The sequence below is a fragment of the Microcebus murinus genome, chromosome 6 (assembly GCF_040939455.1).
Source record: "Microcebus murinus isolate Inina chromosome 6, M.murinus_Inina_mat1.0, whole genome shotgun sequence".
NCBI classification, from domain to species: Eukaryota; Metazoa; Chordata; class Mammalia; order Primates; family Cheirogaleidae; genus Microcebus; species Microcebus murinus.
Genome location: NC_134109.1, coordinates 65,606,941 through 65,679,029, shown reverse-complemented (window position 1 = coordinate 65,679,029; position 72,089 = coordinate 65,606,941).

Below are 72,089 nucleotides of genomic sequence, written 5' to 3'. Positions count from 1 at the left end.
CCAACTCCAGTCACCATAGAAATAGCATTTCCCACCCCATTTTTCAAGTATAGTCATAAATAAAATTTTAGTTGTCATAATTTAATATTTATATATTTATTTAGATAAATATATAAGCTGAACCTTGTAGTATACCATAATTAAGTTTCATTTCTTAGATAAGTTTTGCTTTTCTTCACTTAATCACTAATTTATTGTTCTTTACTTGTTTAGTTTTCTATAAGCACAAGGAGATAAACTTTCCAATAACTATTTCCGACTCAACAGATTTTTTTCTGATGTTAATTGTTTTTCCTTTGAAGATAACAGTGCTGGATCATTGTCAGCTTGGCATCACCACCAAACCTGCTGCACTCTTTTCTATAGTTTAGAAGAGAAGATAGGACTTAATTTCTATACATCCTTTTGCATTCAGGTTACAGTTAGTTAATGAGAGGCACTGATGTAGATTTCAAGGTAGAAGAAGAGGAGAGTACTTAATTTGAGAAGGTTTTTGTAGCTCAGTGCTTGAGTCTGTGTGGAAGGGACTGTGGTGTCCATAAAACCAAGCTTTCTGTGCTGCAGTTGAAATTGGAAAGAACATTCTTGAGTTCTTGAGAATTTCAATGGCTTCTTGCTTAGGCAGTTCTTTGGAACCCTTTGCTTTGGTGCCTCAGGCTAAGAACTTAAGTGATACTTTCCCTGACTAGAATTCTTTCATCATCATCTTGGGAAATCCATCTTTCATATCCAAATATTTGATCTCCTCTTCCTTGGTTTACATATTTATGTGTGTGTGTTTTTTTTATATATACTTACCTATTTTATTGCAGTACATTTGCCAGAATCTTTCTGAAAATTAGTGCATAGGCGGTACCTGGTTTTAGTTGTTGTTTGTTTGCTTTTGCCCTTTGCAAGTCAGGAAACAATTTTATTTTATCTTTATATTGATAAATAGTGTAGTTACAAATTTTGATGTAGAAAATTTATTGTTGCATTGCATTCTAAATTCCAGCTTGTCCAATCCTTTGCATGACTGCTGTTTATTTTGTTTTTGTTTCTAGAAGTTCTTTATTATTTTCTTTTTGTCCCTAGAATTCTAAAATTGCATGATGCTGTGTCTTGATGCATATTCAATCCTTTGAGGTGAAACACATATTCAGTAAAATTTTCTAATTTTAATTGTATAATTCTGTGATATTAGGGAAATGTATAAATTCATATAACCACCTCTGCAATCAACAATTAGGATATTTCTATTACCCAATCCTATTACATAGTTTTGAATTTCCTAGAGTTTCATATAAATACACAGTCTTTAGTATCTTGCTACTTTAACTGAGCGTACTGCTTCTGATATTCATTCATATTGCTATTTTGCTAGTATTTTATTTCTTGCTGTTGCTGGATAGTATTCTGTTATAAGAACACACCATAATTTGCTTACATATTCACAAGTTGATGTACATTTGGGTGGTTTCTGGTTTTTTGTTTTGTTTTGTTTTTTAAATAAAATTGCCATAAACATTTTTAAACACATTTTTATGTGAATATATATTTCCCTTTCTCTTTGAAAAATACCTAGGAGTGGATGGATGTTTAACTTCATAAGATACTGTTAATTCTGTTTTTGAATGTAGTTGTGTAATTTTCATGTCCACCATTGAACTGGCAAATAATGGCCTTTGAAATTTGGAAACCCACAACTTTTTGTTGTTGGGAATTTTGTTATATAGCATGTCTTTAATAGTTTCCTATATATTTCATATGTGTGTGTATGTGTGTGTGTGTTTGCCAAACTCACATTATTTGGGCATCAGCCTGTGTTGAGATTTTAATGTCATGAATTTTACATTAAATCAGAAATCTGTAATATTTGTTTTCACTTGGGGCCCAAAAGATGAAACCAATAAGTTCCAAATTAAAATACATGTCAAATAAAATGTTTGCCTTTTCCATGAAGAAGCCATTTCTCCAAAGCACAAAAATTATATAAAATGAAAAAAAATACTATTTTGCTGTTTCTAATAAGATGAATATGTTAATATTGAAGTATACACAAATACACACACTCATACATTTGCAAATAATATATTTATTATATTTTATTGGATTTTCAAAATTCTAATTGTTATTCTATAATGGTATTTGCTTTTTGATGTTGTTCTTTAAAGACATTTGCTTAAAACGTGAATAAAATGGCTATGCTCTACTTCCTCAGAATGTATAAAAACAACTTACTAGGAAAGCCATTTTCAAAGAAGAAATATCAAACTTCAAAAACAATTAAATAGATTAAAGCATCTTCTTAAAAGATGTGCTTATTGAGAGCTTGGGGAGTTAAAGACAGAATTTCCATTAAAATGACTGAGAAATTGTGCATGAAGTTTCCTTCTTGCTTTGATGAACATTCTGTTCTTCCCATTGAATTTGAAGAAAGGGAGTAATTCTATAGTTTAAAGAGTACCTGACAATCTTGTTAACACAGACATTCTCTCATTTTAAGTATAAAATGGTTATGAGTATTTTTGAAATTCAAGCTGAGTAACAGGTATACCTGTTTTACATTTCACTCTTATATGTCTTCTTGCTTTACTGTAAAATGTTGCATGTATTTCTATTTCTTAGGTAGAATTCTGGCCAGTCTGCTATAATAAAACTTAATCCTAAACTTTTTCATTGAATTTAATAAAATTCAGTACATTGAATTATCTGACTTCCTTGGTGAAAATGTCAGGTCATAGTCTGTTCTAAGTTCTTGGTGTACTCTTGGCCAAAGACTGACCAGACACACCAAAAGCAAGGCAAATGTGAAACAAAGTTTGTTAAGGAAGGACAAGATAGGTTTACAGAGCAAGAGCAAAATATGGGCTTACAGAGCAAGAACACTAATGGATCCCTGTCATAACAAAAAGGGTCTTGGTTATGATTTGGGGTCTTGTTTTATAGTGTTTAGATTGGACCTTCCTCGTGGTTCAGATGGCACCATGGAACCACTTTGATGGACAGTAGAGAGTTATATGGCCTCGAGTCTTACTGTGCATGCAGATCTCACATAAACCTCTCTGAAAGCCCATTTGGAGGTTGAATTACAATGTAAATTTAAGCTAATGACATGATAATTAGTCTTAGGTTGCTCTTGGTCACCTTCCAGACCCTATTGTATCTCTGTATTATTTTGCAGTTGGTGCACCAAATTCTGATTGGCAGATTGGTAGGGTTCCCTCCTCATCCTGAGCTCCTATTTCTGAGTCTTTACATATCTTTTGTGGGAAGCTTGAAAGAGTAGTCTTAGTAAACAATATCCATAAAATAAACCTCCTTGTCATTAAGTATTTCTAATACCAGAGTTGTTTAACTTTCCCTTTATTGAAGTCATTTGAAAACAAACTTGATTCATTCTTCTATTGTTTGTTATAAACTCTTGACTATTTTATTTCCACTGGATAAGTACTTCATTTTGGTACCTAAAAAAATATAATGGTCTTGCACCGCATCCTTATCTTATTGTTCTTGGAATTACAGGTATGAAAGTTTCTGAAGTATACCTTTACAAAACAGAATAAAAGGAAGTCCTCTTCTGTTTTGTAGTTTTCATTATTTTCTAAGGTCGCTTTGGACAAGTCTCTTCAGCTCTCATACTTCATTCTTCTCATCAAAAACAAACCAACAACAACAACAAAAATAACAAAGGCTGAAATAATAATGGTCTCAGAAGCTAAGATTGGAATGGTGTTATCATACTATGCAACTTATGTCTTTCATAGAAATGAAAATCACTGTCTGTATCTCCAGTCTGTCATTTCTTAGAAAACACCAAGTGAAATTATTACTGAGTTAATTGGCAGTATAAATTATCCTGTGTGTTTAAAAAGGAAATAAGTAGAAAAAAATAAGTGCATTCATAGAACAAATTGCTTTTCTATGAATATATGAAAGATTATAGGAGAAATTAATTAGAAAATGCCTATCTAATCTATTCCAACCTTCCAATTGGTACATTTGTGAAATATTAATATATGAGTTCTAAAGTCTATGACAAGTGTTTCATTTTCTTTCTTGTCTGCTTTGATTCCATTTCTTAAATATCTCTTTAACAGATGATTATTGAAATATGACAGGATACTTAAGAAATAATAAAGCAATAATATTTGAAGTCAAATATAATGGCTTCTCTTAGCTTATAGCCACATGATCTGAAACTCTGGGAAATTTCATATTTTGAAATCATTTTTTTCTAGTAGTTAAAATTTTTAAGATAAATTTTACCTAAGAATTCTACCATTTATAGAAACTTAAGTCATTATTCTCAAAAAATGGGATTTATTAGATCAAAGCCTCTTTTGAAATATTTTAGTTAAATATTGAAATATTTAAATATATACTCCAAAATACCTTCTGAAAGACTGTGTCTGGTAATGAGCAACACAAATCACAGAAGTCATAATAATGCACTACAAATGATTACTAAGGTTTTGCTAATTAAATCAATTAAACAAACCCTTATGGAGTGACTACTATTTTCCAGGCAATGTGAATAAAAAACGAAATAAATATTAATATCCTCAAGTAATTTGTAAATCCATCAAGAATAGAATGGGGCAAAAAATGTGGATTATATATCTGATAATGGTCTAGTATCTAGAATTGATAAAGAACTCTTACAGCAGAACAAAAACAAAAACAACAACAAAAAATAAATTTACAAATGGTCAAAATGCATGAAAAGACATTTTTTCAAGGAAGTTATGCAAATGGCCAAAAAGCTCAATAAATGCTGTACATCATTAGTAATAAGGGAAATACCAATCAAACTCATAATAAAGTACCCTTTTATATCACTAGGCTATAAATAAAAAACAAATAAAAATAAAATAACAAAAAAATCAGAACAAGTAATGGCAAGAATGTGGGTTATTTATTGTTCATTGATGGTAGAAATTTAAAATGATATAGCTTCTATAGAAAACAGTTTGTAGGTGTTTTGTTAATAAAATAAATTTAAGATATGGAGTGAAAATATATACATTATAAATTTATACATAAATAATAACATAGCTATAAAATGTATAAAATATAGAAAGAATTAACAGAAGAAATAGCAGGAGAGTTTGACATACCTGTCTTAATAGCTGAAAAAATAAACAGAAGAAGAGGTCAGGAAGACTCTTACTGGTAAAGAATTTATGAAGACCCCAAAGGCAATCACAGCAACAACAAAAATAAATAATGGGACTTGATTAAATTAAAATGCTTCTGCACAGCCAAGGAGACAGTCAATAAAGTGAACAGACAACCTACACCATAGAAAATATTTGCCTGCTATACATCTGATAAAGGGCTAATAACTAGAATCTTCAAAGAACTCAAGCAAATTGGCAAGAAAACATCAAACAACCCCATTATAATGTGGGCAAAAGACATAAGCAGAAGCTTTTCAAAAGAAGATAGGCTAATGGCCAACAAACATATGAAAAAATGCTCAACATCTGTAATCATCAGGGAAATACAAATCAAAACCACAATGAGCTATCACCTAACTCCAGTGGGAATGGCTTTTATTAAAAGTCCCAAAACAACAGTTGCTGGCATGAATGCATAGAGAAAGGAACACTTATACACTGTTGGTGAGACTTCAAACTACTACAGCCTATATGGAAAATAGTATGCAGATATTTCAAAGAACTAAAAGTAGACCTACCATTTGATCCTACTACTGGGTATTTATCCAAAAGAAAAAAAGACATTTTATTAAAAAGGCACTTGCACTTGAATGTTTATAGCAGCACAATTCACAATTAGAAAGATGTGAAAACAACCCAAGTGTCTATCAATATATGAGTGGATCAATAAAATGTGGTATATGTGTACCACAGAGTATTACTCAGACAATAAAACAGCGGGGAACTAATACTTTTTGTTACAACCTGGCTGGAATTAGAGCCCATCATTTTAAGTGAGGTATCATTAGAACGGAAGAACAAAAATCGGATGTGCTTACTCCTAAATTGAAACTTATAGATCAACACTCATGTGCACAGATGGTAGTAAAATTCAATGGAAAACAAGCAGGTGGGAGGGGGGAAGAGGGAATGGGTAAATTCACACCTAACTGTTGCAGTGCACACTATATGGGTGATAGACGCACTTATAACTTTGACTCAAATTCTACAAAGGCAAATTATGTAACCAGAACGTGTGTACCTCAAATTCTACAAAGGCAAATTATGTAACCAGAACTGTAACATTCTGAAATTAAAAAAAAAAAATAGCAGTAGAGAAAAAGCAGAGCACAATTAAAAATTAAACTACTGGCATAGGTAGAAGAAATACTGCAGACTTCATATTTTTTCTAGTGTACACATAGAATATTTAGCACAGTTGGCCATAAACTTGGCCATAAAAAAGTTTCAACAAAGTTTTAAAAAGTTAAATCATTTAGACAATCATCTGACTACAATGAAATTAAATTAGAACACAATAAGAAAAAATCCCCCAAATATTTGGGAAGTATACAGTAACATTTGACATAACCCATGAATCAGAGGGAAAAAAAATAAATTAGAAAACATTCAACTGATGGATTATAAAAATAAAACATACCCAAATGGGTAGAATGCAGATAAAGCCATTCATGAATTAAATTTATAGGCTTAACTGTTTATATAAAGAATAAAACAATGCTAAAAATTATGTATTCACCTTTAGAAGTTACAAAGACGAACAAATAGCACCTAAAGGAAACAAGAGGCAGAGAATAATAGAACTAGAACAGAAATTGATAAACTTGCCTAGCAAGTCATTATCAAAAAAGTATTAAAACAAATGTACAATAGAGAAAATATTAAAGATTAAAGCCAAAGGTGGAATATCAAAAAATTAATTCAATCTCTAGAAATACTCATCAGTAGAAAGAGACAGAGGGAGAAAGAAGATTCAAAAGAGAATAAGTATAAAAAAAGAAACATCACTGCAGTTTCTAGAGATACTAAGTGAATAACACTATCATTAATCTATTACTATACAACATGCAATGTGTATTATATGTTGTTAACATATTTGTCAGGTGCTCAGCTGAGTTTGGAGAGTTGGAGCTGAGCTGTTAGGCTCAGCCAAAAATGAATGTATCAAATCTTTAGTCATTTACTATGATGGTATAAGCAAGAGTGTAAAGCCAGAGATAGCTCCAACTTTTCTAGTTCCATTTTCCCCTATGGAAGGATGCAGGCTCCAGAATAGAGTGAATTAGTGCAAGAGGACACACTTATAACTGGCCAGGAGGGCTGATACCTTGACTGTAACCACTTTTAAGTTGTTGCAAAGACAATATATGTAATCAAAATGTTTGTACCCCATAATATTCTGAAATTTAAGAAATAATAATGAATTTTAAAAAAAGAGAGAGACTGCAATACACTGGCTACACCAAGTCTAGTGAGGGGAAGGTAGCTTTCCCAGCTTCACCTGCCGGTCAGGTAAAGCCTTTGTAATTGCCTAAGTCAGGCCTGAAAGATCACACATAGAGTTTTAAGGAGGAGCCGAATTCAAGCAATTTACTGCCAATATATTTCAGAAGATAAAGTCAAATTCCTAGAAAACACAATTTACAAAACTGACACACATAGTATATTTAAAAAGCCCTGTATTTATAAAGGAAATTGAATCTATATTTTAAAATATTCTGAGAAAAATATTTATAGGCCTTGGTTTGCTTTTCCTGCAGCTTCTTCCAAATAGTTAAAGAAGAAATAAAATCATTTAGCTAAAATTCTCAGAAGAATAGTAAAATAGAAAGTAATTCCTGGTTGTTTTTTTTATCAGGTCATCATTGTCTTAACAAAACAGACTGGGATACCACCAGAAAAACAGAAATATTTTAAGTCAGCTTCTGTCAAAAATACAGAGACAAAAAAATCCCAAGCAAAATATTGGTAAGTCAAATCTAATAACATATGAAAAGGTTAAAAATCACAACTTAATCAAGGGTTTTAGAACTCCTTTAACATTAGAAATTAAACCATTGGAATTTATAATATTAAAAGAATAAGGAAAGAAAATTTTATATACTCAATAAATTGAGAAGAATACAGTCATTTTCAAAAATTCTATGTCTATTAATTGCAGAAACTATTAATCAGAAATTAAACTTTCTTATTCAATAAGTAGAACATAGCAAATTTTGGAAAAAAATGTTATACTTAATTTTGAAATATTGAAAGCTTTCTCCTGAGATCAGGAATGAGAAAAAGATACTGTTATCACCACTTCAATTAATATTGCATTTGGAATCCAAACTGCCCATACATAGTGGGTAAGTAGTATAGACAGATGTTAGGAGGAAGAAAAAAAGTTGTCATATTCACAGGATGCAATTGTACCTTGACAGTAAGTTTTGAGACAGAAACAAAGTATTTTATTAAATAGAGTGGTCAATTGATTATTATATGAGATAGGCATACAGGGAATTGAATATAGCTAATCCAGAAATGACAAGATCAAAGTACATGCTAGTTATTATATGAAAGTGAAGAGAAATAGTTTGGAGGCATCCTTGAGAAATCTGAAGCAAATTTAAGATGACTACTATACAGAAGAATTATGAAAACCCTGTTGAATATATTGGATCACCATAGGAAGCTTAGGTAAAGAAATGTGGAATACAAAACAAATTACAATAGAATTCAAATAGGTAAATTGCATTTCACAAAATCACAATCCAAAAGAAGTAATGGAGGCTTTCCTTATTTTAAACATCAAACTTCTAAGTCAATCATTTTCAATACCAGTTTTAAAATTAGTTACATGCTAACTGGCCTATTTGAGAAGTATACTGTAAAAATTTCATTCCTTTCTTCATGAAATGTACAAATTATACATATGATACCTTCTACATCTCAGGAATATAGAGGTAGCCTCAACATTTGTCTATTTTTATCAAGGTATGCTGTAATTTAATGTTAGTGTGTTCATTCTTTCTATGTTTATTTAATATTAGAATTCTATGATACATTTATCTCAATGAAGCTTGATGCCACTCTCCACAATTGTCTTCACATAAAATAATTCTGAGTGAATTATGGATATAAAATTAAAAAAATAAATTCCAAATGCTTCTAGAAAATTCTGAGAATACATCCCTGAATTGTGCTGTAGAAAGTTTTTTTTTTTTTAAAAAGGATACATAAAACATTATCCATAAAGGAAAGGAATTGATATACTAGACTGCATTTAAATCAGAAACTTCTCCTCAATAATCAAAATAGAATGGAAAAAGATAATTTGCAATGTATGTAATGGAAGAATAAATTGGTGAAATCAGCAAAACCTCTCTGAATCTCAACCACATTTAAACCTGAGGTCAAATTTTACACATTTTCAAAGTTTCCCAAGAGCTCTTATTTTAACTTAACTACTTTAGCTGTCCTGAAAGTAGATCAAAAGTAAGAGTGCAGATTAAACCGTATAATGAGCAGTTAACTCAATAACTTTTAATGACCATAAAAAACGGATATGTCCAAGACTGAAGCACAATCTCATCCAGGGTCATAAAAGTCTATTTTATGTGCTGTAAATCTCATGGGAGCTGTGAAATACGTATCTTCTCTTCCAGTCTAAAACCTTGTGGCTTGTCTGATTGCCCTTTACTACGAGTAAGGTTAATATCTCTCGCCTATTTTATAAGGAATAAAGATAGAAAAGATTAACTCACATTTGCTTATATGCAGCTTTTTATACATACAGATATTTATTTTTAAAAATCATTTAATAAAAAAATTGTATCCCGAATTCTTTGTGTCCTTTAAGAAAAATCACCCTTATGATGATGCATAACACATTTCAGGTCAAAAATTCAAGTTTAATCCCATGTTGTTAGCATAATTAAATATTGTTTATTTTTACCAACAACATGGGAAGTGACAAATTTACATAACTATATGAATTTTTTACACTTCTGTATGTAAACGATCTAGGCAATTAAGGGGAAAAAAAGATTTGCTTTACTCTAGATAATGTCTCTGATTCTTCACTTCAATTTGCATGTGCCAGCACTGCTTATGAAGTTAAGGTAACAAAAATATAAGGATATCAGACATGTAAAAATCACTGTAAGAATCCTTTATCATTTTTTTCTTCTGTTAAATACAAACATCCCATTTAATTATAGGAGGAGAACTCTCTAGCAGTTTTAAAACACATTCCCTAGACCATAAGAGAAAGCTGTTTTTTGGCTATTATTTCCCATAAAATCTTTTTAACTGCTGTTTATTATAGCTACTATTTATGATAATGCTGTTGTATGCATTATTATAACCCTGCATTTTCCATAAAATGTCCAATAAATGTATTTTTAAAATGCATTTTTCTCTAACTTCTTGAGATAAAATGTTGCTGTCATTTTACTGAATGGCACAGCACATAAACATGGCAATAATATATGTTTTAAAGTTTCTAAAGCACTGAATGGCCAGAAATTAATCAGCATCATCATAACCATTCTCATAACAACATTTTTAATGAGTCAAATTCATCTACTCTATTTTGATGGTAAAAAGTGGATTATTTCTTAAAGACATATGTCAGCACAAAGAGCAATATGAACTTTCCTTGTACTTTAAAGGTATGAAAATAGGGAATGAAACTTTTCAATTTAGTGCAGAATATAACTCTTTATCTACCTTGGTTTTTTTCCCAGATCACAGATTCATCATTTAACCTAGAACTAGATGTGCTAAATGGAAAAAGAGAATCATTCTAAAATTAATGTTACAAGGTGATATTGGTTTCAGTGAATTTAAAGCAATTCCCTTAATCAGCATATGTCCTGATTTTGCTGCTGCAAAGATGAGATGGAACAACCTAGAAATCTTAAGAAATAATATTATTTATCACATTACATAGAGATTTCAGGACAAGAAATACAGTCCTGACTAAAACCTAGAATACTTGAAATACAGTCACATTCTAAGGTGCTACACAGTATTTTTAGTACTTTTGATTATTTGTAAGTATGTATTTTCCTGATACATAATTTCTATAATATATTCTTTTCTAATGAAAGAATTATGTGAATCTTTGATAATCTTGCAAAGACAATGAATATGTCCCTTATATATATCATTTTAAAACATTTTCACAGAGTTTATATATAACTTTGATTTATTAGACTTCCTCAGGGTATATGGACCCTATTAAGAAACTCCTTTCAAGAGATTTATTAGTAGTATATGTAATGATTTTTAGGTTGTTCCAAAATACTCCATTTCTCTTCTCTGTGTACTTAGTAGGGGATCAATTGTACTTCCTTACCTCTTCGAAGGTAAACGTGGGCAAACAACTTGCTCTGGAAAATTAAATGTGAAATATTTAGCAGCCAGATTCTACTACAACTTCCTTTCTCTTTTAGTTTCTTAAGAAGTATAGAAATACACATTGAAATGAAGTCTATATCAACTTGGATCTTTGAGTTGTTAATCTATTAAGTAGAACTTTCTGGGTTTTATATGTAGCATGGATCAGAAATAAACATTTGTTGTATTATGCCTCTGAGAACTTAGGGAAAGGGGGTGTTGTTAGTTAGCATTAGTTTGGCTATATTGATTCATAGCGTACCCTTATATACCTATCCTTCATAATGATAATATAATGATAAGAAAAGTGTATACTTCTAAATAATGTCTTTTTCTCCACAGTAACTATAGGAGATTCAAATAATAAAGACTAATATACTTGATAAAAATAATGTTCATCATCTAATATCTTATTGGCATTTCATGTAAAAAATACAACATATGACCCATTTCTTAGCATATATCTGGCAATTTATATATCAAAAATTCAGCCATCAGACATTTGGATTATGAAGATGTTCTCAAGACTGTCCTTTAGAGTCTGGTTATTTTTGATCCAGGTTTCTAATAATCTTCATTCTCTGGTTTCCAAACCTAAAAATAAAATATTACAAACACAAATTAGGATTGGTTATACCTACTGATGGCTGCAAAGAGGAAAATCTAAGGAATTGGAAATAAGTCGAAGAATCGAACATTAATCAAAAGGCATTAAAAAAAATACTGGAATTAAGCCATTGTGCATAGGGGCAAATAGCTCCAAATGTATTAAAAGATAGTTGTGAAATGTAGCAGTAAAACAAGTGAGGGGTTATAGACATCCCTTTGTTTAAATTAAAGCTACACTGAATTCAAGTTATCTTTTTCTGCAGCTTATAATAAAAATTATTTCTGAAAAAATAATACACTAATAATTAACAATAGTATACCTTCATATAAATAGCTACATCTTTATATTAGTACTCTGTTCTGGCAAAGTAGATTTTCTATGTTTAAGTGGTTATTAACAAATATTAAAATATTTGCAATATATTTTTTAAAATGGCCAAGGAAGTATGTGACCGAGTAAAGAACAGTTTCCACCCAACATAATAAAATAAAATGCTGATATTTAAAAGAAAGGAACATCTTGTGATTTTAGATTGGACATAGGATCAAAATATTAGAGAAGGGCTACTTGAAATCCCACCATACTGTTTTCTTTCTCAAGCCTCAATCTTTTTCCTATACTTCTTAAAACTACCAGTAGTATTCAATTCTACACTAATCATTCCTCTGTACTCTACATCAGCTGGCCCCAACATTTTTGGCACCAGAGATCAGTTTCATGGAAGACAATTTTTCCACTTGGGGAGCGGAGAGATGGGAGGCAGAGCTCAGGCAGCGATGCAAGCGATGGGGAGCAGATGAAGCCCAAGCTTGCTTAGCTCTCCTCCATCTGCTGCTCACCTCCTGCTGTGCAGCTCTCCTGCCCCACCCCTTTCCTAAGTTTCATGGGAGACAATTTTTCCAGAGACACCAGGGGAAGGGGGGAGATGCACAGAGCTGTGCAGCCCGGTCCCTAACAGACCTCTGACAGGTAAGGTCAGTGGCTCAGGGACGGGGGACTGCAGCTCTGTGTAATTCACATTTGTGCAATGCTCCCTAATGTGGCCTCCAAAACACTTTTTTTTTCTCCCTTGAAATGTAAAAATCACTTTTATTTGAGCTCACATCTCTTGGCCACACCATATTCAACCCTTCTTGGTTTATGTCATATGCTGATTACCTGGTCATTGCCTTTTTTTAATGGAGATTTTGAAATATGGATGAAATACTTTCTCAAGCCACAGGTATGAGCCACCTCATCCTGCCTAACATTTTTTCTTAATCTTCAATTTTCACAAGTTAGACTGTTACGGGGCTTGGCATTGATTTCTTTGTGTTTATTCTCTCTGGTAGTTGCTCAGTTCTTAAAAATGAAAGTTAAAATATTTTGCCAAATTTGGAAATTTTTACAGCCATTATTTTTCTGAAAAATTGTCAGCCCCATCCTCTTGCTTCTTCCCTTCTAGAACTCCAATGACATAAATGTTTGAAATGTTCTTATAGTCCCTCATATCTCTGATGCTCTGTTCATTTTTTTCTTTTACCCTAATATTTCTGTTCTTGAATTAGAGTAACTTTATCGTTATATCTTCAAGTTCACTGCTTTTTCATCTGTACCATCTATTTTGCTGTTGAGCTCATATATTGAGGTTTCTTTTACTTTTATTATTGTGCTTTTAAGTACTATACTAAAATTTCCATTTTGTTCTTTTTTACATATTCATTTACATGTTGAAACACTGTTTTTTCTTAGTCTATTTTTTCATTTGTTTTAAGCATATTTGTAAATACATTTTGAAGCATTTTTAGAGAGCCTACTTTAAAATCTTTGTCAGGTAACTCTAAAATCTGTGTCATCTTGATGTTGTCATCTGTTGGTTGCCTTTTCTGATTTAGTTGGGATCTTGATGTTTCTTGGGGTGATGGTTAATTTACAGTTGAAACTTGGATGTTTGAATTATTATGTTGTGAACTTCTGGGTCCCAATTATTAATATATCTGTGTTTTGCTTAATTATCAGACCTCCCTTGTTACTGCTCCAGCAGGGGAAGAAGGGCACCTTGGTTGGCATCCAGAGGATCGGGAAGGACATGCTCCTCATTACTGCGGGGGGCAGGTAGAGGTTCAGCCTCTCCACAAAGCTTTCTAACCCAAAGCTGGGTTAGAAAAGAAAAGGTTCCTAGAGGCTTCTTTTTCCTTTATGATTTTTGCTGGCACATTTTCAAATTCACTAATTTTTGTGACATAGGCTTTGTTGAGAGTCTTTGTTTTATATTTTCTCTCTCATTTAGTAGATCTACCCTATATTATTTCTTTTTTATATTTATCTTATTTTTAGAAATAAATATTAAATTATAAATATACCTTAATATTTATTTTGGCTATTCTTTTATTAGCTTTATAAGATGAAAGCTGAAATTATGGCTTAGTCTTTTGTGCGTATCTAATTTATGCTCTGATGCTATTCCTGCTTTTGACATATATTGATGTATCAGTCATATCTCCATTATAATTCAGGTAAGATTATTTTTTCTAATTTCCACTTTAATGACTTCATTAACACATGGGTTATTTGCAAGTATATTGCTTAATTTCCAAGTGGTGAGAATTTCCCAGTAATCTTTATGTTTTTGTTATCTAGTTTATTTCATTTTAATCAGGGAATATAACCTAAAACATTTTAAATTTTTGGATTTTATAGAGTTATTCTTTAAGGTACAGCATATATTTGATTTTAATAAATACTAATATTTCATATACAAAGAAAATAATGTCAAGGTTTAGTATATGTTGTATATACAGCAATTTACTCATGTCTTTCAGTTATGCTAGTCAAGCTTTGTTGTATGGTCATATGTTGTTTTGTTATAGTTTGCTTATTCTATTAGCTATTAAAAGCTATGTGTTAAAATCACCTTCTCTGATTGTAGATTTGTCTGTTTGTCCCTTTTTATTTCAATTTTAGCTTTATATATTTTGACACTTGAATATTTGGTTCATAGAAACAGAATGTTTATCACTACTTGTTGCATTGATTGTCTGTCATACTGAACGGCATTTTATCTCTAGTTTTGTCTCCTGCTTTAAAGTCTACTTTATGTGGTTTAATTACATACTGCTCTGGAATATATGGTCTGGAGGTTTATTCCTTTTACATATTGAATCTCACTTTCTAGTTTTATATATAAATTATTTAGGTAAATATCCATACTTATGCAAAAGATATTTGTGTTTTCTCATTTTTGATTGCCTTGTTAAATACTTATAAATTAGAATAAATTTGCATTGCTGTTATTGTTGCTAATTATATTGCTCTCAACATGTTTATCTATACAGGCATTTGCTTTCTAATTTATAGGGTACTGAGAAGTTATACTGAAGATTAAGTGTAGACTTGTGATTTGTATAGCTTTCTATCATTTTTTTTATATTTTTCACTTATCTTTATTGAAGCTACATTATGGAGTGTCTTAATCTGCTTTGTGTTGCAGAAACACAATAACACAGATTGGGTAGTTTATAAACAATAGCTATTCATTTCTCCCAGTTCTGAAGGCTCAGAAGTTTGAGATTTCAGCATCTGGTAAGAGCCTTCTTGCTGCATCATGCTGTCATGGTAGAAGACAGAAGAACAAGAGAGCTTGTGCCAGAAAGAAGGAAAAAAGACTTAATTCACCCTTTTTATCAAGAACTCATTTCTCCAACAATGACATTAATCCATTCATAAGGGCAGAGCCCTCATGACCTAATCACCTCTTCTAGGTCCCACCTCTTGGCACTGTTGCTTTGCAGTAAGTTTCCAGCATATAAACTTTAGGGGACACATTCAAACCATACATGGAATAAACATAAGTTTAGATGAGTTTTAACTTTTCCAGGTAGATTTTATCTTTAAACTGTGTGAAATATCTCTTTTTGCCTCTGCTTCTTGCCTTAACTTGTTTTTCCTAAATTTTACATTTATCTATTCATTTAAAAATATTGTTGTAATAAAAAAGCCGCATAGCATTTACTATTTTAACCCTTTGCACTCGCTTGCTTTTTTCTCATCATCCACTCGACATTATCCACACTCAACATCTGAGTGCAAAGGGTTAAAAATTTACTATCTTAAACATCTCTAAGTACATAAGTTCAGTAGTGTTAAGTATATTCACTTTGTTATGCAACAAATCTCCAGATCTTTCATCTTATAAAAGTGAAACTTTATACTCATTAAACAACAACTTCCCATTCTCCCTGATCCTGGCTCAGGAAACCACCATTCAATTCTCTGTTTCTATGAATTTAACTACTGTAGATACCTCATATAAGAGGAATAATATAGCATCTGTCGTTTGTTAATGGCTTATTTTAAAATGTCCTCAAGGTTCATCCAAGTTGTTGAATGTGTCAGATTTTTTTTTAAATTTTTAAGGCTGAATATTATTCCATTGTATGTATATACCACATTTTGTTTATCCATTTTTTTAAATCTGTGAAACTTGGGTTGATTCTATCTTTTGGCTAATGGGAAGAGTACTACTATGACCATGGGTGTACAAATATCTCTTCAAGATTCTGTTTTAATTCTTTTGGATATATACCCAAAAGAGGAGAGGATGAATAACTTAATTCTACTTAAAATTTTTTGAGAAATCATAATACTATTTTTCATAGTGGCGTCACAATTCACATTCCTACAGACAGTGCACAAGTTTTCTAATTTCTTCACATCCTCGATAACTTACTACTTTATGTTTTTATAATAGTAGCCATCTTACTGGGTGTGAACAGAACCTCATTTTAGTTTTTCATCTGCATTCTGTTAATGATTAATGATGTTGAACATCTTTTCATATGCTTATTGGACATTTGTATTTTTTCTTTAGAGAAATAACTATTCAAGTTATTTGCCCATTTTCTAAGAAGGTTGTTTGGTTTTGGTTTTTGTTCAGATGTAGGAGTTCTTTATATAGCCTTGATATCAATCCATTATTAGGCCTTCTGATTTCAAGATTGTTCTTTTTTTAGCACCAAAGTAGGCAAGAAAAGCTTTATCTTTATCTGCTGCACTCCTTTCAATAAACACATTTGTTCTGTAAAATTTGGATTCAGTCAAAAGATCTCAGTCAAGAATTCAGAAGGCCACATATGGCTCCAAGGTTGCAGATTTTCCACCCTGCATGATCCTTGCCAAATCCAATGGCATGAAACTTTCCTCCTATGTTTTCTTTTAAGAATTGTATAGGTTTTGCTCTTGCAATCAGGTCTTTGACTCATTTTGTGTTAATTTTTTTCACATGCTGTAATATAAGAGTCCAAATTCATTGTTTTTCCTGTGCATATACACTTTTCCTGACATGATTTGTTGAAGAAACTGTCCTTTCCCTGTTGGATGGTCTTGGCAACTTTGTTGAAAATTTGACCATATAAGTGACAGTTCATTTCTTGGTTCTGTAGTTTATTCCATTGGTTTTTATGTTTACCTTTATCCCACTCGCACACTATTTTGATTAATATAGTTTGATTAATATAGTTTTGATTAATATAGTTTTGATTAATATAGTTAAACAAATTTTTAAACCAGGAAATGTGAGGTCCCCAACTGTTTTTTTAATATTGTTTTGAATATTTGGTGTCCCTTGAGATTTTATATGAATTTTAGGATGAATTTATCTATTTCCAATCACAATGGGATGTCAGCTACAGATTACATGAAATCTATAGATTTCTTTGGTTAGCATTGACATATTAATAATATTAAAGCTTCTAATCCACGAATACTATATGTTTTTCCATTTATTCATATTTTATTTAGCTTATTTAAGCAACATTTTCATTTATCTGTGTATTCTTTATTTTTTTCAATAATGCTTTTTCAGTTTACAAGCCATTTGATTCCAGTGCTATGTTATCTTAAGTACTTTATTCTGTTGGATATTATTGTAAGTGAATTTTTAAAATTTATTTTTCTGATTTTTCATTGTTAGTACATAGAAACAAAATGATTGTAGGATATTGACAGCATATTATATGGTGGAAAATAGTTTATGTATTTAGTAGATAGTGAATAATTTAATTGTAATGACACATTTTTGCTGCATATTACTTTTATCCACATTTTACAGCTGAAATAATATTAGGTATAGAGATTTTAAGTAATTTGTCAAAGATTACAGAATGTGTCTGTAGAGCTAAAATTTAAACTCTGAGGGGTTAGTGCCAGAATTCATACTCTTAACCACTGTGATATACAGATTGGTAATACATTTGTGTGTATGAGTGTGTATGTTTAATGTATAAATTACAAAGTTTTATGTACAGTTCAAGCTATTGAAAAATACTTTTTTTATTCTAGTAAAAAAAAAATGCAGCCATGGTAACAAAGATATATAATGGCCAGAGGCTTATAATAGTGTGCTGCTTAATTTAGCTTTAAAAATAGGAGGTATTTTCAAATATACTAATACAGAATAATTACCCAAACAAAACTTATTTTATCTTGTGAGCTAATGCTGCTCTCTATATCTCCCCAATCTACCATCAGAAGCAATCAAAGAAAAATTACAAAATAAATCTAAGGTAGATTGACCTATTGTGTTAAATCTTTGTGACTGCAGAGTATGTGATAAATATAAGTGAGTTATCAGGCATCTCCACCTGAGTAAAGATAAATGCCATTTCAGTCACAAACAGACAGCAATGAGCACTCTGCTTGTGAAAGAACACTTAATTCCAAGCATCTCAGGAGATTGCAGACATATATATGGATAGGTTTCACTACATGAGCACTCCTGTTAAGTGTGTTTCAGTGGAAAGACTAAAGATACTGGTAATATGAATTTCCCTATCGAAAATATTATGTTACAAGACTGCTTTGCTCTACTTAAGTGCTTTTATGGCCAGAGGAAAACACATACCTAGAGAATGAGGTATATATTAACCATTGAATATGAGAAGTCACCATTTCCTTTTCACAGTCTTATGTTACACTTAAACTAAGTTGAAGGGAAACTCCAGGCTCTACGTTTCTACAAACAAACAAAAAAGACCATAAAATATACAACCACAGACTGACTAAAAATACCTTTACAGGAACTCTGGAAACCATTAAAAGTCCTACAACAATCATGCAAACAATCAAGAAAAAGTCACAAAACTACAGACCAAAATCCTTTATGAATATAGTTGTAAAAATCTTCCACAAAATACTAGGAAACCAAAATCTATAGCATATCAAAAAAATAATTCACCATGACCAAATGAGTTCCATCCCAGGGATGTAAAAATGGTTCAATATATGTGAATCCATATACATGATTCACCTCATAAACAAAAGCAAAAAGAAACACCATAGGATCATCTCAATAGATGCAGGAAAAGCATTTGATAAAATCCAGTATGTATCAGTATAAAAATCCTCAACAAACTATGCATAGAAGGCACCAAACTCAAAATTTAAAAAGCCATATATGACAAGCACAGAGTCAACATGAATAGGGAAAAATTGAAATCATTCCTCCCTAAGAACTAGAACAAAACAAGGATCCCCACTGTCTCCACTTCTATTCAACATAGTAATGCAAGTCCTAGCCAGAGCAATCAGGCAACAGAAAGATATAAAGGTTATGCAAATCAAAAAGAAGACAGCACTAACAATTTTTGCTGACTATATGATCTTGTATCTAGAAAATCCCAAAGACTCCACCAAAAGACTCCCAGAATGATAAATAAATTCAGCAAAGTATCAAGTGACAAAATCGATGTACACAAATCAGCAGCATTTTTGTGTGCTAATAACAGTCAAGAATGAAATCAAAGACTCAACACCATTCACAATAGCCACAAAGAAAATAAAATAGGAATATACTTAACCAAGGAGGTGAATAATCTCTACAAGGAGAATTATGAAACATTGATGAACAAAAATCATAGATGATATAAACAAATGAAAAACTGTCTCATGCTCAAGGATTGGTAGAATCAACATTGTTAAAATATCCGTAGTTCCCAAAGTGATTCAGAGATTCAATCCTCATCAAAATAACAATGTCATATTTCACAGATCAAGGAAAAATAATTCCACATTTTATTTGGAATGAAAAAAGAGCTCAAATAGCCAAAGCAGCATTAAGCAAAAAGAACAAATCTGGAGGCATCATATCAACATACTTCAAATTATATTGAAAGATCAAAGTAACCAAAACATTATTGAAAGCCCTATTCAATAAATGGTGCTGGGAAAACTATATAGCCTCATGCAGAAGAATGAAACAGGACCCCTATCTCTCACCATATAAAAACATTAATTCAAGACAGATAAGAGATTTAAACAAAAGGCATGAAACCATAAAAATTCTAGATGAAAATGCAAGAAAACTCTTCTAGACATTGGCCTAGGCAAAGAATTATGCCAAAGACCCCAAAGGTTATTACAGCAACTACAAAAATAAATAAATGGGTCTTGATTAAAATGAAAACCTTCTGCATAGCAAAAGAAATAATCAACAGAGTATTATAAATAGACAATATACAGAATGGAAGAAATTATTTGCAAACTATACATCTGACACAGGACTAATATCCAGAATCTACAAAAAAACTCAAACAAACCAGCAATACAATAACAAACAACCCCGTTAAAAAGCGTGCAAAGGCATGAATAGAAGTTTTTCAAAAGAAGATAGACAAATGGCCAAGAAACATATGGAGAAATGCTTAACATCACTAATAATCAGGGAAATGAAAATTAAAACAATAATGAGATTTCACCTTCCCCTGTCAGAATGGCTATTATTAAAAAGTCAAAACACAATAGATGCTAGAAGGGATGCAGAGAAAAAGGAATGCATATACACTGTTGGTAGGACTGCAAATTAGTACAAGCTATATGGAAAACAGTATGGAAATTCCTAAAAGAAATAATTGTAGACATCCCATTTGACCCTGCAATCCCACTATTTGGTATCTAAAAAAGATGAAAGAAAAAAATCTGCAAACTTGAAGACAGGTAAAAAACACACCTGCACTCAAATGTTTATTGTAGCACAATTCATAGTCACAAAGATGTGTAATCAAGCTTAATGCCTATCATGAGTGAATTAACAAAACATTAAAATACACATATACACATATGTATATGTGTATATATATATACATATATATGTATACATACACACACATATACATACACACACACACAAACACACACACACACCATGGAGTACTACTGAGCCTTAAAAAGAAATGAAATAATGTCTTGCAGCAACTTGGATGGAACTGGAGACCATTATCTTTAATGAAGTATCTCAGGAATTGAAAAACAAACACCATATGTACTTGCTAATAACTGGAAGCTAATTCATGAGCAGACACAGGCACAAAGAGTTGTAAAGGGCATTGGAAATCAAGAAGGGGCAAGGAAGGGACAAAAGGAGAAGGAAAAATCTACTTCTTGGGTACAATGAACACTATTCAGGTGATAGGCACACTAAAATCCCTGATTTAAGCATTATGAAAGATATCCATGTAAAAAAATAACATTTGTACACCCTTAATATTTTGAAAAAATAAAAAAAGTCACATTCAAAATAGTAGGAACTTTTGTGCATTTTTATTTCACCTTGCCCCATTCCTTTTCCAGTGTGGCACAGAATAGAGGAAGTGACAAAATTTTGAGTTACTTCATTTGGGCCAAAAATAGTACAGTGAAAATTATTTTCACTGATATGACTTCTTGTGGGCTTCCTTGAGGTACTAATATATGCCTCACCTGACTTGAAGACCAGAGCAGAATGACAGCATAAGTAGGATCTCAGAGTGGAAGTTGCAGAGACAGTGGTGGGTGCCCTTATACATAAAAACTGCAAAGGGACTGCAGACTCATGAATGCCTGGAGGCAAGAGAATAAAATAGAACATGTAAGGACCTGAAAAGTGGCTGGGATGAGACTTTAGGGGGAATTATGGCATTAAAAGCAAATTGGATAAAATGAAAAAAACAAAAAAAGGACACACAGGCTTGAACAGGAAGCATACATTAAAAAATACTTTACAGGGTACTTTTTAAAATTTTTATTTCAGCATATTATGGAGGTACAAATGTTTAGGTTAAATATATTTTCTTTGCCCCACCAGAGTAAGAGCTTCAAGTGTGTCCATCCTCCAAATTGTGTGCACTGCATCCATTAGGTGTGAATATACCCATCTCCTTCTCCCCCCTCCCACCTGTCCTATAGCCGATGAATTTTACTAACATATGTGCACATAAGTATTGATTAATTAATATCAATTTTATGGTGAATACATGTGGCTAGACTGCTATCAAGGCTCAGAGACCTCCTAATTAGTAAAAGTCTTCCACATCAGATTGCAAAAATGGAAACATGGGTGTTTCTTCAAATGCCTAATTCTCAACAAATAATTATTATATAAGCCATACGAAGAAGGCAGCAATCATGGCTCATTTAAGGGAACAAAATAAATCTCATAAACAGTGTCTGAAAAAACACATGCACTGGATATATCAGAAAACCTCTTTGAACAACTCTCTAAAATATGCTCAAGATAAACATGGACAAAGAACTGAAGGAAATCAGAAAAATTTTTATGAACAAAATGAGAGTGTCAACAAAAACACAAACATTATATAATGAATCAATATGAATTCTGGAGCTAAAATATACAAGAGTTGAATTGAAAAATTCACTGAGAGGGTGCAACTTAATACTTGAACAGATGGAAGAAAAATCAGCAAACTTGAAGACAGGTCATTTAAAAGTATTGAGTCTGTGGAGCTGAAAGAAAAACAAAAGTGGACAGAGCCTAAAGTACTTAAGAAAATTACAAAGTTCCATTATGGGAGGCACATTATGGGAGCATCAAAAAAAGGCAGAAAAGGGAGGAGAGGTTGTTAAGAAAAAAACCTGAAACTTCTTAAGTTTGAGAAAGAAGTATAAATATATTATACAAATCCAAGAAGTCCATCAACTCCAAGTAGGATAAATCTAAAGAGACCCACATAGAAATACATTATAATCAAACTTTTGAGCCAAGTGCAGTGGCTCATGTCTGTAATCCCAGCAATTTAGGAGGCTGAGAGGGAGTGATTGTTTGAAGCCAGGAGTTCAAGGACTACAGTGGACTATAATTGTGCCAATGCACTCCAGCCTGATGACAGAGAAGAATAAGACCCCATCTTTCTAAAAAAAAAAAATTGAAATCCAAAGACAAACCAAAAATCTTAAAAACAGTAAGAAAAAAAAACAAGTGATCTTCAATAATAATATAAAAATATCCATGATTTCTCATCAGAAACCACATAGGCCATATAGAAGCAAGATGATGTAATTTGAAGGGCTGAAGGAAAAAAAAGAAACCTGTTAGTTGAGATTTATATATGTGGTAAAGCTGTTCTTCAATATGGAAGGAGAAATTAAAACATTCCCAGACAAACAAAAGCTGAGAGAGTTAGTTACTACTCTCTGAGAGAGAAATTCTAAAAGGTACACTTCAAGTTAATATGAAAAGACACTGGAGAGTAACTTGAAGCCATATGCAAATAATTTTTTTCAGCAAAGATAGGTATGTGAATAAAAATAAATATATATGTCCTGTAATTTTTGTTTATAACTCTACTTTTTATTTCCTTCATCATGTAAGACAAATACATAAAAATAACTATAAATCTATGTTAATTGGCATACAATATATAAATATGTAAATTATTGCATCAATTAAAAAAATGGAGCAAAGCTGAGAGTAGTAGAGGTTTTATATGTGAATGGAGTTTTAAAATGTTATTTGCAATCTCTATGATAACTTCAAGTGAAATCTGTATGGATTATACACAAAAGGAAATGAAATGAGTAGTGAATCAAACATGCCACTGCAAGAAATCAACTAAATACCAAGGAAAACAGTAATGGGTGAAAAGAAGGAATAAAAACATAAGATATATAGAAAACAAATGACAAAACAGTAAAAGTAAATGTTTCCTTTTCAGTAATTACTTTAAATATATATTGATTAAACTCCTCATTCAAAAGATATGGATAGACAAAATGGATTTAAAACAAACAACCAGTATCCAACCCTACGCTCTTTACAAGACAAACACTTTATACCTAAGGACAGACATAAGTTAAAAGTGAAAGGATGGAAAAATGAGTCTATGTACATAGTAACCAAAGAGAGCAGGGTGCCTATATTAACATCAGACAAAAATACTTTAATTTAAAAAAAGCTGTTGGAAATAAAAAAGAACAGTATACAATGATGAAGGGTCATTTCATCAAGAATATATAATTATAAACATATAGATATCCAACATCAGCCCTCTGATATGAATAAAACAAATATTGATAGAATTGAAAGGAGAAAAAAACCCAGTTCTACAGTAATATTAGGAGACTTCAATGCCCCACTTTTAACAACAGAACAACCAGGAAAAGATCAATAAAGAAATAGCGTTTTCAACACTATAAACCATTTGGAACTAACAGACATGTTGAAACCACTACGTCCAAGAACAGCAGCATACACATTTTTCTCTAGTGCACATGAAATATTCTACAGGATAGAATGTATGTTAGAACATAAAGTAAGTCTTAAGAAAAAAGAAAAAAAATTAAATTGAGTAAAGTGGTTAGAAGTGTTCAACTTCTGGTAGGCTAATGTGAAGAAGTCGTGTAATTTCTCTTTGTAGAAACAAGAAATTGGGGCAAGCGATTATCTAAAACAGCCATTGAGGGCACTTGAAATTGATTAATGGAGTATGAAAATACAAAAGAAATTTTACTTTTAAAAAATTGCTATGGATTTGTGTAAGCAATGTGTTGAGTCTTTGGTTATTTCACTCATTCCCTCCTTCCTTCTCCTACCTGCTCAGTAGAGTCTTGCCTCAGGAAATGTGTTGCCAGTGATGGACAATTCAATTCAGAATGGTAGGTAAAAACCAACGATATCAGTCTGAAAAGACATGGAAAATTTACAGTTTTTCACTCATTTTGGAGTTATAGGTAGATCAGTTCAAAATTTAATGGGAAAAAATTGTATGTGAGAAATCCATAGAGCTCACATATCTTCAAAAGTTCCTGCTAACAAACAAATTCAGGAGATCCAAAAGAGCACAACAAAGTATGAAACTCAAGAGACTTAAGAAGTGACAGCATGTTTGAATGCCTTCTTCAAACAACATATACAGCTTAGCTTGCAGAACTAGGACTACCTGAGCATAATGTCTACAAAAATATTGGCTGACCACTAAACTGTGCAAACACAAGACTGGATCTCAAGAACAAGTCTAAAAAATGAAAATGAAAATTATAAAATTTGATGACAGAGATCAGCTTGGAAGCAATAAGGCAGAAAAAACAAGCATCACAGTGTTAAGACATGCCAAGTTAGCAAAACATAAACAAATAAACAAAACTCTCAAAAATAAAATATATAACATTCCAGAATTTCTGCATTATATTATCTAAAACATCTGATTTTCAACCAAAGAGAAGTGACTTACAAAGAGAAAGAAAAGTATAACATACACTAAAGATCAAAAAACATTCAATAAAAAATAGTTTAGTGGGCACAGATTTTGAATTTAGTATAGAAAGAATTCAAAGCAACTATTATAAATATGTTCAAATAATTGAGGTAAACTATGTTTAAAAAATTTAAAGAAAACATGCCAACAGTGAGTCAATAGAGAATTTCTATAGAAAATACAAAGTAATAAATAGGACTAAAGGAAAAGGGTTGAAAAGAAAATTACCTGAAATAAAACATTTGATACAGATACACAGGCCCAACAATGAACTTAATATACACCAATGGAAATAATCCAGTCTGAAGGCCAGGAAGAAAAAAAGTCATTTAAAATAATGAAGAGAGTCTCTGAGACCTTGAGAGAGCTTCAAGCATTATGATATTTATATGCTGGAAGTAGTGGAAAAATATTAGAAAGATAAGTGAGGAAAATATATAGAAAGGAAAAGGAAACCAAGGTAACCATTAGAAATTTCCGATGAAGGAAAACTGAGGTTAATGAACTCAAAGAACAATGTCCTGAGGGTGATATCCCTCAGGGTGATATTCTACCAATCTCTTGCCAGCAATGGATCTGAGCCAAGCAAGTTAGCAATGGATCTTCCAGCACATTTATGCCCCACTTGACATTTCATAGAGTTCATAGAGGAAAGACCGGCTATCTCCAATAAACTCTGCCCAAATTAAATATTTGTAAGAAAAAATGAATGATTTTTTTAACCATGAAGATTAAGGATGGTTTGTAACAGAGTGACACATAGTTGAAACAACATACATGATTGTTTTAAATCACCTAGTATAAGTTTTACAAAAAATGAGTAAAAATCTATGATTCAGGGTTTTTTGAGGTCAGAGGAACCTAATAATCTACAATGTTCAGACAAATAGTGATAAATACACATGCTAATAAGGATAAGCATGAATATCTCAAGGAATATAATTTATGAATATATGACTAGTGTAACTACAGATATGCCTTTTGTGAATGTTACGGTATTTCAATGTATACTTAAATAGTGTTGCACTATGAGTTATAATAAAATGAGAATGATAACTATAGAAGTTTATAATTTGATTTATAAACATCAAATTCTATAAAACATGAAAAGATGGAATGTAAGTATTTTTAATAAAAATATAATATTTTACTTTTTTTAAATAAACTATATAGGGAAGGTAAGAAATAAATGTTATTTAAAGAGACTAGTCCATGTCTGTGAAAGTAAGAAGCTCTGATTCTTGTTTGTATTGTCCAAATGCAAAGAAAGGTGTGGCTCCACTATTCAGTACAAACAGCAATCTAATAAGAATTTGGGGGCTTCTTAGAGAAGGGAAAATGTTCATCAAGAGGGAGAGGAGTGGCTTAAATGTGGATAGTGGAGAGTTGTGAGGAGGAATGGCATCTGAAAAAACAATTCCCAGTACCTGCAAAAATTTTTTCTCTTTTATTTTCTTTGCTATTTGGCAATATAATGTGATTTTATTTTGCTTCCTTAGATATAGATGCAGAAATGCTCTACTTGAGTGGTGATTTTGTTTTTGCTTTTTAGAGTGTGGCAGTAGGGTGAAAGAAAATGATTTCAAAGAAGTGAATGGATTTCACATGAGTAATATTATGAACTGAATTGTGGCCCCAGCCAAATTCATTCATATGTTGAAGCCCCAACCCCAATGTGTTTGCATTTGGAGATATGCCCTTTAAGGAGATAATTAAGGTTAAATGAGGTCCTAAGGGAGAGGCTATAATTTGATAGGACTGGTGTCCTTATAAGAATAGCAAGAGACACCAGAGATTGTTATCTGTGTGTGTGTGTTTATGTGTGTGTATAGGCATGGAGGAAAGACAAGTGAGGTCATAGAACTGTGTGATCTTGGACTTCCAGCCTCCAGAACTGTGAGACATTAAATGCCAGTCGTTTAAGCCACCCAGTCTGTGGCATTTTGTTATGGCAGCCCTAGCTGGCTAATATAAGTTAGTAGGCAGGAACATGAGAACAACCATCTAAAGTAACATACAATTAAGATTAAAAGTTTGGTGGGAAAAGAAACTTTAAGCAAGAGGAGATCTTAAGTACAAGTTCCTGGGAGTGTAAAGAAACCTGAAACAATAAAATTCCACATGCTATATTTTTTTCATCATTTTATAATTGTTGGGGAATAAAACATAATTTAAATCATTACAATAGCTCATTATGCTTTTACATAGAGTAAGCAGTATTATTGTTTGAAACTTTTCTATTTCTATTTATATACAATTTTTAAATTGTCTAAAACATCTATATGTTAAAAACTGATGCACTTATAATTTTAATTTAACATTTAAAGGAACTACTTTCCATATCACCAAAATGTGAACAACTATAATTTTAATATCTATATACAGTTTCATCAGATAAATAAATTAGGATTAATTTAAATATTCACTATTTTTTCTATTATAATCAACTAATATTTCACTGTGAAATATCTATCTGCTTTTCTTTCCCTTAGTCTATACTATAGACACAAATAACTTACTAATTATTAATACACCTACTAATACTTGTTTCTATACAGAAATAGTTATAATGCTACTCTTTGTCCATCTTAATGCTATCAGGATAACTGTTCTGCCTTAGAGTTTTTTTGTTTTGTTTTTTTACTAATTTTAGTACAGGACACTGTTGTAAAAATAAAGTATTGAGGAGTAGACTGAATTTAAGTTTTTTAAAGTTGATTATTTTTGATGAAAGGCTATGATGAAAATAATAAATGTCAATAAAGAACCACTTTCCTGGCCGGTTGCGGTGGCTCACGCCTGTAATCCTAGCTCTCTAGGAGGCCGAGGAGGGCGGATTGCTCGAGGTCAGGAGTTCGAAACCAGCCTGAGCAAGAGCGAGACCCCGTCTCCACTATAAATGGAAAGAAATTAATTGGCCAACTAATATATACAAAAAATTAGCCGGGCATGGTGGCTAATGCCTGTAGTCCCAGCTACTTGGGAGGCTGAGGCAGGAGGATTGCTTGAGCCAGGAGTTTGAGGTTGCTGTGAGCTAGGCTGACACCACGGCACTCACTCTAGCCTGGGCAACAAAGCGAGACTCTGTCTCAAAAAAAAAAAAATAAAAGAACCACTTTCCTTTATTCTGGGAAAGTCATTTCCAACATTAAATAATCTGCAGTCAATTTTTAAAAAATAATAATATAGGAAGAATGTACTGCATTATCAATTGAATGTTTTTGACTCTTGTTCCCAAATTCACATGTTGAAGCAATGACCTGATTTGATGCTATGTGGACCTTTGTGAGGTAATTAGTCTTAGATGAGGTTATGAGGCTGAAGTCCTCAGGTAAGGTCAGCACCCTTTATGGAAAGACGCCAGAGAACTTTGTCTCTCTTTTCATGCACACAAATCAAGAAAAGGCCATGTGGGCACGCATCAAGAAAAAAGCTTTCTGCAAGACAGGAAGAGGGCCCTTACCATGATCTAACCAGGGTAGCATCCTGTTCTCAGACTTCTAGAACTGTGAGAAAATAAATGTTTTAGCCACCTAGTCCATGGTATTTTGTTATAGTAGCCTAATACAGACAACTGACACGTACAGTGAATGTAAATGTCTATCACGTCTTTTAATAATACATCTAACGAAGTGTTCTTCTTAAAGATCCAATTTGATCTTAAAGATCAAATTGTATTGATTATATTAATTGCCAAGGAAATAAATAATTATCCTAAATCAAATGAGAAAGTGTACTAAGTAAACAATGCTTTTATTTTTTTAGAATTTTATACATATAATATTTCACTGAAATTGCAATAAACATGAACTTGTGAACAAGTTCCATTTCATACATTTATGTATTTATCATAGCATCTTTCAATAGTTGTTAAGTAAAAGAACTATTGTGATACCTCCATATATACATATGTGTATCAAAGATCTATAAAGTATGCAAAAGAAAAAAACTGAAGATGTAATTAAATAGTATATTTTTAATTATCTATGCTTGATTAATTCAGGTAGAAATAAATTAGGACACATAAAATAGGATGCACAAAATGAATTTCAAAAAGTATCAATAAGTTCCTGCAAGAAATTTAAACTAATTTAATGAATTCCAAAAACAGTAGTAAACAGTATGCCATTTGTAGTCTGTGTTGTAATTGCTTAGCATCTCTTTCTAAAAGCAATTTATCTGTTTTGAATAAACTCCTATTTACCAGAAAAGGACAAAAGCTCCAGGAAGGAAATATTAAAAATAACACTAAAATTAATGCTTTGAAATCTCTTTCATCTAAATGTTATTTTATTCTCTAATATAAAGAAAAAATCAAAAATTATAGAGCACCTGAAATAACTTTAAATATCTATTTTAAGGGACTACTTTTATGATTTATAGCATGCAAACATTTAAGGTTCTCCAAATCAAAATTGAATTTTCAAAGACACTTTCTTCAAAATGAAATATATATATATCAAATTGCTTGTCAACTTCATTTAAGTGAAAAATGATTTTTTTCAAAGCTTCCATTTTATGTCAGCTGACACTGCTTGAATATCTATGTTTCATGCTGTGTAAATAGAACCTCTTTTGTGCTATTTTTCTCAACATTTTTGCATTAGTCCAATCTGGAATCCTAGCAACAGACCACTTTTCTATGTGCTATTTCTCTTTTCAAGTCAATAGATTTTAATTGTCAGACAGCAGAGATTCAGACATAAATGTTTCTGAAGATTTGACACCAGCACATTTAGAGACCTAGATCATCATACTCTCCCTCCAGAATCTTAATAAAAACCTTCTTATTAACTCACTTAAACATGTATTTAAATTATTCAATTACTTTTTTTCCATTAAAAAAAGAATGCAATAAATATATGAATATATTCTGGCAAAAGAGCCGAGCTACACTGAGCAAAACTATGTGAATGTCCAACTTCAGTCTCCTAACGGACATTTTGTCTCTGTTTCCAGTCATAGCCACAGACTATAGTTAACAGTTTGGTTTGTGTTAACTTGGTCTTATCCTTATGCATTTAATAAATATAATGATGTTCGTACACCTCTTTAAAAACATTTTTATTCATAGAAGATTTTGTCATTCTATGCTTTTTCTACAATAACTTGCATTTGTTCAGTTAAAAATATGTTTTTGAGATTTTCATACTACTACATATAGGATAAGTGTATCCCAATTTCAAAATAGGTAATCTGAGAGTTGCATTTGAATAGAGGCAATTTGGCTCCAGAGTTTGAGCTCATAACCAGTACATACCACTGGTTTCCATAATATAGCACTTTCCCTTAAATGTTTCTGCCATAATCACCTATTCCCTTATTGATAAATTTACAGTATTACAAGTTTTAATTATAACAAACAATGTATTTAAAAAGTCTTTTTAGGGGATTTGTATCATATAAATATATGTTTCTGTTTGATAGATTTTTTCAAAGTATAATTGTTTGGATGAAAACTACATATGCAATAATTATATGATTTTAAAATATTTACTAATGTATTTTTCCCCTTGGCATTTCTGATAACACATTTACCTTAATTGGTCTGAGTATCATTTGTTTGGGAAGTAAGATGTTTTGTGAAAGAAAGAGTAGGAATTTTCCTAGCAAATTGGGAAACAAAAAAATAATCTAACCTTCAAAAAAGAGTTTATGTAGTAATGCAACAATAGGAATACTAGGGTATTTTCTTAAGAGAAAATTTTCCTAATTCTTTTAAAACTCATTTATTATTTTCATGATCAAGGGAGTAGGACCAAGCTTGTAAGAGTTAGCCTTTAAAGTAAACGAAGTGACCCGTTCATCTTTGGCAATAATGCCTTGAAGTGTGGGTGTCTATAATGAAAGGATGCAAGGTAAGGAGAGATAAAAGGAAAAATTACACACTTTTCCAGTCCTAAGAGTTGCAGAGCCACTAAAGATAATTAATTAGGTTACTGAGAGTAAGACTGAGAGTAGAGTTGCAGAGGATTAAAATGGTACATGTAGACAAATCAAGAACAATTTGGCAGCACATGTTTAGGCAGAAGTAGATTCAAAAAGTTAGTGTCATGTTTTGCAGCCACACTTAGTTTCCTTAAGGAATGGAATGGAATTAGAATAGCTAAAAGTACCTTGTCAAATTAGAGCTGGCTAATAAGGTCTAAGTTGCTTTGCCCTGTGGATAAATTAGTCATAAGACTTTTATCTGGGACCAAATAAGTCATAGCCAGATCTTTTAGATGTCTGTAGGGCTGCAGGGGCTGGGTTGCCACCAAGTCAGCTAGAGACTCTCACCCAGGCTTTGACCAAGGTAAGATCATAAGTTACATGCTTTGCAAATTTCTTTCTGTAATGCAATGGTGCAATGAGCAATCTTTGTTCATTGGGTGAGAGCTATTGCCTCAGAGACCACAGACAAGGTTGGATATTCAAGCATTCTCTTTTTGTTTGGGGCTTTTATCCTCAGATATTATTTATTTTTTAAAATTTGTTTTTATTTATTTTTTCCTCAAAAATAGAGAAAAATAAAAGGAAATGGAAAGACAGTACTTTTAATCTAAGAGTCTACACCTTAAAAGTTTATTTTAATAATTAGATTTAAGGCAGGCTTAGCTGAATGTATATTTAGTTAATTTTACCTGTCAGGCAGCAAAGTGAAGTCTTGAGATAAAGAACAAATTATTGGAAAAAAAATAAGATTTGTTATTGTCCTTGCATATCCAAATTCTAGCGCAAGTCTAGTCAAGAAGCTTTTCTCCTTCTTCAAGTTTTTTAGGTGACATTTCTTTGCTATTATTATTATTATTTATTTTTTCTTTTCTTTTAATTTATTTTTTATTTTTTTAAGGCTCAAATAAGCAGGGGCATTGTTTTCTTTTTATTCAGGAATGAGTGTTGGGTTTTGCAAATGCTTTGTATTTTAAGATAAGTTGTATTTGTTTTTAGTTATATTTGGTCAGCACTTCCTCAACTGTTCTACACTAACATTCAGAAATATATAAACCCAGGGCTTCCTGAAGAAAAGCTTGCAGGGTGAGATGAGCTAGTTATATGGCTTGTGCATAGGGAAATCCCATTGGAGGATAATTGGTTTAACTTGAGGGTTCAAACATCAAGGATTTGGATCATTCAGGCATTAATTCTAGTACTTACTATTAATATATTGAGTAGAAGAGTGTAACTATATGAGCAATGGGAATTGCTGACTCCCATCTTCCCAATCCTATTCCTAAGAACTTTTAAGGCAATCTTTCTTCAAGAGAGAGGTAGTGGCAAAAAAAAAAAAACAACAACAAAAAACAGAAGCACAACAACAACAAAAACACATATACCAGTAACCCTTCCTATTCTATATATATTAGTGACATCACATTATAGGTCATATATATGCACACCGTTTTCATGGTCTGTATTGTTGTATAGGCATCTTCTCCTAAAACTTTAAGGAACAGACAACTCTCATTGTATTACACTATTTCATAGTATTTTTAACTATAATGGAAGAGATTAAAACACTGATATCAAAATTGGGCAAGAACAACTATAGGAGAAAAAAACTGGCCAATTTCCCGCTTGGTCCTCTGGTTTTAATGACGTAATTTTTATCATTATCTTTTTGATATTTTCAGCTATATATTTTTTAAAATATTTAAAATAACAATAATAATTGTTTATTGCACCTAGCAAGCTGTGTATATTTTACATGGATTACCTATTTTTTTCACAACTCCATAAAATGAAGACTATCATTGACTCGTCTTATAGGTAAAGAGACATAAACACCTTAAACTTTATTTATTATAAATAAATACCACATATTTAAGTTAGCAAACAATACAACCAAAAAGACCCAAATTATTTTTTCAACGACTCTTAAATGAAAGATGTCACTGAAAATGTAGAATTAAACTCTATCCAATTTGGTGACTTTAAATAAATGTATGGGATATGTTTTATAAGCAGAAAATATATACAACCTAAATCCATTTCATTATTAAACATAAAAAAATGTGCTGATAAAGATTTGGTGCAATGTATTAGAAAAATAATTATAATGATAATTATAATGAAATGGTTAATATAATTATAAATAAAAGTGACTTAGAAAATGGAAAAAAAATCAAAATATCAGGAATAGGAAAAATAGCCACAGACATAGAGATAATAAAATAAATCAAAGAAAATATTTCACACATATTTTTAAACCTGAAACTTGTTTAAAAATAGTAACATAAAGAGATAAGGGAAACTATTGAGAATTACATCAAAATACTACTCTTGTCCTACCATTCCCACTCTTTCCACCTGCTTCAAATTAAATATGTTCTCAGACAAATTCACTGGTGTATTCTTTCCAACTTTCAAGGAAGATATAATGGCTATGCTATTAATAATTACCCTCTTCCAGACATAGAGATTCATGTCTTCTTAACACCTTTCACCAAGCCAACAGCTAATGCCACTAATACCACTAATACAAGAAAACTGGAGTGGTGTGGGTAGAGAGGAAGAAGGATATAGTCATAACATAGTTTATTTAAAAAAATCCCTATTGATAGACATTTTAGCTTGTTTCAAATTGTTATTTAATAGCAATGCCACAATAAGCATCTTGTAAAATTAAAAAATAAATAAATAAAAATTTGTGAAAATATTCTTGAATTAAAGTATGAGTTATATTATTTATTAGGTCCTTCTGTTTTCAGTGGGTCAGGAGATGAGACATGTGCTACAGCACATTGATATCATGGTATATATTTTTTCCAAGTCTTTTACCCTCAAAACTGACTTGTTACTCAGAAGCATATCTGGGGATGAACATGTGCTACCCTCAAGTTTCTGCCACTGTATTAAAAATTTAACAGTATCAATCTAATATGAGCAGGAGCAGGGACAGCAGAGATGTACAACCCACTTGCCTTTTGTTTGGTCAGTTTTTCCTCAATTATCTTTGGTTGGAGCTCCAATATTGACCCCCAGGCTAATGAACACTTGTATACTCTTATGCTGCTGATGGGACTGCAAATTAGTAAAACCTCTATGGAAAAATAGTATGGAGATTCCTCAACGAACTAAAAGTAGACCTACCATTTAATCAAAAAATCCCCATTCTTTGATAAGGCAAACAAAAATATACAATGGGGAAAAGAATCTCTCTTTAATAAATGGTTCTGGGAAAACTGGATAGATACATGCAGAAGAATGAATCAGGATCCCTACCTCTCACCTCTCACAAAAATCCACTCAAGATGGGTAACAGATTTAAACCTAAGGCATGAAACCTTAAGAATCCTAGAAAAAGAGGTTGGGACAACCCTCTCAGACATTCACCTAGGCAAAGAATTCTTGAAGAAGACTCCCAAAGCAATCACTGCAGCAACAAAAATAAACAAATGGGACCTGATCAAATTAAAAAGCTTCTGCACAGCCAAGGAAACTATCATTAGAGCAAATAGACAACCTACAGAATGGGAGAAAATATTTGCTCTCTACACTTCCGATAAAGGTCTAATAACAAGAATCTATTTAGAGCTCAAAAGAATTAACAAGAAAAAATCAAACAACCCCATCAAGAAATGGGCAATGGAAATGAACAGAAACTTTTCCAAAGAAGACAGAATAATGGCCAGAAAACATATTAAAAATACTCAACATCGCTAATCATTAGAGAAATACAAATCAAAACCACAATGAGATATCATCTAACCCCAGTGAGATTGGCCTGTTTCAAGAAATCCCAAAACAAATGCTAGCGAGGATGTGGAGAGACAGGAACAATCTTACACTGCTGGTGGGACTGCAAATTACCGTAACCTTGGTGGAAAAGAATTTGGAGATACCTCAAACAGCTAAAAATAAAAATACCATTCCACCCAGCAATAGCATTATTAGGCATCTACCCAAAAGAGCATAGACATTCTATTATAAAGATATTTGCACCCAAATGTTTATGGCAGCACAATTCAGTATTGCAAGGACGTGGAAACAACCCAAGTGCCCGTCAATTCATGAGTGGATTATTAAAATTTGGTATATGTTTACAATAGAATATTACTCAATTCTAAGAAACAACAGTGAGCTAGCACCGCTTATATTATCCTGGATTGAGCTTAAGTCCATTATCCAAAGTGAAGTGACACAAGATCAGAATAATGGGCTCCACATATACTCGCCATCAAATTGATACTGACTGATTAACACTATGGTGCCCAAAGGGTGGTGGTGTTCACCAGGGATCGGGGGTTGAGGGATGTGGTGAGCATTGTGGAGGGGAAAGGTATACCTCTAACCCTTCTTATGGAGGGGCAAAGATATAAAATGTAACCAAAATATTAAGAAAAAAAGAAAAACAAACATTTGTTTGGCGTGGGACAGGTGGGAGGCGGGAGGAGGGGATGGGTATATACATATATAGTGAGGGTCATGTCTGGGGGATGGACACATTTGAAGCTTTGACTCAAGGTGGGTAGGGAGACACGGGCAATGTATGTAACTTTGTTTGTACCCCCATAATATGCTGAAAAAAAAAAGAGTGATATTATGTAAGGGTCTCAAAAATCATTAAAATATAAATATTTTCAATAAAAAAGATCAGTCTATAAATTAAATTAATTAAAGTTTTTTTGGTTTTTGTTTTGTTTTGTTTTGTTTTTTGAGACAGAGTCCTGCTTTGTTGCCCAGGCTAGAGTGAGTGTCATGGCGTCAGCCTAGCTCACAGCAACCTCAAACTCCTGGGCTCAAGCGATCCTTCTGACTCAGCCTCCCAAGTAGCTGGGACTATAGGCATGTGCCACTATGCCCGGCTAATTTTTTCTATATATATTAGTTGGCTAATTAATTTCTTTCTATTTATAGTAGAGACGGGGTCTCGCTCTTGCTCAGGCTGGTTTCAAACCCCTGACCTTGAGCTCCTTGGCCTCCCAGAGTGCTAGGATTACAGGAGTGAGCCACCGCGATCAGCCTAATTAAAGTATTAATACACTAAATTAAAAGACCATTCTATACATTAAAGAATTAATACATTAAAAACAAAGAAATCTCATTACTGGGTATTTACTGAAAGGAAAAAAAGTTATTGTTTTTCAGAAAGGTACTTGCATTTAATGTTTATTGCACCACAATGCACAATCACAAAGATGTGGAAACAATCCAAGTGCCCATTAATTTGTGAGTGGATTAATAAAATGTAGTATATGTATACCACAGAGTACTACTCAGCTATAAAATAAATAAATAAATAAATGAGGCTGGGCGTGGTGGCTCACGCCTGTAATCCTAGCACTTTGGGAGGCCGAGGCAGGTGGATTGCTCAGGGTCAGGAGTTCGAAACCAGCCTGAGCGAGACCCCGTCTCTACCAAAAATAGAAATAAATTAATTGACCAACTAAAATATATATATACAAAAAATTAGCCCGGCATGGTGGCACATGCCTGTAGTCCCAGCTACTCGGGAGGCTGAGGCAGTAGGATCGCTGAGCCCCGGAGATTGAGGTTGCTGTGAGCCAGGCTGACGCCACAGCACACACTCTAGCCCGGGCAACAAAGTGAGACTCTGTCTCAAAAAAATAAATAAATAAAAAAAAATAAATGAATACCTTTCGTTAACAATCTGGATGGAACTGAAGACAGTTCTTCTAAGTGAAGTATCATAAGAATGGAAAAACAAATAGCATATGTACTCAGTATTCAATGGGAACTCCCCATACAGCACTCATGTGCACAATAGGAAGTAAAACTCAACAGAAATTAAACAGGTGGGAGAGGGAAGAAGGGGAATGGGTGAAATCATACCTAATAGGTACAATGTACACTATCTGGGAGATGAGTACACTTGTAACTTTATGTCAAGCAGTACAAAAGCAATATATGTAACCAAAACATTTGTACCCCCATAATATTCTGAAATTTAAAAAAGGAAACATGGAAAAAAACTTGTTTCCATATAGAATCTCAGTTTGTCTTCATCTATACTATGTAATTGAATTCATTTGATAGATATGTTAATTTAGTGAACATTAATGCCATATAAACTGATGGGGATCTATGTGACTTTATTTAAACATTTTTCAGATGATAAAAATGAAATATTAATGTCTATTTTGAGACATGTTCACTGTATTTTAAGTGATAAAAACTGAGTATGGATGGGGTGCAGTGGCTCACGCCTGTAATCCTAGCACTCTGGGAGGCCGAGGCAGGCGGATTGCTCGAGGTCAGGAGTTTGAAAGCAGCCTGAGCAAGAGCAAGATGCCGTCTCTACTAAAAATAGAAAGAAATTAATTGGTCAACTAATATATATATAGAAAAAATTAGCCGGGCATGGTGGCACATGCCTGTAGTCCTAGCTACTCGGGAGGCTGAGGCAGGAGGATTGCTTGAGCCCAAGAGTTTGAGGTTGCTGTGAGCTAGGCTGACGCCACGGCACTCACTCTAGCCTGGGCAACAAAGCAAGACTCTGTCTCAAAAAAACAAACAAACAAAAAAAACTGAGTATGCAGAAAGGATACTATTAATTGAGGAAGTAAATGTAGTTATTGACATAGAAATAATGGCAAAAATATTTGCAGAGCAACATAATGGCTATTATTTTCTTTGATGGAAGTAACAAGGCTTTAGGAAACTCTCAAATTAGGTAAAACACAGAGATAGAAAACTACTTTCTCTAATAAATAATTTGTAAAGAATATATTTCATCATCATTATTATTATTGATGTTATTAAATAAAAATATTTTAGAAATTGACCTAGTTTATTGTTAAAGATCAATTACATATTCTCTATTGAAAATGTTGTGTATGTGTCTTCATATTGTACATTATTATCATGGTTTTAAATTTTTCCATCAAAGCACCATCAAAACTTGCTTTGAAGTTGAAATGATTTGAGTATTTATCTTTTATCATGAAATATTAGACAATTTGGTCCCCTACTCCATAACATAACATCACCTCTTTTGTTATAATCTATAATGTATATTTATATTTTAAGGGTCCTCCACTGAGTAAATTTGATACTAAAATGCTTTACATTTATCCCCTGGCTTCTTATGTTCATGCAGCAATGATTATCTGTGTGAGATAAGAAACTCCAGGATATGGTAAACTTTGTATGGAAAAGAAATTTGCTTAAAGTTGCCTTGATACCTTTATTGCAATAACATATTCAGAAAAAAAAAATGTCCAAAATTGAATTCTTCTATGGATGTCAACTTCTGAAGTATTTTTTCTAATTTAATTTTACCACTTTGTGATGAAAACAATATTTTATATCTTCGGCTTATTGAACTTGTTGGTAGGAGCCATGTAAGATATGAAAGAGTACTCACTAATCTATATCTACCTAGCGTCAATACTTTAATCTATTTGTATATTTGTATGTCACCTCTGCCAGCCTATAAACGGCTGAATCACTGATGCAGGCCTTTTTGTTGGCTAATGAAAATGAAACAGAGAGCACAAATACCATTTGTAACAGGACCAAAGAGTACTGGTGGAAATATTTTCCTTCCAATACCTTCATTTAAGATATCAGGCAATTCTCAGATATCAAAGACATGAGGTTTGTAAAAAAAAACAAAAAAAAAAAAAAAACAAAAAAACCCATTATATCATCAAAATAAAGAATGACACATTTACAAAAAAGTTTTTGAAAAGGTTTGGTTTGTGGGTATAGAATCCTTTTAATCTGAAATGTTCTGTCAATTTCTGAATAGTGTGCCCTCTCCTAAATTTTTCTCCTATTTTTTATTGTCTCCCATAATGTGATCCTAGTAGAAAAGACCAGCTGAGAGTAGCCACAGGCATCACAGTTTGGTTTGCCTGACTCTTTGTTATTCATGGCTTTTGTGGGCTATTGCTCTGTAACCTAACAAGACCCTGCAGGAGTCAATATCAGACCTAAGTCCACCTGAAAGCCTCTTTTTACTCTCTGGCTTGAGAAAATTGACACAGCAAGCTCTTTCTTTTTATTCACTTCAACCTCAAATTCACACCTACTGAGATATGGGTAACTAATTCAGTTTCATTGGTCCTACTGTTTTCTCCAGGTTGTTGTCTGTCCCATACTATTAATAACTGCTTGACAGGACAAGGAGTAATGAGGCCATAGGATTAATAAAGAAGGTGAGGAAAGCAAAATCCCTGGTTTGTACTGTATCTATTTTACATAGCGATCCAAGAATTGGACTAGTTCCTGTGAAATTGGTATAGTTATTAAATTTCTTCCCATTATATTATTTACAATCTGAGGCAGAATTAAAGACTATTCATGGTACATAGTCAATGAATATCACAACACAATTGATGTATACCTGTGTATAGTTGACATATAATTAGAGTACTACCTTAATTCCTAAAAAAATCTTTGCCTAGTGCATGCTATAAACTATAGAGTAATTTGTTTTGAATTAGATTCACCCACCCTAAAGACATGTAAATTCCAGTATTTACTTTGATGAGCAAAATGAAAGACTGCTTTTTGTTAAAGGAGGCAAATATATTTTTGAATTATCTTGTTTATAATATTAAAATTGTTTTAGTACTACTTCAACTATTTCCTAATAATTTTCACTATTTTAGAAAAGGTATAAAGTAGGATAATTTGTATTTAATAAATATAGATAATATTCACAGGTTTAGTAAAAAAAATTTAATCTTTGGGTTATTGGAGGATATCAAACAGTTTTGTCTTAGACATGAACCTCAGCAGGGAAATGATGGACAAATAAGAAGAAATGTGTTCTTTGGTTATTGTTAAACACATGGGCTATTTCATCATTCAAACAATCCTTATGTAACTTTTGGTGACTTTTTTTTTCATAAGGTTGACCAAGTTTGTATATCTAGACATATTCAATAATATTGTCATATTGATAATTAAAATTTCTGTGTCAAACAATGTTGGCTACATCTATATAACTTATTAGAAGTGAGATTTAGACATAAAGGAATTTACAAAGTATGTGATCACAGAATATGCAAAACGTTTGCAATATCTAAGCAATTCTCTATACAAACATTATTTCCAAGTCTGGTTGAAAAATATGTTAATTAAAAAAAGTTCAAATTTACTTATGTAAATTAATTTAATACACAAGTATATGGATAGAATTCAGTGTTGAAGTGGAAATGAAAGTGTCTCAAACCTGATGGCATAAAGTGTCTCAAATCTGAAATAGGTTTCAGATTTATGTTTCCATATCACCTGCTAGCCTGGCAGCATAATTCCCAAATCTCTCGGCAGACAATCTTTCATTTGAATCAAGCTTCTGTTATGTGATCTTTTTCCCCCTGGCAGATGATGTGTTAAAAAATGTACTATCTGGGAGATAGACCAGAGGCAGGTGCACAGGTTTTGATGTGGAAAGCTTGGCAGGTGTGACCCAGAATGGAATATATTCTCCTCAGAGGGACCTGTTGAGATCAGATGTTCATGAGAAAGACAATGCTCAAATTATTCCAACATGCATATAATTATTTCTAAATGTGGTATTGTGACCTTGCAATAATTTGGACACCAGCAAATACATTTCAGCCATGTTAACAACACCTGAACCATGATGTTTCTGGATGTATAAAAACATTTAATCATGTTTCTAGTCCTTTGCTGTTAGAGAGAGTAAATCAGCTATCAAGATTAAAAAGTAAATATAATAGTGACCAAAGTTATCGTAATTTTCTGCCCAATAAAATGTCTCTGTCTCGGCATTGTGCACCATGGTCTCATTTTTCCTTTTCTCTTCTTCATGGTCGATGTAATTTCCCTTTCCTAAACCCAAACCTGTGTCTTCTGTGTGAAACTTCCTCCTTTGATCTTAGACTCAGCTTTCCCTTAGTTTCATACTTCATCTTTTTTCAGGTGACAAAGTATTTGAACTTTGCTGATTTCACTGACCTACTACCAACAGTTTTACTAGCATGTTACATATTAGGTACTCAGTAGGCATTTTAAAATTAATAAAGGAATGTATAAATGAAGAAAGATATTCACCATGCTGCAAGGTAAACTCACTTCTCTTTTTGTTTTCTTTTTTATATTCTCCTGAATGCCCCAGGATCTGTTTGGTATTACAACCAGTTATGAAACTGTACTATAAAAAATCACTATGACCTTGCATATGTTTACATTTATATTTGCAGAAATAATTATAACAAACCTCAAATTATTTTGTATACCATTGTTAAAATTATATTAATAGTTAAATCATTGGCAACAAATTTTGGTAATTATTAATGAGATCATGTAAACAGGTTCTTGACAAATGTCATTGTTAGAATGCAAAGCACTAGCTTTGTCCTCATGGTTTGTACAGAAATATTTGCAGAAGAGTTATCAAAAATGACATTAATGTATAAATTTTGTGTCTTTTCATCATATAGTAAGTTTCTATGTGTTTATTTAAAAAGACAAATAATTTTCTCTAATTTTGAAAGGCTGTTTTAGCAGTTAACAATCAAAGATTAACAACTAGTGACTTTGAAACTATATATTTGTAAGAAACTTTTGTTAGGAAGTGTTTTTTTTTAGAGAATTGTGTTTATTTATTTAAACTTGTATAGCATGATTGTTAAGAAAAGTTGGATTTACCCATTTATCTTGTGATAATTAATTCACTAGCTAATTATAACAGATACAGTCAGCATATAAAATCTATGTATCGTTATCTAAATTAGGAATGTTCTCATAGACAGTTATTTTGCACAAAGTTTATGCAGGTCAAAATATAGTACCTGACTTTTAAAGACAGCAAAACTCTCATTCTTCCACAGTTTTCTGACACCAACAATATATTAGATTCACATGTTCAAAACAGACAAAAATGTGTTATTTTGGGGCAAATTAAAATTTTAATAATGAATTTTGAGGCTTGCATAGTTAAGACTAGCCAAGACTCAGTTATACTAGTTCTTAAAGCACTTCTTCTTTGGCAGCTAATATTCTTCCTTCACTTTTATGATGAGTTTTAAAATGTTCTGGGGTTCTCTCTACATTTTTTAGCACCATGCCCAAGCAGGGAAGGTAAAGTATGTAATTCTTGGTCAAGTTTTGAGTTTTAATTATTATATGGGGCTAATTCCAAATTTTTAATTGAGATGTTTTGATTTTATGTAACAGTTGGATTATCTATTACTAAGAGTGGCCAGAAAAGATATGAGCTTGCCAGAGTTGAGATCTAATGGCAGGGTAGGATTACCTCCAGTGAATAAAATTTAATGGAACAGCAGAAGAAAACAAAATTGCCTTTTGATGACAGCTTTTATGTCATACTTATTCAATATACCAGTTACATATGCTACTCTACTGTCTTTCCATACTATCCAGTAGAAAACGTATCATAACATTTATTACTGATTTGCTTGTCTGCCTCACTTAGAAGATGAATGATAAAATAGAAAGTCATTCTAAAGAAAAGCCAGTAATAAGAAAATAGTTACGCTTCATAGGAAGTTTTCTATCAGGAATCAGGCTTGCTTGAAAACAGGAAGGAAACTCTGATCTGCAGACATTTTTAGTTGAGGGAAAATTACTTGCATTTGTCAAAATGCAACAGAAGAGGAACTTTGAAACTACTGACAAAAATATTTTGTGTTCTTTGTGGTGTAAACTCTTCCTAATGATACAGGCCCTTTGCCTTAAGCATTCTTCTAGCAATTGTTCTACTCCTCTGCTTAAGAAGATGCTCAAATCAACTAGTCTTCATTACTTGATCTGGAATTTAAATTGTAGGGTTAGATTTACTAGACTGGTTTTCTTGGAATTTTTTATGAGCCATATAAAACTTAGAGTTTAAATATTACTGAAAACAACAAATAGGAAAATGTAAAAATCATTGAAAAAGTCTTTGATATTATAAGCAAGATCTTACTACATGTCTAAATCTTTCTGAATACTTGGAAATCAAACTATGTTTTAAAGACAAATAAACAAGATTCTCATTACATTACTATTCTCATTACATTACATTCTCATTACATTACTATTAACATATCTTATTTTGAGATGAATTACTACATGGACATATTTATTGAGATACAATAATGTTCTCTAAAGAAAAGGTTGATCTCAAGCAAAGAATCATCTGTTGTAGGTTGGATTCTCCAGAATTAGATATGCTGAGATTAATATGGGAGTGTAAGATATGTATTATTGATTAACACTTGTGAAGAGACGGTAAGAATTAGGACTTGGTAGAGTAAGAAGTCAGACTGCAATATTGTCCTAACAAAGCCAGCTCTGTGGGAAGTTCTAGAGCATGTATTGACCACTAGTTTGTCTCAAATTAGGCCGAAGCAACCATGAAGTTATAAGCCCATCTTGCTATTCAACAGATAAGGTCTGCCTTGGGAAGAATGTAGCGTCTGTTAAGGCAGTTCTCTGCAGTTGGGCTGACCCTAAAATTCCTGTCAGCTAAAAGGCTGTCTATTGACCCCCTTCTTTGCAACCAGTTAGCAAGTTTTTTCTTGACGAGAAATCTGGGCAGTGCATTTATACATACACTGTATTGTCTGTTGCAAGTCCTGGATATAGGAAGTTAATCAGATAAATATGTGTTTATTGATGATGTTTGTGTTTGTTCAATATTCAAAATAATTGAGTATTAGATTCTATGAGAATTCAGAGTTATATTATTTAGAAGTATCTACTTGAGGATTATTCAAGGAAATGCATAGAAAAACTAATTTTCTCTAACTCCTTAAAAGTATTCATGTTTTCATGATGTAGCTACTCAATGAAAAAAAATCAGTAAATTGCAGAGATAGAAAAGACTGTAAAAACACTGAATATGAGAATATGTATAATAGCTGTGGGCCATTATAGTCTGTTCTGCTATATCATAAGTGTTCTAGAAATCATTGTGCTATGCAAAGTAGTGTAATAAAACTGTATGCCTTATGAGAAAAGTGGGGTTAGGGACACAACACTTCCAAACTTCATCAGTGACACATTGAAAGAAATTAACAAAGTTTTACACATGTCAAATGGTTAGGAAATGCACAAATGCAATAATGAACATGACACTTTACCTTGAAAAAGAGCTAAAATTTGCTTGTGGAAGTGGCCATAGGAGAGGATGCAGCTTGTGAGTGTTTGATAAGTGATGGAAGGAGGGTTATCTGAGATCAGACAGAAAGTGATAATACCAGATGTAGTTCACACACAAGCACACACACATACACACACACGCACACACACAGTGTGTTTGCACTAGGAGATCTATATTTCTGGGCAGCGCAGAGCAGCTCACTTCAGCTGTGTTCAGTCTTCTGCATTCACTTACTATTTTTCATGACTGAAATCATGTATAAGCAAGCTCGAAATTTTCCTTACATTTAGATTGTTTCAAGTATCAATTGCTTTGGAATAAATTTGCATTTCCAAAACAAGTGCAACAGCAGAACAGACTGTACTGATAGACATGTTTCTTCTTTCTTCCTTGAGGTGAAAACATAGTTAATAATGTGCTAGGTGTTTTCACTTAACACTCATTTAATCATCTTATCTCATTCAGTTTTCTGGATAGTCTTGAAAGGTAGGTGTTATTGTCTTCACTTTTATAGATGATGGAATAAACTGACAGTAGTTAAGGAAAATTCCAAAGGTATATCTGTCCATCAGTGGTGGGCAGAAATAAACTCCATTCTGATAGATTACAAAGCCCATGTTCATTTGTCCGTACTACTGCACTACATCTCCATTATTTAAACAAAGGGAAGTGTGATGCAAATGCCTTTTTCCACTTGCATGGATCTACATTTTAATGAAACAGGTAACTGTATTTTCATTCACTGCAAACATTAGCATACTGTTATAATTTCTATTTTCTTCATGTTCAATTTTAGCCATTGCCAAAAAAGCTATTTCCCCAAATGACATTAAATAGTTTTCTGCTGAAAATGCTTTTCTTTATCTCTTCAATTTACATAACTCCTGAAAGAAAATGAAATAATAATAGACAATATATGAGATAGTGAAAAAAGAATACCTTAGGACCACATATATACATTTTGTTCAATTTTTAGACATTATAAATAAGTTATATTTCACACTGGAAAAACACTATAAAAAGAGCACTTAAAAACCGATTACTAATACAGCTCAAATGACTTATAAATTTCTAAATTCCTCATTTCTCTTAATCTAGTCTATAAAATATAATGCCACTGCCTTACAGCTAGCATCTTTCCTTATGTGCCTAGGTACATGATTTTAATAAATTTTAACATTACTTTCTATGCAATTTGATACCTTAAATGATTGTCGAGTCCATGATTATGTCTACTGTTATGCTGCAAAGCTCTGTCACAATGTCAGAAAACATTTATTTCCTTTATATATCAAAGTGCTTACCTGAACAAATATACTGCCTCTGTAAGTCCTCCTCCTCCAAAGGGGGCTGAAATTACAACTGGACAAAGTTTGGGGATGTTAGAGTATATAATACCTACTGTACAACTGAGACTTCTTATTTCAAAATAATTTTAAACAACTGAAAAGTATAGTATCCTAATTGATAAATTTATCTGAACAAATATACACTTTTTAAAAAAAAAATAAAAATACTCTGCAAAGGATCATGTATGATGTGACTTTAAGCCATTAGTGTCTTTATGTTCCTGTATTTTCAAATCTCTCTCTTTTTTCACTGTAAACTTATGCTTCTGCATTAATGTGGATATGTGTAAAATATAAGCATTATATGTAAACACACTGTTTTGAAACTGTTTTCATCTAAATTATAATGATATTTTATGCCAATAAATAAATATTCTTATGTAACAGTTTTTCTAAAAACTAAATATTATTCCATTATATGGAAACATTATAACGTTTAAGAAAATGTCTATTTTTTAATTTTTTTATCTTTAATTATAATATATGGGTACATAATAGTTATATATCTTTATAAGTGTCTATTTTTATGGGTCCACTGTGATTTTTAAATATTTTGTGCAATAAACTGCAAAGAACAATCAAAAATATAAATATTTATACAAATGAATGCATACTTGGTATTTTTTGCTAAATATCTAGAATAGAATTGCTAGGTCCCTTATGGTTTTTGCAATAATTTCTGAAAACGTTTACCACAATTTGAACAAATACATTCTTATAAATACGAGACTATTCATTGTCTCACTTAATAAACAATAATGGGTAGTACAAGTTTGAAGGTTACATACATTACTTTGGTTGTTTATTTTATATGATGCCTGTTTTTGTTTGTTGCCTATTTTCACCTAGAAATTTTCCCAACTTTTCTCATTGCTCTTTTTGTAAATTGAGTTTTTTTTCTAAGTTTGTATGCATTTGCCTATTCTGAACATTTCATTTAAATAGAATAATACAATATATGGTCTTTTGTGGCTGGCTTATTTCACATGCCATAATGTTTTCAACTTTCATTCATGGTGTAACATCATCAGGACTTTAATTTTTTAATTGCCACAGAGTATTCCACTGTCTAGATATATCACATTTTCTTTTTCTGTCTATAAGTTACTGGGCATTTTTTCCCTGGCTTTTTAGCCATTAGAAATAATTTCTATAAATATTCCTGTGCAAGTTTCTGGGTGGAATACATTTTGATTTTGGGGGAGCATGTACCTAGGAGTGAAACTGCTAGATTATATTTATATTTAACTTTTGAACAACTACCAAACTGTTTTCCAAAGTGGCTGTGCCATTTTAAAATCTGCTCAACAATAAGTGAGGGTTGCAATTTTCCATATTTTCTCATGAAAGTGTGTAATTGTCTCTTTTTTGTTGTTGTTAATTTTAGCCATCCTAGTGTATGTGAAGTGGTATCTCATTACAGTTTTAATTTACATTTCCCTACTGCCTATTGATGTTGAGCATCATTTCATGTGGTTCTAGGGTATTTATGTGTCTTCTTTGGAGTAATGTCTATTCAAACCCCCTGCCATTTTTAAATTGGGTTATTTGTCTTTTTATAATGAGTTGTAAGTATTGTTTATATATTCTGGATACAAGTCTCCTATCATACATATGACTTAAAAATATTTTCTTCTATTCAGTGGATTGTTTTTTCATTTTTCTTGACAGTATCCTTTGAAGCACAAAGTTTAATTTTTATGAAGTTCCATATTTCTATTTTGTTCTTCTGCTACTTATGGTGTCATATCTAAGAAATCATTTCCTAACCAAATAAGGAAAATGAATACTTATATTTTCTTCTAGATTTCTATAGTTTTAGCTCTTAGGTCTACATCTATGATAACTTTTAAATTAATTTTTATATGCAAATAACTTGACTTTATTCTTTTGCCTATGGATATCTATATGTCCCAGCATCATTTATTGAAGAGGATTTTCTTTCTCCATTGAATTAACTGGTCACACTTGTGGACTCTAATTTCTATTTCATAAATATCTGTTCATGCCAGTACCACATTGTCTGATTACTATAGCTTTATAGTAAGTTTTGAACTTGGGAAGTATAAATGTTCTAATTTTTTTCTTTATTAATAATGTTTGCACTATTCTGGGCTCCTTGCAACTACATATGAATTTTAGGATTGATTAGTTGACTCCTTCATAAAAGGAAGCTGGGATTTAGAAAGAGATTATGGCTGAATTGTAGATCGATTAGTGGAGTATTGCCATCTTAACAATATTAAGTGTTCTGGTCTATGAGGATAGGCTCTCTTTCCATTTATTTAGGTCTTTTTAAATTTCATATTATTTTTCAGTATCTAACATCTTCAAGTTTCACTATTGAGAAAAGGATATTTCTAAGTCACAGTATCTAACATCTTCAAGTTTCACTATTGAGAAAAGGATATTTCTAAGTCACAGCACAAAGAGGTTGCTGAGGGTCATGATACAGCTTCTCTTAGTTTTGATTGAGAAGTATGATAAGTCACTCTAGCCATAGCCTGCGGGCTATAGCCAGTTAGATGATCTTGGATGACAACAAGTGGCTGGTTCGAGGAAGTTAAGTAGATGAATGTTTGGTGAGCACTTCTGCCATGACACACAGTTCAGGTTGGGAAGAAAAAATTCAGGCTTTCTTGCTAAGTGAGAAAAAAGAGATGAGAAGCCATTTGTTTATTATGCTGACATTTGGGTAAAATAGAATCTAGTATATTGACATGTTTTAGTTTGCATAAAAAATAAATGCCATGCTACTTCCAAAACTGGTAACTACATTTGCCCCTAGGAAAGTAAACTTGGTAGCTCAGGGACAGGACTGGAAATGGGATGTACTTTTGGCTTTATATCATATTTTACATTTTGAATTTTGCACTTTGTATAGTAGCAGAGAACATAAAATATTAAAGCCCGATATATTTACATTAAAATAAGCAACAGACATTGATATGCAGTAACTTTTAATATTATTATAAAGGTTCAAGGTGATAATATTAGATGAAAAAATAAAATAATAAGTATGGAGTTTCAGAAGGAAAATATTTTTATTTACAAATGATATAATAGATTTTGAAGAAAATTGAAGGGTTTTTAAAATAACTATTATATAATTAATTTTTAAATGTTGGCAATTTTGCTAAATGGAAGATGTAGATTCAAAACCAGTAAGCTTTCTCTTCGCTGGCATTAAGAGGGTAAATTAATCAAGGGTAAATTAATCAAGAGGGTAAATTAATCATTCTCAGGGCAGGAAAAATGGTGGAGTAAAGGCGACTTTCCGGCTCCCTGCTCCCAGAGAAAGAGGTAAAGTACTTGGTCTGGTACACATGAGTGGATCATTCCCCTGCCAGAACACTGTTGTGAAACAGCAGAGAAATGGGGTGGGACACACAACATAATGACAACAACAACAAAAAAGGTGAATGGGAGATAGATCCTGAAGTCTTGAGAGTGCAAGATAAACAACAGAGAATAGAGTGTGGGATGGCTGCTCCCGCCTAGCCAGTGAGTGCAGTGGGATCTGACCCGCAGAATGGTGCTGCTTCCCCACTGACCTCCACACTCACTCACACAGGGACCTGCCTAAAGTCGGTGCAAAATCATGGCGAGAGGCATTGGGCTCCGTGAAGGGGGGACAATACCAGGAAACATCTTGAATTCCCTCTGATAGGAATCACTGGGCAGGTGAGGGACTGGTCTGAGCTATGGCTCAAGGAAGTTAGTAGACAGGCACCTCATCTATGGTGGTCAGCGAGACCAGAGCACTGGAGGTGAACACTGAAAAGGAGACTCTATCCTGAAAACCACTGGGGGTAATTAGATTGGTGCAGGGTGGGTCAGAAAGAGCCTATCAGACCTCCTCCCTGATAGGCGGGAGAGCAAAATAAAAGACACAATGGAGCATCCTGAAGACTCAGCTCCCCATCTGGTATCCACCAACTCTTCAACAGTTGCCCCAGCACTAGTGTTCTGAAGGTGGGCAACCGCCAACTTTGGGATCCACAACCCAGATGCTGTGGTGTGCCAGGGTTTTAGGGAGCACCCTTCCTCCAACCTGGGTACTCTCGCAATAGGCTCTGCCCTTCCATAACCTATTGTCAACTAGAAAGGCCCATTTCGATAGGTGAATTTTGAATACTTCCCTAGTCATGGGAAGCTAACACTTGCGGGATTCACTGGCGCTGGGGTGCTGGGCAGATTTTGGCATCATCTCTCCCTCTAACACAGGGACTTTCACACTGAAAGTGGTAGGCTTCATTCCTGAGGTAGAAAAAGGCAAGTAAAGTTACTTTCCTTGTGTGACTGGCATGAATCGGTAGAGTCTTGGCACAGATCAATAGTTGACCGACCAGTGACTCGACCTGTCGGACTGGCTTAGGTCACCTGGTCAGAAAATAACTCTGGGGCCTGATGTCCACATTCGGGGGACTGCCAACAGTGCGGTTCATGGTTAGGGGAGGAAAATCCTGGCCAGAGGCCACAGAAGGTGCACCAAGTAATCCCTCCCATTAGGAGCAGCCTCCCAAGTATGGTGGAAGAACCCTGAACAACATATTAGTGTCTCCCCCTAGCAGCAGATCAAGCAACCATAGAGCACACTCATCTAGGCTGGTAGGCAGCAGCTGCAATCTGTCTTGCTTCTACTAACACTTTAATGGGGAATAGAGTCTGAGTAACCCACAGGAGTGGTGAGATGCTTCTTAAAGATTGGGGCTCTAGTATTCCTCACCTGGGAACCAGAAACCAACACAGAGGCATCAGATTACTCCAATAATTGGCTCCTCCACACAATCTACAACCGATGACAGAGAGAGTAACCCCAAAGCTCAACACAATTCCCTTCATCCCAAACTATCAGAGGGCAGTACAGTTATATACACAGGTGCGATTCATCACATGGGAGCTTAAACAGGGGGACCAAACTACTAAACTCCACTGAAAAGAAGTGAAGACAATAAGTCACAGGTAACCCAACTTACGGAAAAACCTCTAAGGCAATACAAGACCAGTGCCTCATCCCAACACTGTTAAGGAATGTCCATTAGGGGCTTGAAGATGAGAAAGAATCAGAGAAGAAACTCATCCCCAAAAGAAATCCTGAAATCCTCAAAATCGGATACTAATTTAAATGAAAAACTTCTACAGGGAGAACTATGAAACACTAAAGAAAGAAATAGCAGAGGATGTAAACAGGTGGAAGAATATACCATGCTCATAGGTCGGCAGAATCAACATTGTTAAAATGTCTATACTACCCAAAGTGACCTACAGAGTCAATGAAATCCCTATTAAAATGCCATCATAATTTTTCACAGATATAGAAAAAATATGCTTCATATGGAACCAGAGAAGACCCCGTATATCAAAATCAATCCTAGGCAATAAAAACGAAATAGGAGGTATCAATTTACCAGACTTCAAACTATACTACAAGGCTATAGTTATTAAAACAGCTTGGGACTGGCACAAGAACAGGGACATTGACCAGTGGAACAGAACCAAGAACCCAGATATACAAGCATCCTCATATAGCCAACTAATCTTTGACAAAGCAGACAAAAACATACACTGGGGAAAAGAATCCTTATTCAATAAATGGTGCTGGGAAAACTGGATAGACACATGTAGAAGACTGAAACAAGACCCACACCTTTCACCTGTCACAAAAATCAACTCACACTGGATAACATACTTGAACACTAGGTGTGAAACTATTAGACTCCTAGAGGAAAACGTTGGAAATACTCTTCAAGACATTGGCCTAGGCAAAGAATTTATGAAGAAGACCCCAAAGGCAATCACAGCAGCAACAAAACTAAATAAAGAGACATGATCAAATTAAAAAGCTTCTGCATGACCAAAGAATCTGTCAAGAGAGCAAACAGACAACCCACAGAATGGGAGAAAATTTTTGCAAGCTACACATCTGATAAAGGGCTGATAACTAGAATCTATTTAAGACTCAGGAATATCTGCAAGAAAAAAATCAAACAACCCTATCAAAAAGTGGGCAAAGGACATGAACAGAAATTTTTCAAAAGAAGACAAAATAAAGGCCAACAAACATATGAAAAAATGCTCAACATCTCTATCAGGGAAATGCAAATTAAAACTGCAATGAGATATCACTTATCTCCAGTAATGATGGCCTTTATCAAAAATTCCCCAAACAATAAATGTTGGTGGGGATGCAGAGAGATAGGAACATTCATACACTGTTGGTGGGGCTGCAAACTAGTAAAAGAGATTCATCTACAAGGGAGAAATAAAGATTGTTTTAAACAAGCAATCATTGATGGAATTTACGAAGACCAGATCTGCTCTGCAGGAAGTACTGAGGCCTGCCTTATACACTGAACAGTGCAATAGATACACACCAAATTAAACACATTCAAGAACTAAAGTACCAATCACAGATTCCACAATGGCTTGAGAAGTAAAACAAAACAATAAGAACTTACCCAACAATACGAACAGAAATCTACCCCAAATATCAATTCTCTCAATAAATGTGAAAGGCTTATATTGTCCTTTGAAAAGACACAGACTGATTTAGTGGATAAAAAATATAAGGCTTTCCTTATAAAAACCTTATAAAAAATATAAGGTTTTCCTGTTGTCTCCAGGAAACACATCTAACCCCAAACATGCTTATGACTCAAGGTCAAGGATTGGAAAACAAACTTTCAGTAAATGGAACCCAAAAGAGAGTAGGGTAGCAATTCTGACTTCAGACAGCATAAATTTTAAAATAACAAAAGTAAAGAAAGACAAAGATGGTCACTATGTAATGGTGAAAGGAAAAATCCAACAAGAAAACTTAACAATGCTTAATATCTATGCACCCAACATACGAACACCCAGATATGCAAACCTTGTATGAATTAAATAGCATGATAAACAGTAATGCCATAGTAGCAGGGGATTTCAACACCCCACTGTCTGAAATAAGCAAAGAAATAATGAACTTAAACACAGTTCTTGAACAAATGAGTCTAATAAACAAACAAAAAATAAGCAAAGAAATAATGAACTTATACAGAGCCCTAGAACAAATGGGTCTAATGGACATCTGCAGAATATTCCAGTCAAATAAAGCCAAATATACATTCGTATCATCAGTTCATGGAACTTTCTCCAAAATCAACCACACTTTAGGCCATAAATCTGACCTCAACATATTTTAAAAAATGGAAATTATACCATGTATCTTCTCAGACCATAGTGGTATAAAACTAGAGATCAATTTCAACAAAAATGCTCACCGCTTCACAGTCATAGGAATTAAACAATCTATTACTAAATGACTGCTGGGTGATGGGAGAGATTCAGATGGAGATAAAAAATTCTTTGCATTAAATGATAACAGGACACAAGAAATCAAAACCTGTGGGATACAGCAAAAGCATTACTGAGAGGTAAACTAATAGATTAAATGCTCACATCCAAAAGACAGAAAGTCCACAAATCAACAAACTGATAAACTATCTCAAGGAACTGAAAAGGAAGGGCAAATTAATTCTAAACCTAGCAGAAGAAAGGAAAGAACTAAGATTAGAGCGGAACTAAATGAAATTGAGAATAAAAGAACTATACAGAAGATCAATAAAATCAAAAGTTGGTTTTTTGAAAAGATAAACAAAATTGATAGCCCTCTTGCTAGACTGACAATAACTAGAAGGGAAAGGACTTTAATAAACTTAATCAGAAATGAAGAAGGAGAGGTCACTACAAACATCATGGAAATACAAAACATTATCTTTGAATACTATAAAAATCTATATGCTCAAAAGCTACAAATGTGGAAGAAATGGACAAATTCTTGGAAACACACAACCTCCCTAAGCTCAATCAGAAGGAAATCAAACTCCTGAACAGACCAATATCAAGTGCAGAAAGTAAAGCAGCAATAAAAAATTTTCTAAAAAAATTTTGGACAGATGGGTTCACACCTGAATTTTACCAAACATACAAAGATAATTTGTACCTATACTGCAGAAATTATTTCAAAACATTGAGAAGGATGGTATCCTCCCCAACTCATTCTGTGAAGCCAATATCACCTTGATACCAAAGCCAGGGTAGGATGTAGCAAAAAAAAAAAAAAAAAAAGAAAAGAAAAAATAAAAAAGAAATCTACACACCAATATCCCTCATGAATATAGATGGAACATTTTAGCAAACTGAATCCAACAGCACGTCAAAAAAAAAAAAAAAAATTCACCATAACCAGGTGTCCTTCATCCCAGGGATACAAGGCTGGTTCAACATATGCAAATCTATAATTGTAATTCACCACATAAATAAAAGCAAGAACAAAGACCATATGATTCTCTCAATAGACATAGAAAAAGCATTTGATAAAATCCAGCACACTTTTATGATAAAAATTCTCAACAAAATAGGTGTAGATGGGACATTCCTTAAAATTATTAAGGCCATATAAGACAAACCACAGCCTATATCATATTGAATGGGGAAAATTTGAAAGCATTCTCACTTAGAACTAGAACCAGACAGGGTTGCATACTATGCCCAATTCTATTCAATATGATGCTGGAAGTCCTTGTAATCAGACAAGAGAAGGGAATTAAGGGTGTCTGAATGGGGGCAGAAGAGGTCAAACTCTCACTCTTTTCTGATGATATGCTATTATACCTAGAGAATCCCAAGGATTAATCCAAGAGATTCCTAGAATTGGTAAACAAATTCAGTAAAGTCTCAGGATAAAAAATTAATGCACAGAAATCAGTGGCATTCATATATGCCAAATACAGTCAAGCTGAAAAATCAAAGACACAACACCTTTCACAATAGCATCAAAGAAATTTAAATATTAAGGAATATATTTAATAAAGGAGTTGAGAAATATTTATAGGGAGAACTACATAACACTGAGAAAAGAAATTGTAGATGATGTGCCACAGTTCAAAATTTCTGCCATGCTCATGGATTGGTAGAATCAATATTGTTAAAATGTCCATTCTACCTAAAGTGGTCTACAGAATTAATGCAATTCCTATCAAAATTCCACCATCATTCTTTACAGATGTAGAAAAAATAATTCTACACCTCACTGAGAATCAGAGAAGACCTCATATAGCCAAAACAATCTTAAGCAAAAAGAAAAAATTGGGAGACATCAGGCTGCAAGACTTCAATCTTTGCTATAAGGCTATAGTAACTGAAACAGCATTGCATTAGCACAAGAACAGAGATACAGACCTTTGGAATAGGATGGAGATCCCAGATATAAAACCATCCTCCTATGTAATCTACTCTTTGAAAAAGCAGACAAAACTATACTTTGGGTAAAAGAATCTCTATTCAATAAGTGGTGCTGGGAAAACTGGAAATTCACATGCCAAAGAATGAAACTGGATCCCTACCTCTCACCTCTCAGAAAATCAACTCATGTGGATAACAGACTTAAGCCTTAGGCATGAAAACTTAAGAATTCTGGGAAAAAATGTGGGGAAGACTCTTTTAGACATCGACATGGGTAAAGAATTTATGAACAAGACCCCCGAAGCAATCACAGCAGCAATAAAAATAAATAAATAAGACCTGACCAAATTAAAAAGCTTCTGCACAGCTAAGGAAACTGTCCTTAGAACGAATAGACAATCTACAGAATGGGAGAAAATATCTGCTTTCTTCACATCTGATAAAGAACTGATAACAAGAATCTATATAGAACATAAGAAAATCATCAAGAAAAAATCAAACAGCCCCATGAAGGACATGAACAGAAACTTTCCACAAGAAAACAGAGTAATGGCCAGCAAGCATACAAAAAAGTGCTCAACTTCTTTAATCATTAGGGAAATGCAAATCAAAACCACAATGAGACATCACCTAACTCTAGTGATAATGGCCTCTATCAAAAAGTCCCAAAATAACAAATGCTTGTGTGGATGTGGAGAGATAGGAACATTCTTACACTGCACATGGGACTGCAAATTAGTAAAAATCTTGTGGAAAGTAATTTGGAGATATCTCAAAGAGTTAAAAATATACATACCATTTGATCCAGCAATGCCACTATTAGGCATCTATCCAAAGAAAAAAAGACGTTGTATAATAAAGACATCTGCACTCGAATGTTTATAGCAGCACAATTTGCAATTGTAAAGATGTGGAAACAACCCAAATGCCCATCAATACATGAGTGTATTAATAAAATGTGGTATATGTATACAATGGAATACTACTCAACTATAAAAAGCAATGGTGATCTAGCACCTCTTATTTTATCCTGGATAGACATTGAGCCCATTCTTTGTGAGGTATCTCAAGGATGGAAAAACATGCACCACATGTACTTGTTGTGAAAATAGGACTAATTGATCAACACTAAGGTGCTCACATGGTAGTAATACTCACTGGGTGCTGGTCAGGTGGGGAGTTTGGGGGGTGGTCAGTAGAGTGAGTAGGGTGGGTAAACCCATTGCTAATGGAGACGGGTGCACTGTATGGGGGAAGGACATAGTTATGGTTCTGGCTTGAGTGAGGCAAATGCATTTCATGTAATCAAAATGTTTGTACCCCCATAATATCCTGAATTACAAAAAGAGAGTAAATTAATTTAAAAACTATATCAATAATAATTGAAATTTAGTAAAATAACTAAGACTATATTTAACATAAAAGTTATAGTATCTATATGAAAGAATAATAAAGCTATTGTTAAAGATATAAAGATGTAAAGATACAAAGATACACATGCATAACTCTCTATTCTTCTGAAAGAGAAGGACCAAACTCTAGTCCACACTGTACATGGATTTGTCTAATTTGAATTGTCCTTCCTCAAGCAAGGCCATAGATCCAGAAGCCAATAAGAAAAGAGAGAGAATAGGCCAATAATTAGACCTTAATCAAGTACTGCTAATTTATCTTAAAAGTATCTATTTCTAGAAACTTATGTATAATAACTTTGAAGAAAATTTCCTCATGTTTCTTCAATTTACATAGCCAAATATATATATATGCCATACTTGAATTTTTAAAGGCAAAAAAAGCCTCCATGTAGACTATGTATCAAATCATAATAAAATATTTATATTTAAAAAATGGAACTGCACTTATATTTTTCACATAATAAATGGAAATAAATGCATTGCTACATTATAACAAATTGAAATAAATGCATTGCCACATCATAATGCTTTAACTATAGCAAAAATAAAAATAAATTTTGTAAAAATATAATATTAAACAATACAATCTATAGAGATGTTTATGTTGTATTTGAATTTTAGAAATTTTACTTTTGTAACTCGTTAATATTTTTAAAAACTACTCCCTAAATTATCTTTGATTTTTATATTCCATTTGAAAAAATATTTAAATTTTTATAACTCCTATTTTCCTGCCATATACAATGGAAGAAATACCAATAGTAATGAGTACAGAGTAGAGAAATAGATCACTATATACATACAGTCACTTTAATTAAGACAAAGGTGACACTGCAGGGGCAGAAACAATGGTCTTCCAATAAATAGTGTTAGTTTCATTGGATTTTCATACGAAAAAAAAATGTGATTAGGGGATTTCCTACTTCATATCATATGCAAAAATCAACTGCAGAGCAATTGCTGATCTAAAAATGAAAGGTAAAGCAATTCATATTCTAGAATAAAAGATGAAAGAACATCTTTATAAATGTATGATATGTATTTTTTTTAAAATTGAATGAACAAAGTTTTAATTACAATCAAAATAAAAATAATTTACTATTCTCCATTAAGATCAATTCCCTCCAGTAATAGATAGGCAGCTTACAGAATGGCAAAAGATATTTGCAGTACATATGTTAATATTTGCAAATGACTTGTTAGAATATATATATATAAAGAACCCCTGAAAATTAGTAAGAAAAAAATCAGAAATTCAATAAAATATTAGGTAGAAGACTTGAACAATTACTTTAAAAGAAAAAGAGGTATTCAAATAATCAATAATAACTTAAAGGTGTTTAAATTTATTCATTATCAGGAAATTACAAGATATAACTACAGTATGCTACCACTAACACTAAAGTGAAATAGTAGCCACTGTTAAAGGTCAGTAAAGTTGCGGGAATGTAAATTGATAAAATGACCTTGAAAACCAGTGTGGGCACTATATACTATAGTGATAATTTGCATACAGTATCATCCAGAATTTATACTTCTGAGTATATAACCAATAGAAATTTGTACATATGTTCTATAAAATATATTTGTTTAAATGTCCATAGCAGCACTGCATATACTAGCTAAAAACTGAAACTATCTATACTCTCATCAGTAATAGAATGGATTTCAAAATGGTATATTCACACATAGAATAGTAATATATAATGATAATAAGTGTACTGTAACTGCCCTTACTAATATAGATGGATCTCACAAATACAATGTTGCATGAAGGAAGTCATACCTACAAGGGTTCACACTATAAGAGGATATTTATATATAGTTTAAAAACAAAACAAGAGCTATTATCTCTTAGAGGTCCTGATTTTAATTCTTATACAAATCCAGAAGAGGAATTGCTAGATCATATGGTAATTACTATTTTTAATTTCTTGTGGAAGTTCCATATTGTTTTTCATAGTAGCTGCACCGTTTTGCATTTCCACCAATAGTGTACAAATGTTTCAATTTATGTACATTTTCATCAACACTTGTCCTTTGTTTTTTTTGATAAAGGTCATCCTAACAGCTATGAAGTGATATATCATTCTGACTTTGTTTGCATTTCTATGATAGTTAGTGATGTTGATTACTTTTTCATATATCTGTTATCCATTGGTATGTCTTCTTTAGAGAAATGTCTACTGAAGTCCTTTGCTTATTTTTTAGTCACGTTATTTGTTCTTGTGCTATTGAATTATATGAGTTCTTTATATTTTGGAAGTTAACCCTATCAAGTAAATTATTTGCAAATATTTTCTCACATTTCATAAATTGTCTATTCATACTGTTGATTATTTTCCTTCCTGTGCTTTTCAGTTTGATATAACTTTATTTGTTTATTTTTGTTTTTGCTATCTGTGCTTTTGGCATTATATGCATGAAGTCATATCCACCCAAGACCAATGTCAACAGGTTTTTACCCTATGTGTTTTTCTGGGAGTTTTACAGTTTCAGGTTTTATGTTTAGGTCTTTAATCCATTTTGAGTTGATTTCTGTGTATTGTGTGGAGTCCAAGCTTATTTTTTGCATGTGGATATCTAGTTTTCCATTTCCAAGTCTAAAAGAATTTGTTGAAGAAGCTATCCTTTCCCCAATTGTGTATGCTTAGCACTCTGGTAGAAGATCACTTGACCATGTATGTGTGGATTTATTTTTGGGTTATCTATTCTTTTTCACTTGTCTATATGTCTGTCTTTATGCAAGTGCTATTCTGCTTTGATTATAGCTTAGTAATGTATTTTGTTATTGGGAAATGTGATGCCTCCAGTTGGGGGGAAAAAAACGAACAAAAAACAACAACAATTACAAAAGTACCCTCATTGTGTTCTTAATTGAAAAGAGCTTGACCTTTGCTATTAGTCCTGGTAGTGTTGTTGCTTGATCTTGGTGCTAGCTACATGTGTGTGTTCAGTTTATGAAAAGTAATCCACCTTACCGTTTATAATTTATACACTCTCCTTTATATATTTGTACAATCTCCTTATTCTTCAAATAAAAGTTCAAAAATATTAAGAAGTCTGGCCCACAATAATTTTGGAAAAATATTCCCTGCGTATACCTATTTAAACATGCAGAGGGACTAGAACATTCCAAAGATAAAAGAAAAATTTGTAACATTTGGAACTACAATTCTCTTAGCATCATAAAAATTTTCATTTCACAAAGTGAAATAAGTGGAAATATGTGTCTCACATTAGCTTATTGTCTGGTGTTTGTACTTAGCATTTCAGGCTTTCTTATTGATTCATAAATCTTTATGTATCTCTTAAGTGTTGTGCCATCTTTTCATTAGCTGTACCATAACTGCAGCAAGCCCATCCATCAGAACAGCAGATGTACATTCTGTTATGCATTTAAACAATGATCAAAATGTAGGGAGGAAAAGCATAAATAAATAGATAAGACTTGTCATATCAGGGCTCTTACATCAAAACAATTTTTTGGATGGAAACAGTTCTTAATAATAATTCCATTTTCTAATCTATGGGAAAAATTCCATTTACTGTACCTGTTATGGATATGAATTTTCAATCTGACTTTCACATTAAGGCTGAACAGATTCTCTGTAAAGATGAACCTTGTTAATTCATTTCTTAGACCAGTCATAAAAACCCTGTCAAACTTGACTGAATTCAAAATAGCAGTCACTTGCCTGGTAATCTGTATTTAAAGTTATGTGATGTATAGGTTTTTCTAAATCTGATGATCCACTTAGGTCAGTAATCCTGGCTTTATATTTTACTACTAACAATGCTGAGAAATTGGATGGAAATAGACTTTCAGATCCAATCTGAAGTAAATAGATGTAAGGATTTTCTGAGTCTCTATAGGCATTTAAATTCAAGTTACATAAAAAACTCATCAAAGTTTTCTATTCTAATAGCTATTAGTGCATGGATAAAGTTTGCCACCAGTCACTTTAGTTTTTCAAGTGAAACTCAATAAAATAAATTCTTTGGGTCTCCAATTTTCTTTAAAGTATTTCTAGGTACTTATAATTAAATAATCATGATTCATTTTAGAAATATTGGGAGATTAAATAACTAGAATTTAAAATGTTAATTTCAGCAACTTTTCTAGCTTTTTAATGCATTATTTTCAGACAGAATATGCTGGGCAAATGTAATAAACCTGTGCCTTCACAAACTAATAATTCATGGTAGCATATAATGAAAAATAGCTCATATTTTTCATATTCTGGTTAACTTTAAGTTATATCTGATCTATTTTTCAGGCTAAAGCCTGTCATGCTTTTTCCATTTTAGTGTTTTACACATGCAGATCTTTCTGAATTGACCTCTCAAACAATTCCTTTTAACCAAACTCCTCATTCTCATTTTCCTTCCCAAATCCCCTCCATTTTAATAAAAAACAGTTTATTTACTAAACATTCAATAAAAAACAAAAGAGAGTAAACATATCTCCTTAAAAATCCTTTGTTGTCCAAGTGTAATTATTAATACTGCCTCAATTTTTTTTTCAAAAAATGTACCACTTGAATGATAAATTATATGACAATGTAATCACCTATGATTATCTCAGAGCTAATCCTTATGCCCTGTCAATTTTTTTCTCTAAAATGGATCTGGAATATAGTCTCTTCTTTCCATCTCTACTACCATCATTCAAGACCAGCTACCAGACCACTGTAACAATTTCCATCTGTACTTTAACCCTTTTCCTCTTCTAATTCATTGTATACACAGTGGACACAGTGATCTTAAAACAAAGTAAATACCTGTCTTTAGTTATTTTCATTGCTCTTACAATCAAATCTTTATTATTAGTACTGATCTCATCTGGTCTTTGCTTATATCGCCAAATTTATCATATACTCTTTCCTCTTCTTATAGAGTATTCTTCCATGTTTCTATATGGCTGCTGCCTTATCCTTAAGGTTTTTATTTGTGTTATCACCTCAAAGGACTTTACTGATCAAAAAATCCAAATAGATTCCTGCTCTTTTCTCAATCACAGTACTGTATTCTTTTCTTTCTTAATACTTATAATAATTTGGAGAAAAATGATTTTCTTGCTCATTGTCTTTCTGTCAGTTCCATGAGAGCAAGTTGTTTACTAGCACATATTCAGCAGCAAGCATAGTACCAGGAACACAGTGGTAAGTCAGCAGCCTGCAAGTATATTTTGAACATCTAATTTTCCTTAAACACTCTTCTAGGTAATGGAGTATGGTGAGGAGGACACATGTAATCTTTATCCTCAATAAACTTAAAGTCCTGTATGGTAAAAGTGATAGATACTATGAAGATCATAAAGTAAAGTGATAAGTTCAAGAGAGATCAGGGGAGCAAGCTTTGCTTTCACTTGTATGCTCAGGAAAGACCTCAATGAGAAAGTGCTATTAGATGTGAGACACATTGAGGGGGTGGCTGTACAAAGAGAGCTTCAAGGAGAAGGAAGAACACGTGAAAAGCCCATGAAACCTGAACCTGAAGGAGCTTGGTATGTTATAAACACAAGAAAGGTGACTATGACTATAGTGTGATGACCAACAATTAATCTATTCAGTCCTTTATATGATTCATTAGATATGTATCAAACACCTACTGTGTGTCAGGCATTGGCATAGACAAGGGATGATTCAGTGAACACAATGAAGAAAACTCTCTACCCCTCCACACAGTTTTAAAGAAGGAAGAAAGAGTAAGTTATGATATTTACGAGCAAAATCAATAGACATTTAAGAATACATAACTTCCAGTGGAGCTTCTGATACTTAAAAATAATTTCAGGTTTTTAATTATAGCAAATGAAACAGTTGCCTAATGAGTCAGGGGAGGAGTGCAATCCTAGAACATGAATTGACTTAGTTCATTAGAGTATTACCTCATTCTAGAGAAATGAGCACTCTCCTACTGTATGAGTTATAAGTATTTCCTGAATTGTGAAATGTAATTTCATCTTCACCAGTATGCCGAACTAACTTCTTTTTACCAGTTTAGTCATCTTGTCATCAAAGAAAATTGAATGTAGACTAGCATGCTGATTTCTGTTTCATTTTCCAAGGGCTAACACACCAGAGTCAATTCCAAGTTCATCCTTCAGTACAGAAGTAGAAAAATAGTTGTATTTTCCAACGATCAGATACCATGCACACTGCAGGGGACTTCAGAAGTAGAATTCAAAGAGGAGTGAAAGAAATTTATGATATATCTGTTCTGTTATGATACTGGTACTCCTCTTAACAATGCCTTATTGCTTTAGCGAAGGAATAATTGAATATAGCTAAATGTTCCATTTCTTCTATGAAAAAAAGAACTTGTTTTCTTTTGTTGTTGTTGCTGTTGTTGATTAATTGGTATTTGATTTATTTTGTTTTGTTTGAGGTGGTGGGTTTAGTATTGATACTTAAAACCGTTTAGAGAAGATGTTAACCCGATAGTCACAGCATAGTTTTGCTTGCAGAATGTAAACACAGGCAGTGTTTTGCTTTCTATTTTTTTTAATGCACATTTCTATGTTTTCTATTTTAGCCAAAGATAAACAATTATATTACAACCCAAAGATAAACAATTATATTACAACAACAACAAAAAAAGGATGCTATCCTGTATTCTCATTTTATAAAATGTCTGAAATCCTCTTTTAGATTAAACTTGATCTGCATCAGGATCAACTTTAAGGATATATCTACTCATCTTCGACAATGCTCTAATTTAACACTATCTCTTTCTAAAACTATGAGAGTAATATTTTTAATGACATGCTGATAAAACATCTGAAAGATGTGGCCCTGAGAAGCTTCAGTAGCTTCCAAAATTATGATTTGGATTTCACTTATATCAGTAGAAATATAATCTTTATTAAAGAATAAAGAAGACAATAATCCTGCTCTATTGTTCACTGGGATTACATCTCAACTATTTCTGTATATTTCACAAATTTACTCTGGAATAATACTGAGCAATATGTGCAGTTATGGAGAATACTCTCTAAAAGTGGCATTGATAAGGTGTAGGTTATTTACAAGGTATATTTGAGATGGCTACGGGGTATATTAATTATGGAAGTCTAGGCTACAATAACATATGGATATAAAACTTTATAAATGTTTCAACATAATAGTTTATCTCTAGGTTTCATAAGAGTGCAATTGATTCCAAGGAGGGTATTGAATTCAGTTCCACACATTCATTTAGAGGCACAGTCTGACAGAGGCTGGGATGTTTTCAGTGTGTGAGTAAGGTCTATGATCCACTTGGGCATTGCCATCTCAGGCAGCCAGAAAGGGTAAAGCACAGAGGTACGAGCATATAGACTCCAGATGTCATATGATATCAGAGGGCTCAGAGATTTCTTTGTTTTGCATTTGGGAAAGGTTCTATGGATGATGCAGAAGTTGAACATGATAATAAAGAAATGGAGTTTTGCTTGATCAAAAGAGGATAAAAATATTCATGAAAAGAGACAAATACTAGTCAGGAAAACTGACCTTTAATTTTTTTAATTTGTTAATTATGGTGAAGTAAAAACTATATTTTCTTTCTTTATGGGACCTGCTCAGAACAGTTTCATAACATTTAAAATCAAATGCCATGTGATTCTCTATAGATATTGATTCTCATTTCAACAAACAAATTCAATCTACTTGATGTGGATTTCTATCATCAGTATATGATGTTAAGGCTGGAAGCCTAGAAATCATTCTTGATTTTTCCCCCTTTCCATTAAACCTCTGTTCAGTTTGGTAGATACTTCTTTATTGGCTTTCCCTTGCATAAGATGATCTCCCCTTTCTCTTCTATCCCACATCAATAACAATCTCTAACTCCTTCACCTCCTACCCTTTCTTTTTTCAATTTACTCTCTTTTCCATTAGAATGAAAATCCTTGAGCACAGGGACTCTCAAGTTTTGGAATTCTGTTAAATATTCTTTATTGTACAGTGCCTTGAACATAGAAGTTCTGAAAAGGTATTTGTCTAAGCTGTACTGATATCTTGTCATTCACCAACACATACACACACAAAAAAATTCTCTTCCATCTAGTTGACTGCTACTTGAAATCTATTAATCAGAGGCAGATGCTTCCATTTCATAGATAGACATCACCTTAAATTTTCATTCTCATTAATGAAATATTTTAGTATAAATTAACTAGAATCTAAATGATTTGTATCAATGTCTTCCTTATAGAAAGTTTTGATAAGTAGCTTCTTTAGAGAACTCTTGAATGAGGAAGAAGACATAAAAGAAGGATATAATGAAAGTTAGTGCTTACAGGTCTTTGTTTGGCTTTATTCAAAATATGAGTTTTGGTTTTTAAGAATTTTATATTATATTGCATTGGATCAGTTATTTGCCAGAATATGGAACTGAGTTTTCTCATTAGAGGTTGAGGAAGACAAATAGCCACACCACTCCCTGTGTATGTTACCAGTGCACCTGCTAATTATATATGTGGTGATACATTAAATTTGTTAATGCACGACCTTGGAATATATTACAATTCCCCAAGAGGATTTAGAACTACTATAAGGAGCAAAGAGTTAGTAAATAGAAGTCAAACTAAAAAAGTCTCCTCTGTTAGGAAACATGCTACTCTGCAAAGAGCATTTTATCAGATAAATATGTGCCGAATATAAGTTTGAAAAAATTTCAAAAGGCACACTAGGGTACATTGAGTTTCTATTTGATTCTTATTTCCAGAAAGGGTCTGTGAGTTGATTCCAACCCATTTTTGTATAATATTTGCAGTTAATTTTCCCCTGGAAAATTTGAAACTATTTTATTTTTCCTTAGGGAAACTGTAGATTGTTAGTGAATTTTCTGGCACTAATGGCCTCAAGTTGCTCTCTGTTGCCTGCCTTATAGACATGCTGTCTTTCATTTATGCAGATGGCACCGATGACCTACCATCAGTAGGATATTGCATCAATTAATGGCACGTAATTGAGAAATAACAGATTGGGGTTAGGGGTGCAGTCTGTGAGTCAAGAACAGAGTTTTCTCAGTCATAAGTATACTGGCCCATATAAAAATTAAATACGTGACCTTGGCTTTAGTACCACCAGGATCTAATTGAGTTAACCATCTCTGTCACACAATGTCATATAAATAACTAATATTCTCGTCATTATCACCCCATGATATCTATTAATGTTATAAATCCCTAAGTTTCACTATTAAAACAATACTGTTTCTAAGATGGCATTCCTGATGGCACTATATTTTATTTTATTTTTATGTACTATAGATATTATCATCCTGAAACCACTTAAAAAGTTTTTAAGTTGAATTTATTAAGTGTAATTGAAAATTAAAAGTTATAATTTAAATAGACACTTGCTTGTTTAAAAGACAGTCACAGAAAGCATTTCTAAATTTTGAAAGATAATGCTCTTAAAAGATAATGTATCACGATGGCTTGTTAGTAGAATGATAGCAATCACATGTTGGGATTTATTTACAGAGACATGATGCCCTCATCTTTCTTATTGAAGTTGGGAACCAACTGAGTCACCACTAATCTTACCACAGAGGGGTGATCAGGCCAGTATGTCCTTTCTTTTTTTTCTCTCTCTCCTCTAGACAGGCCAATTCAAAAGAGAGAGAATCTAGAAAGGGCAGAGACAAAAAAGCTAAGTTTCCTTAGCAAGAGTGGGGAATGAGGAAAGAATTCAGAAGAGTTTCGCCTTCTGAATTCTATTCACAAAGAAACCTGGAAAACAGATGGTCCTTAACCCCAAACACCATTTTTAGCAGATGGACAACATGCTTGGCAATATGCAGAGCAGTTTACATGGGTGGCCTCATCTCATCTCATCCTCCCAGTGAGTCAGGTATAATCTTCCAGAGTAGAAGAGAAATAGGACCTTAAACAAGTTAGTGAACATTCTCAAGGTTACAGAGCTAAGAAGGGAAAGATCACAATTTTGAATTCCTGGCTTTCTGATTCCAAAGTCTGTATTCTTTGTTTCTATAATTTACTGAAAATAAGTTATTATGCATAGTAAGCAGCAGCTGGATGCCAGCAGATAGGGGAACATCTTTCTTTTTATTATGGTTTTATAAATTTATGTTTGCAGAAATATGTTTTAAGCTGCTAAGAAGTTTCAATAAGTACAATTTCCAGCTCCCTCTTCCTAACCCCACTTCACTTTCCCTACTTTCTTTTCACTTTCCCACATGAAAGAGAGTCAGAGACAGGTTTAGGAGCGCATGTTAGAAAACACGTGTTCTATTTCTCTCACTGCTTAGTATTACTCCAAATACCTACCATGTTTTCCCAAAAATAAGACCTACCCATAAAATAAACCCTAGCAGGATTTCTAAGCATTTGCGCAATATAAGCCCTACCCCAAAATAAGACCCAGTGATGGGCGTGGCTACACAGTATATCTGCACAACCCATGCATTTTGTGGCGTAGCAGTAAAGAAGACAAGCAGCAATTCTCATCTGCCCCATGAGAGCTCTATTGCTCGACATGAGAGACTGGGGCCAATGGTTCTAAAGGAAAGAGAGTCACAAGAAATTCAGGATGGAATTCAGGGTTTGGAGAGTTATGATGATGTTCCAGAAGAAGATGACTTAACTATATTTTAGCAAATGTAGATTGTTGTACTATATTTAAAAAAAATAACACATTCCCTGAAAATAAGCCCTAGGGTGTCTTCTAGAGGAAAAATAAATATAAGACCCTGTCTTTTTTCGGATTTTACATGCATAAATGTGTTTCTCTCTCTCTCTCTCAATCTATCTATCTATAACTTTAAACACATATTTGGTAAAAGTTTAGCTTTTTTAATCAATTAATTCTTCTCCACACTGTGATACTACTGGTACACATTCTGGTGGCAATTTGAGCAATCTAGAGTTTCTTAGATAAGTTCAGTCTAAAGGGTATATCTTTATGTGATCCTGCCCTTGGTTTTTCAATTAAGGCTGTATATTATTCTAAGCCCCATCTGGTCACTGATATTAAGTTTCCTCATGGTAAAAATTAAGTCCAATGCATCATGCAACTTGCTCTTCCATATCTGAAAATAATGTGTGTTTCACATCTCTGCACTCTCTCGGCTGTTTCCTTTGTCTTAAACACCTTTCCCTTTTTGTGGGCCCAGAAAATATTTACTTTTCATTAAAGTCAATATTAAGCTACACAGAAAATGTTTTAATTTCCTTTCCTACTTCATATTGTATCTCTTTTATGAACTGCACTTGAATGTAATATTCCATTTTCTGTACTTTCTTTTATTTTTCTTGTTAACTGTGTACTAAATGTAAGGGTTTGCATCTCAATTATTTCTTTATATTCCACACATTTATTCTAAATTTTTTTCTTGACAGAAGTAGATATAATACATATTTATAAAACAAATACTAGCATGAACTTACTCAGATTCATCATTCATTTAAATATTTTAAATGCACTATTTTACCAAATATATTATTTACACACAAAATATGCTGTACATAAAATGACACCTAATTTTAGTATAATAAATCCACACCAAATTGGAAATGATATAGTTCTTAAATTATAGTTCTCTCTTTATCTGTCTGTGTCACAGACACACAAAACTTATGTGTTGTGATAGAAAGTTCTGATTTTTTTTTTTTTGAGATGGGGTCTGACTGTGTTGCCCAGGCTGGAGTGAAGTAGCTATTCACGGGTTTGATCACAGCAGCTCCCTGCAGCTGCCGACATTTTAGAGTGGGAGTGATCCTCCCACTTCAGCCTCCCGACTAGCTTGGACCACAGGCACTTGGCCTTTGTGCCCAGCTCAAGGTTTTGATTTTTAAGTAATTGCACTCTATGTTCTATCATCAGCTAAATAATATTTTATCAAATTTTTATTTTTCTTTAACAAATTTTTACTCTGTATCTGGACTGTTCTGTTTCTCTCTCTCTGAGGGAGTAGTCCCTCCACATTAAATTTTTTAACCTATGGAAAATGAGCTAAGTTGCAGAGGTGTCTTTCCATCTCTCAAAGTTGGAGGTAAGAGTTCTCAACAAGCTGCCCCATCTCTACTGTTTCCTCAATACTTTATTTTTACAATGTATAATTATTCATTATGTTTCTCTATGGATTTTAATCCTTTTATATCCTGCTTATTTCTAACTTTGGCATTGCCTAAATATCATAATCTGTTTTCTTTTATTGTTTATTCTTACAAATAATATTTTAATCAATTTTAGTAGCTCTTATTCAAATATATCGTTTGACAATCTTCCTCACTATAATTATATAGTTACATTATAGGATAATTTGATGAGAAAAAATACAGTAGAACATGACATGACTAGCCATATGTTTTTGCAAAGTTCTATGAGAACCCTGCAAAAATGATTCCTTTGCTTTATCTTCCTTTTTTGTCAACATTCTTCCTATCTTAGAGTAATGATTCTCAAATTTTATATGAATGTAGTTTCATTCAGGTACTTGGTGGTTCTGCATTCTGCATGATTGCATCCTAAAAGTTTCTCTTTACAGAAGACTAGAGTGAGGCCCAGCAATATATACTTGAATTATTTATCTCCTGTGATATTGCTCTTATAAGAACATCGACCAACCTTTGAAAAGTGGGGTTTAGAGCAAATTATGGATTATCTAGTTTGCAATTTAGGAAGAGTCTTGCTTAACTTGGTCATTGATTGTACTCCCCAAACAAAGTGTTATTAAGTTACTTGTGTCTCCCAAACACTGTTGTAGTCCTAGTCAAAAACCATTCCTTGTTAAAAAGTTACTGCAAATTGAATTCTGTTCTGTTCTACCCATATAACCACAAAGCAATTCTGTGTAGTCACAAAGTCAAAAGGACTGAAATATTTCTCTGTGTTATAGAGGTGGAATGGTGTTTTACAGGAGGATCCAAGAAATAGTATGCCATTCATTAGGTAGCAAGTAGGAATTTTTATTTGCCATCTGCTAAATAGAGTTGCATGCTTGTGTGTATGCACATGAACATAGATTTAGCATATGCAAATTACATAGTACTACTACTTCATCTGTGCATAGTAGCTATTACTGGGTACTCTCATGTCAGACTCCCTATATTTCTCTTTGTTCAAATGCCTATTACATTTTTTACCTTAAGAAAATTACTTTATATCTCTCTACTCGATTTTCTTCATCTTTAAAATGCAGAAAGTGATATGCAGAAAAAAATAGCTTTCTATCATTTCCATGAGGTAATACAGTCAAAGCAAACCTTGAAACACTGTTAAATCTTACTATAGGCAGAGGGAACATAAAGATTGAAGCATATAATTTTTGTCCTCCATTGCTTAAAAATCTAGATCTGCTTACACAATTGAAAAGAAATAAGAAGTTAGGAAAATGAATAATATAATTGATACAAAATGATAATATTAACCCCCTTTTCATGTGCTAGTCATTCTCCCAAATACTCTTCCTTTAAATCAATACCTAAACAAACATTAGCCATGTGAACTTATTAAGTACTCCCAATTCAAAAGCTTGAGGAGTGTTAGTGTCAGTCTGTCAGCACCACTGGCTAATATGTTCACACATAAGTTTTTATGTTTTCATGTTAGGTAACATGTAACATGTTGTCTTTTAATATATTTCATCATTCCCTATGTAAATGTGGTTACTTATGAAAGATGCAGGCAGATATTAGTGTATAAAGTGTCAAATTTCTAGCTTACTATTATCAAAGGTAGAACTGAATGAGAACTTGATGAGAAATTATGAAAATACATATTTTGTTGTATTCATTAGTTTCCTAAGCCAGATAAGGAAAGATAGGAAATAAATGAGAACATGACATGCTCAAGCTTTGCTCAGGAACAAAGAGGGAAATTTTGTCAATGTCAAAAAAAACAAACAAAAAAAAGTTAAAAAGTAATGAAATTGGGGTGTGTCTGAAGGAAGAAGATTTGTATTTTTCAGGATATTTTTCTGACAGTTTGCAACAAGTTCAGCATGCTTTCTTGTAAAAATTACAACATGTCCTGCTTAGTATTAAATGGGCCCTTCCCTAGTAGGGTTAGGAAATTTGTATACAAATATCATTATTTTACAGCTATAAAACACAAGACAAAGCATGGCAACTTTTGGCATTTTCAGATTCCCACGAATCATGCCTTTTGAGCATGAGTTTTTTCTCTTCAGAAGAATATGAGGGTTGCACAGGGTTTCTCTCTCATTGGCCTTTGTGTTTTTCCTTTTGTCTCTTATAAACTCTTAGGTCCTATGTGAAGGAGGCTTATCACACAATGGGAACTGTAGTTACTAGAGGGAAATACTTTACCTACTGGCTTGTTACCTGTAATTCAAGATTTAGGTAAGTGCTTCTAATGATCTTATTCAGTAATAATTAATATGCTTTTACTACTGACAAATTTGGTGTGAATGGACAAATATGATTCACTACATCTTTTATGTTATGTCAGTATGAAACTGTTAAGATCCTAGTGTCATAGCATTAAGAGATGATTCTTTTCTTCTCAGTCCCATCACTTTCTTGACAATGAATTTGAATTTTTTTGAGTTTAAGAAATTTGAACATCTTATCAGGTGGTGCTTTGAAATAAAAACTAAGAAGTTCTGATTTTTTGTTAAGTACTGATCTGATGATTTTATACATGCTTCTTGAATTCTACAATGCATTCTTGGGAGTTAGCAATATATGGTCAATGGCAAATAAAAAATAAGAAGACAGAGATAGGAAGACATATATTTCTTAGGCCATTGGAAGAAGAGTTATTAAAATAATTGGCTGTAGATGCAACCTCAGGGTGTATTGCCAGGTAGCCCAATATACAGCATCTAAAATGTATTTCAATTTAAATTTTAATTCAATATATTTCTAATACAATGGTTTTCTTCCAGCAATCATATACTCTTTATAGTCTCAAGGTAACAAAGAAGACAGAAATTCATATCTTGAAGGACTTTAGGAGCTTTGATGGATTCCTGTTTACATTAAGAGAACAGTTGATGTGACATATTAAATATTTTGCCAGAAATTAATAAGATCTATACCGTATAGTAAGGAAGCAAAAGAGCTGAAAAATGTAGGTTTTATTGTAAAGTTACACAACAGACATCAAAACTGTACCATGTCGAGCTACATGACAAAATAGTAGACTTGTATTCTTGGTTCTAAATGGCAAATATAACTGTATTATTTGTGTATTTTTCTTTTTAGGTCATGCTAACACAGAAAGCATTTAGTTTAAGGTTAAAAGAATACTATCATACGTGCTTTAGGATCAATTGTTATTCATTCCAAAAAAAGCATTCCAAACATGGAGGAACCATTACATGGGTGGTATTACGAGAAGAAGAAAACAGATATGAAAAATACTATGTTGATTTTTGTCTGGTTTTTGCATGGCTAAGTTGCTGGTAAGGCTCTAATTCTAAGAGAATTCTAGAGTAATAAATAAATTAACAGAATAATGGGGGGGATGAATTTAATGGAGACATTACAGGAGGTGTATAGGTACCAAACAGTTGTGACAGAGCAACCCAATTAGATTTGCAATGAGTTTTATTCGTCCTAAATCTGTCTAGATGCTAAACAGAAACTTATTATCCATGTAGGGCTCAGGAATTATGGTTGTAGAAAATTCTAAGTTTCTGAGTGGGT